This window comes from Monodelphis domestica, chromosome 3 (genome assembly GCF_027887165.1).
Source record: "Monodelphis domestica isolate mMonDom1 chromosome 3, mMonDom1.pri, whole genome shotgun sequence".
Lineage (NCBI taxonomy): Eukaryota > Metazoa > Chordata > Mammalia > Didelphimorphia > Didelphidae > Monodelphis > Monodelphis domestica.
In genome coordinates, this window is record NC_077229.1 from 83,218,039 (window position 1) to 83,284,325 (window position 66,287).

The 66,287-nt window shown below is 35.9% G+C and overlaps 1 protein-coding gene across 1 annotated transcript; it reads right to left on the reverse strand.

The window, feature by feature from the left end:
* Window positions 1-25,912: 25,912 nt before the first annotated feature.
* On the reverse strand, window positions 25,913-48,618 carry CLEC4OP (C-type lectin domain family 4 member O). Its single transcript, XM_007489717.3, has 9 exons — window positions 47,399-48,618; window positions 46,457-46,567; window positions 46,127-46,189; window positions 44,575-44,658; window positions 43,609-43,671; window positions 43,158-43,247; window positions 40,228-40,379; window positions 27,689-27,789; window positions 25,913-26,504 (listed from the first exon to the last, which is right to left on the reverse strand). The coding sequence occupies exons 1-9, from the start codon at window positions 47,484-47,486 to the stop codon at window positions 26,366-26,368; spliced, it is 891 nt and encodes a 296-aa protein (XP_007489779.1). The 5' UTR covers window positions 47,487-48,618; the 3' UTR covers window positions 25,913-26,365.
* Window positions 48,619-66,287: the final 17,669 nt, after the last annotated feature.

Genomic DNA, 66,287 nt, shown 5'->3' on the forward strand with positions numbered 1-66,287 from the left:
TCTTTCCCAAGATTGTCAAGCTATAAATCTGTGTCTCTTAGGGATGGTAAAAATTAATACAATTTTCCAGGTGGGACATGATTCAGATAAAGTAGACATTTTTTCTTCTCTCCTCCAAGTGTGGACTTGACACAAACTGTCCCTCTCTTCCATTCCTCTTCTTTTCACTGTTCTATCACCCAAGTGATTTGCATATCCATTCTCCTCTTCCCACTTCTGAAGGATGTAAGAAATGTGTCTGACTATTGGAATTAAATTAATAATTATAATTTTGTCCTTTTGGGGGTAGCAGGGAGAGGTAGAGGTCTCACCTGGGGAGTCCTAGGATCCTTGGTCATTGGGTGGGCCCCAGCCAGTTCCCCTTGCTGTTACCTCTCCCAAGTAGAAGCTTAGGTGTGAACCCCACTAAGTCAGAGGGCAAGGTAAGATAACAGCAGTCTTCCCCATAGGTCATCCCCAGGCAGGAGGTTAGGGGGATCAGAATATTTCATTTATATATATATATATATATATATATATATATGTATTCATATACATATATATATATGCCCTGCTCTTTAAAAGCTACTTTCCTCAGACAAGGACCTCAGGTCATGGGGGCCTTATCACCCCAGGGCATTTGTAGCAGCTCCAAGCTGCTAGCAAAACTGGATCTCCTCCCCCTCCTGCTCTGTTTCCCCTTGCTGCCAAAGGTCGTACAATTAAATGGAGGTTCTCTTGGGGGACACTTACAGGCTGTTCAGGTTTTCAGGGTCCCTGGATCCCAATCTTGACTACAAGGACAAAAAGTAGCTCTTCAGGGTAAGTATATGTACCTTTGGAACAAGCCCAACATCCTTAGGTGTCACCTCCACCCAAAGGGCAGACATTTGGTTCTCATTTCCCATGGATCCTCTGATTTCTACCATCATTTTCCAGATAGAAAAACTTTATCTATTAGCCAGGCAGATTTTCTTCTGGGAAGAGAGAGACCATAAAACCAGGTGTTTTTTCAGGTCCAGAAAGCAGTGGCTTCAAGACACTCAGAAAGTATCTAGTTTATATTCATCACACATTTATTAAGCTGTTATTATGTACAGAACAATGTAGGGATGCAAGTGAAGGCCCAAACCCTGCCTTCATGCAACAATCAAGTAGGGGGATATAAACCATATATTTATGGCAATAATAACAAGAACATTTTATGGCACTGTATGGTTTGAAAAACACTGTATATACCGATGTCATTTGCTCCTCACAACTACCTCCATTTTATAGATGAGTAAACTGAGGCACAAAGATATAGAGTAATTTGTCCATAGGCACACAGATCACAAGTGTCTGAAGATCTGAATTCAGACCTTTCTTAATCTAAGTCCTGAATGCTACCCATTGTTTCAACTAGCTGCCTAAAAACAGAAGGAAGACTAGAAAGGGGGAAAAGGGGATGGAACCATAAGCAGCTAGGTATGTGAATTTAATTCACCTCATTGTGGTCTGATTTAGCTCCCTGAGGCCCTGCTAGACTCAAAGGAAGGATTAAGGAGAAAAATCAGAGAGAATTGTAGCTGGAGTAGAAGCTATGTATTTCTGGCCTTCAGTGAATCAGAATATAGGATTCTATGTTCTGGACCAGACTGACTGAATAATGCACATTGTTTTTATTTATTTATTATATTTTTCTCAATGACATATACAAATCTATAACATTCTTTGTTTTAATATTGAGGTCCAAGTACTTTCCCTCCCTTCCTCTCTTACTCCCCCCCCCAAGGCAAGCAAGTTGATAAAGATTATATATGTATAGGCATGCAAAACATTTCCATACTAGACATGTTACAAAAGAAAATACAGACCCCTCCCCAAAAAGGAAAGAAAGCTTTTAAAAGTATGCTTAAATCTATAGTTAAATTATATCAGTTCTTTATCTGGAGGTAGAGAATTATGTCTGGGGTTTTTTATTGAGAAATTAGAGATTATTGAGAAAAGCCAAGTCCTTCAATGTTTATCATTACACAATATTGTACTTAGAATATACAATGTTCTAATTCTGATCATTTTGCTTTGCATCACTTCGTATAAATCTTCCCAGCTTTTTTTCAGAAAGGATTTTGCTCATCATTTCTTATAACACAATAGTATTCCATCATTATCATATTACGCAACATGTCCAGAGTTTCCCCAACTTCCCCTCAATTTCCAAATCTTTGCCAGCACAAAAAGATCTGTTTCAAATACTTTTTTACATATAGGTCTTTTTCCATTTCCTTTGATTTCTTTGGGGTAAAGATCTAGTAGTGGTATTGCAGAGTTAAAGTTTTATAGCCCTTTGGTGCAGTTCCAAATTACTCTCCAGAATGATTGTCACTTCACAATTGTACTAATTGCATTTTACATGCATTTTACCATGTTCCTTTCAGTATTTATAATTTTAATTTTCTGTCATATTAGTCAATTTAATGCATGTGAGCTGGTATTTTAGAGTTGTTTTAACTTGCATTTCTCCAATCAATCGAGATTTAGAAAATTTGTTCATATGACTATTGTGAATCTTGAAATTTCTCAGACTTGTGAATGTTAAAAAATTATTGGGACAATTCCCTATTGGGACTATTCCCCATTTTAAACAGTAAAGCTACTTAGATCTAAAATGTGAGAACTCTACTTAGATCAGAAATGGGAAGACCTCTACTCCACCTGTACTAAAGCAAGGGGAGAAAACTCCTTGCTGAACAATGAAAAATACTTACACCTATACTTAAGCCACGCCTATTTTTAGAATGAATACAAAGGGGTGCTAAGTACCTATAAAGGTCAGGCAACTTGTGAACTTACAAGGAGCAAAGAGGTGGAAACTTACTCAGAGATTCTAGCCTACTCAGGTGTGGATTACTAAAAGGATTAGTCTACTCAGGTGTGAATTCAGAATGGGCTGTCCTTTGAAAAATGTCTACTATGATTGGTAGATGTAAGAATTTAGGGGAGGTGACAAAGGAGAAAATACCCTTTAAAAGGAGACAAAAAGCTCTCTCTGAAAGAGTCAGCTGGGAAAGGCTGCCTTGAAGGGTCTCTCTCGAGACTCTCTCAAAAACATTCAGATTGAGGATTGAGCTGGTGAAGTCAGCTGAGATGGAGCTGGCCTGGTGTCACTAGAATCCTTGCTTGGACAGATCTTGTGGTGAGAGATTAAGGACTGACTGATCTTTTCTCCTAGGGCTTAGACCTGGGTTGGCCAGGACTGGCCAGGGCCAGCTTATCCCTTTCTCATTATTCCCTCTTTCTTACTCTTTCTCTCTTTCTTTAACTCCTCATTGTATTATTAATTAAATTCTCTATAAAACCCAGTTGACTTGAGTATATTTGAATAATTGGGAATATTTCCCTAGCGACCACCTTATATTTGATTTAAAAACAAAACACTGTAATGAAAACATAGTTCTTGCGGTCAAAATTTACTCACCCACTCTTTTATCCACAACAGTTTATAACCTCAACCATTTTAACTCTTACAATTTATGGCATATACTCTTTTAAATGTAACACTATGAATAGCTTTGATTTCTTCTTAAATCTGCATGTTCATACTCTTTAAACATTTATTAATTAAAGCAACTCAAATTCTTGCAAATTTGACTCTGTTTTCTATATATTTAAAAAATGAGGACTTTATCAGAAAGAATTTCCATAAAAAATAATTTTCCCATTTTCTACTTCCCTTCTAATCTTGGCTATATTTGGTTTTGTGTGTGCAAAACCTTTGTAATTTGATATAATAAAAATTATCCATCTTACATCTCATAATGCTCTCAATCTCTTTTTTGATCTTAAATTATTCTCTTATCCATACATCTGACAGGTAAAATATTCCATACTCCTATAATTTGTGGATGATATTACACTTTATGTCTAAATCATGTACCCATTTTGATCTCTTAATATAAGGTATGTTGTTGGTCTAATATGTAGTTTCTGTCAAACTAATTTCCAGTTTTCCCAGAAATTTTTGTCAAATACTAATTTCTTTTTTCAATTTCTTTTTTTAACAATTACATGTAATAACAAATTTCCACATAAGTTTTCCAAAGTTATATAATCCAAACTGTCTTCCTACCTCATTCCCTTCCCAGAGCTGGCAAGCAATTCAGTCTGGGTTATACATGTATTATCACACAAAACATATTTGCATATTGCTCATTTTTGTGACTAATCTCATAAAACCCAAACCCCAAAATATATACCCAAATAAGCAAGTGAAAATTTGTATACTTTCATATGCATTCCTACTCCAACAGTTCTTTCTCTAGAGATGGTTAGTATTCTTATCATAAGTCCCTCAGAACTGTTTTGTATTGCTGCATTGCTGTTACTAGTTAGTCTATCACATTTGATAATTATATTGCTGTTTCTTTGTACAGTGTTCTTCTGGTTCTTCTTATTTCACTCTGCATCAATTCATGTAGGTCTTTTCAGCTCTTCTGAAATCATCCTGTCCATCATTTCTTATAGCACAATAGTATCCCATTACCATCATATACCACAATTTGTTCAATCATTCCCCAATTGATGGGCATCCCTTTAGTTTCCAATTCTTTATGACCATGAAAAGAGCAACTATAAATATTTTTAACAACTATGTTCTTTCCCATTTTTTTTATTTCTTTCAGATACAGACCTAGTAGTGGTATTACTGAATCAAAAGGTATGCATTCCTTTAAAGACCCTTGACATAATTCCAATATGCCCTCCAGAATGGTAAGATCAGTTCATAACTCCATCAGAAATACACTAGTGTCCAAATTCTGCTACATCCCCTACAAAATTTGCCATTTTCCTTTAATGTCATATTAACCAATATGATAAGTATGAGGTGGTACCTCAGAGTTGTTTTAATTTGCATTTCTCTAATCAAGAAGGACTCAGAACCTTTTTTCACATGATTATTGTAAGCTTTGATTTCATCATATGAAAACTGCCTATTCATATCCTTTGAACATTTTTCAATTGGGGAATGACTTGTATTCTTATAAATTTGACTTAGTTATATATTTGAGAAATTGAGACCTTTATCACAGAAATTTTTATAAAAATTTCCCCAGATTATTGTTTCCCTTATAATCTTTTGCTTTGGTTTTATTTGTACAAAAACTTTTAAATTTAATATATCAAAATTATTTATTTTACATTTTGTAATGTTCTCTATCTCTTGTTTGGTCAAAAATTTTCTTCCCTTCTCAAAAGATATGGCAGTTAACTATTCTGTGTTCCCAAAACTTATTTATTATACCATCCCTAATGTCTAAATCATATACCTATTTTGACCTTATTTTGGTATAGGGTGTGAGATACTAATTTATACCTAATTTTTGCCATACAGTTTTACAATTTTATCAGAAGTTTTTTTTCAAATACTGAGTTCTTATTCCAAAATCTGGGATCTTTGGGTTTATCAAACACTAGATTGCTGAGGTCCTTTATTCCTTCATCAATCCACCCTTCTTATTTCTTAGCCAGTATCAGATTGTTTTGATGATCATTGTTTTATAGTACAGTTTAAGATCTGGTACCAATAGGCAACCATCTTTCACTTTTTTTTCATTAGTTCCCTCAATATTCTTGATCTTTCATTATTCCAGATGAATTTTGTTATTTTTCCCTAATTCCAGATTGGTATGGTACTGAAAAAATAAATTAATTTAGGTAGGATTGTCATTTTTACTATATTAGCTCAGCCTACCCATGTGTCAGTGTTTTTCCAATAGTTTAGATCTAACTTTATTTGTGTGACAAATGTTTTGTAATTGCATTCATATAATTCCTATGTTTGTTTTGGCAAATAGATTCCCAAGTATTTTATATTGTCTAGAATGATTTTAAGTGAAATTTATCTTTTTAACTATTGTTGATGGACTTTGTTGGAAAAATAAATGCTAATGATTTGTGTGGGTTTATTTTGTATCCTGTAACTTTGATAAAGTTATTAATTATTTCAACTAGGTTTTTAGTTGGTTATCTAAGATTTCTAAGTATACCATCATATCATTCCAAAAGAGTCATAGTTTGGTTTCCTCGTTGCCTACTTTAACTTTTCAATTTCTTTTTCTTCTCTTATTCCTAAAGCCAACATTTCTAATATAATATCAAATAACTGTGATGATAACGGGCATTCTTATTTTACTCCTGATCTTATTGGGAAGGCTTCTAACTCATCCACATTGCAGATGATATTTTCTGATGATTTGAAATAGAAAATACTTATTATTTTAAGTAAAGACCCTTTTATTTCCATGCTTTCTTAATTTTTTAATAGTTTTTAGGGTATTATATTTTTGTCAAAAGCTTTTCCTGCATCTATTCAGGTAATCATGTGATTTCTATTAGTTTGATTATTGATATGGTCAATTATGCTAATACAAATAGTGTTTTCTTAAAGGCAGTTAGGTGGCAAAGTGGATAGAACAAGTAGATAGGCTGGAGTCAGGAAGATCTTAACTCAAATACAGCAACATATATTTACCAACTAGACAAGTCTTCTAACCCCATTTGCATCAGTTTCTTCATCTGTAACATTAGATAGAGAAGGAAATGGCTAACCATTCCAGGATCTTTGTCAAGAAAACCTCAGATGGGGTCACAAAGAAACAGACATGACTGAAACACCCATACAACAAAAACAATGAGGGATTTCTTGTCACAAATATTGAATTTGGGGGTTTGTCAAATACAAGATTATTAAAGTCATTTACTATTATGTTTGTGTACCTAATATAGTCCACTGATGTACCCATCCCCCCTCTAGTTCTTAGGCAGTTACAGGTTGTTTTGATAATTACTGCTTTTTAATATAATTTGATATCTGGTATTATTAGATCCTAAATGAGGTAACAAAGAGTTGGACACAACTGAACAACAAAAATCTACTAGTTCATCTTCCTTCAGATTTATTTTTTCAATGATTCCCTTAGCATTCTTCAGCTTTTATTCTGCCAGATAAATTTTGTCATTTTTTTCTACCTCTATAAAATACTTTTTGATAATTTGATTTCTATGGTACTGAATAAGTGAATTAATTTAGATAAAATTGTTATTTCTATTATGTTGTCTTGGCCTATCTTTAAGCAATTAATATTTCTCCAATTATTTAGATCTGACGTTTATATGAAAAGTGTTTTTAAATTGTGTTCATAAAGTTTCTGGGTTTGTCTTGGCAGATAGATTCTCATATAGTATTTATAGTTATTTTAGATGTAATTTCTCTTTCAATTGTTTGCTATTGTACTTAGTAATAAATAGAAATATTGAAGATTTGGGTGAGTTTATTTTATATCCTGAGACTTTGCTGAAGTTGTCAAATATTTCAATTAAATTTTTAGTTGATTCTCTATGTATAACACAATATTGTCTGCAAATAGCAAAAGTTTTGTTTCCTCATTGTCTATTCTAATTTTTTCCATTTATTTTTCTTTTCTTATTGCTATAGGTAGCAATTCTAGAATAATATTGAATAACAATGATGATAATGTGCATAACTGCTTCATCTTTGATTGCACTGAGGTTTCCAGTTTGTCCCTATTACTGATAAAGTTTGCTGATGGTTTTAGATAGTTACTACTCATCATTTTAATGAAAGCTCACTTTATTCCTATTCTTTCTAAGGTTTTTAAAAAAGAATAAGTATTGTATTTTGTCAAAAGCTTTTTCTTCATCTATTGAGATAATCAGGATTTCTGTAAGGTTTGTTTTTAATATGGCCAATAATGATGATTTTTTTCCTAATATCGAACCATTTATGAATTCCTGGTATAAATTGCACCAGGTCATAATATATGATCTTCATGATATATTGCTATAATTTCCTTGCTATTATTTTATTTAAATTGTTTGCATCAATAATGGCTAGGGAAATTGATCTATAATTTTCTGCCTTTTGTTTTTGCTTTTTCTAGTTTAGGTACCAATACCATTTGTTGTAAAAAGAATTTGGTAGGACTCCTTTGCCCACTTCCTCATATAATTTATATATCATTGGTATTAATTATACTTTAAGAGTTTGGTAAAATTTATTTGTGAATCCATTTGATCCTTAAGAACTTTTCTTTGAGAGTTCACTAATGGCTTGTTCAGTTTCTTTTTCTAAGTCAGGGTTGTGTAAATAGTACATTTCCTCATATAATAATGTAGGCATTGAATATTTTTATAAATATTTATTAATTTTGCTTTGATCATCAGATTTATTAGCATATAATTGGGCAAAATATCTTCCAATAATTGTTTTCATTTCATATTCATTGATGGTGAATTCACTCTTTTCAGTTTTGATACTCACAAGTTGGTATTCTTTCTTTTTTAATCAAATTAAATAATGGTTTATCTTTTTCCATAAAACTAGATGCTAGTTTTATTGAGTAGTGCAGTGGTTTTATTGCTTCCAAATTTATTAACCTCTTCTCTTATTTTCAAGATTTCTAATCAGGTATTTAATTAAGGATTTTAAATTTGTTCTTTTTCTAACTTTTTTTAGTTGCATGCCTAATTCATTGATTGACTCTTTATTTTAATGATGTAAATATTTAGAAATATAATTTCCCCCTCAGTATTGCTTTGGGTGGCATCCCATAAAATTTCAATATATTGTCTTCTTGTTGTCATTCTCTTTAATGAAAGTATTGTTTCTATAATTTGTTCTTCTACTCACTCATTCTTTATGATAAAATTATTTAATTTCTAATTAGTTTTAATCTGTTCCTAGGTCCCTTAGTGATATATTTGATATTTCTATTTTATGCATTTATTTATAAGTCTTTTAGGCCCTAATACATGATCAATTTTCATGAAGTTCACATTTACTGTTGAGAATAAGGTATATTCTTTTCTGTTTCCATTCTGTTTTCTCCAGAGGCCTATTTTATCTATCTTATATAAATTCTATTCATATGCTTAATTTTTTCATGTTATTTTATACTATTTAGTTCAAAGAGAGTAAGGTGAGGTCTCCCCACTAGTATTTTTTCTTTCTCATTGAACTTCTTTAAGTATTTGGATGCTATGCCATTTGGTGTGTGTATATTTAGTGTTGATCTTACTTTCATTATCTATTATACCTTTAAGCAGGATGTGATTTCCTCCTTATCTCTTTTAGTTAGATTTATTGTTCCTTTGGCTTTGTCTGAGATTGTGATGCTACCCCTGCTTTTTTTTTTTAAACTTCAACTGAAGCATAATAGATTCTTTTCCAGTCCCTGATTTTCACTTTGTGTGTGTGTCTATATTTCAAATGTGTTTCTTGCAAACAACATATTGTTAGATTCCAGTTTTTAATTTATTCTGTGATCTGCTTCTATTTATGGATGAGTTAATCCCATTCACAATCCACAGTTATAATTATTAACTGTTATTTTTCCCTGTTTATCCTCACTCACTTTTTTATCCTTTCCCCCCTTAAAAGTCTGTTTTGCTTCTATCTTCCTTAATTCACCCTCCCTTCCCTCAGCCCTTCTTCCCTTCTCTTATCACCTTCTTGTACTACTTCCCTATAGGGTAAAATATATTTCTATACCCAGCTTAATGCCTATGTTATTCCTTCTTTGAGCCAATTCTAATGAGAATACAGTTCAAATGTTGTCCTCCCCACATTATAATATGTTAAGGGGTAAAATTAGGGGTTATTGTCTGAATATATTATACTAGTAGTCACCAGGGATTAATTCAATCACATTAAAGTGCTTAAGTCAGTTTGGGATTTTTATGGTGGTTTAATTACAATAGAGGGAAGGAATTAAGAAGAAGAGAGAGAGAAAATGGTATAAGTTTTTCTCTGGCCTAGCCTAAACCAAGGGAAGTTGAGAGAACTCAGCCATGAGGCCTCCACAGAAGATTAAAATTAGTTTGGCTTCCAGCCACAGGTCTACTCTGAGATGAGGAGCCCCCTAAGAGGATAGTGCTTTAGGAGGTAAAGGAAAGAAGGAATCAGCCTTACCACTCGCCCAGGTTGCTCAGGGAAGACACTTCACCTAACCCATGCTACAGAGCTTCTCCCAGTTACCTCACTGGCAAGCCACAAACACCAACTGCCAAGACACCAAGCACTCTGTCATCAGCCACACCAGCCAGAGAGAGAGCCATGTCTCCATGAGAGAGCCCAGAGAGGGGAAGTGATGTGAAATATATAGACCATCCTTTACATCACTTCCTGCATCTCACATGTACCAATGGTAGCTTAAGCTTGACTTAGGACAGCCCAGGTGGTCTGTCACTTGTTTCTTATTTGTTGCTTGCTAGCACATGTCTGTCATAGGTCATCCTCCTCAAACTTAATTCTTAAGTAGGGGTGTATACATTCCTGGTTGCTAGAATTTTAAAGACTAATCAGGGTGGAGAAAATCTAAAATTCATAAATAGCACTCTCTTTCATGCCTCTTTTATGAAATAATTTCCCCCATTTTTCCTCCCTCCACATTTCTTCCAGTACACCCACCCCTCTTTCTTACCTCTTAACATCATTTTTTAAATCATCCATCATATTCAATTCACATTCATGACCTCTGTCTATGTATACTCCATCTAACTGCCTTAGTAATGACAAAGTTCTTGGGAGTTACAGCTATCGTCTTTCCATATAGGTATGTAAACATTTTAGCATTATTAATTCCTTTGTGACTTCTCTTTTATGTTAACCTTTCCATACTTCTGTAGAGGCTTTGAATGCCAAATTTTCTACTCATCACAGCTCTTTTTATCAGGAATGATTCAAAATGCCCTACTTAATTAAATTTCCATTTTTCCCTTCAATAATTATACTCAGTTTTACTGGATAGATTATTCTTGGTTGTAATCATAACATCTTTGCCTTTCAGAATATCATATTCCACTCCCTCTGCTTAATGGAAGGTGCTAAATCTTGCATGGCCCTGTGGCTCCATGATATTTTAATTTTTCTGGATCCTTGCACTATTACTTCTTTGAAAGAAGATCTCTATAATTTGGGTATAATATCCCTGGAAGGTGGGGGTTAACTTTGTGATTTCTTTTTGGAGATGATCATTGGATTCTTTCAAATTCTACTTTACTGTCTGATTCAATAATATCAGGACAGTTTCAGAAAAAACTGGAAATGCTTATATGAACTGATGCAAAGTGAAGTGAGCAAAACCAGGAGAACACTATATACAGTAATAGCAATGTTATAATCACGATGCACTGTGAGAGTATTGACTACCTCAGTCAATACAATGATCCATAACAGTTCCAAAAGATTTATGACAAAAGATGCTATCTACTGCCAGAGAAAGAACCAGTGAATTCTGAGTGAGATTGATGTATGTTCTTTCACTTTATTTTTATTGCTTTTTAATTTTTTGCATGTGGCTAATATGGAAACATATTTTGCATTATTTTACATGTATAATGAATGAATATCATATTGCTTGTCTTGTTAATTGATAAGGGAGTCACTGGAGAGAAGGAGAGAAATTTAGAACTCAAAATTTAAAAATGAATGCTAAAAATTAAATGTTTTTAAAGCATAGATGAAAGAAAAAATCTAACAGTCAAAAGGAGTTTGAGGGAAGATAAAATGGTGAATTTGTAAATGATACAGAGGAAAGAAGAAGAGAATTAAAAAACTAAATAGAAGAAATAAAAAAGGGAACTATTAATTTAAGTAACTCCAAAACTATGAAAATATTTGTCAAATAGGAGGCATGGGTTGGAAGAGGAAGAAAGCCTATAAGAATAAAGTTGCCTCAAATAAGAATAAGGAAAACTGCTTATAATAGGGCAACTAGGAGACATAATGAATAAAGCCTGTGGCTTGGAATCAGGAAGACCTAAGATCAAATCCAGCCTTAGATACTTAATGATTAGATGACTCTGGGCAAGTCACTTAACCCTGTTTGCCTCAGTTTCCTCATCTATAAAGGGAATTGGAGAAGGAAAAGGCTAACCACTCCAGTATCTTTGCAAAACAAACAGATAAGGTCATAAAGAGTCAGACATGATTAAAATGACAGAACAATAAAAACATCTCAAAAAAAGAAGAGGGACAAAAAAATCTTAATTTAAAAAGAAAAGCATTAATAAAGACACAAATGAAAGAAAATGTTAACCTAACAAAACTTTTAGTGTGGATAGATTAAATTTTCCCATAAAATCAAAGAAAGCAATAGTTTACATAAGAACACTCTCCACAATTCATTGCTTATTTGAAATACATAAATAGATACATAAAATAAAAATGAGAAGCTGAAATAAATTTTACTGTCATCTGGATCCAAAAGACAAAAAATTATATACTATCAGATAAAACAAAAATAAAAATTCACAATATAAAGAAAGATAATGAAGGAAATCATATTATGCTTAAAGAAACCATAGGCAATGAAAAATAGCAGTATAAAAGTTATGGATTCCAAATTATTTATGTAGCATGTAAATGAATTAAAAAGATTAATTTGATTACAAAAATATAGATAGCCACACAGAAATAATAGAATTAAATGTTTCTCTCTCAAAACTGAACAAATACTTCAGAAATATAGAATTAAAAAAATTATTGGACAGTTTAGAACCAAAAGACTCATGGTGCTCTCTGAATGGGGTCAGTTCAGAATTTCTATTTTTCAACACATTATGGCAACCAATTCAAACCCTGGAGGAGACCACAACAGAAACTCAGGACAGTACTCCCTCCACCCCAGGGACAGAACAAAACTTCAACATTTAGATAAAGTCATGAAAAAGGCTGGAAAAATAAGCAAAACACAAGGAAAAACCTGACTAGAGAAAATTACTTTAGAGACAGGTAGTGTAAAGATTAAAATTTAGGGGAGATGGGGAGACTGAGGCAGGTAGAAATTAGTTTCTCTCTGCAAGAAGTATTATATTTTTTAGAGGTTTATTAAAGGATAAAGATTAAAGAATATACAAGAAACATGTGCCTAGGCCAGAGGCCTAGACAAAATAACCTCACATCACGCAAGAGACCGCCTGCTCCAAAACGGAAATCCAAAAAGAGCCAAGCCACCGACAAAAGCCTTTGAATCAGCTTAAATACCTTCTCGATCTCGGCCCAGGTGAGATTACAAGGCATTCTGGGGAAGTGGAGCAAAGGCTCGTGGGGATTGTAGTCCTGTATTCGAGTCTAATTTTTACAGTAGGATGAAAATATAAACTTAGAAGATGAAAACAATGCTAAAATTAAAACATGTGAAAGGGTGTTAGGCCCCAGAAAATGCCCTGGAGAAGTTGAGAAGGAATCAAATAATAAAAGCAAAAATTTAAAAATTAAAATAAAATAATAAGAAGTAGGTGAAATTTTGAGAAAAAAAAATGAAAGAATCAATAGCTTGATAAATGGTTTACAAAAATCCACTGAAGAAAACAATTTCTCAAAGAGTAGAATTGGTCAAATGGAAAAGGAAGTTCAAGAGTTTAAGGAAGAAAATAACTTCCTAAAAACTAGAATTTGGTAGATAGAGGTTAATGACTCCATAAGACATGATGAAACAATAAAATGAAATTAAAATAATGAAAAAATAATAGAAGAAAATTTGAAATATCCACTAAAAAATGATACCATAGAAAATAAAGTAATATCAATACTAAATATATATGCAATACATGGCATGACATCTGCCAAAAGAGAAATTACATGAGTTATAGGAGGAAATGAACAGTAAAAATATACCAGTGGGGGACTTCAAACTTCCCCCCACAGAAGTAGATAAATACAACTACAAAAATCACAAAAATCACAAAAGAAGTTAAGGAGGTGAATAAATTATAGAAAAGTTAGATGTGATAGATCTCTGGAGAAAAATTAATGTGAAGAGAAAGAAATAAATTTGTTCCTCATCAATATATGCACCTTCACAAAAATGACTACATAATAGGCATAAATACCTCACAACAAAAGGTAAAAAAGCAGAAATATTAAGTGAGTAATTCTTAAGTCATATTTCAATTTTTAAAAAATGCATTTATCAAAAGCCATTAGGAAGACTAAAAGTTCATTGGAAACCAAATAATTTTATCCTAAAGAATGAGTGGGTCAAAGAATAAACACAGAAACAATCAATAATTTCATAAAAGAGAATAACAATAATGAAGCAACATAGAAATTCATGGGATGCAACCAAAGCATTATTTAGGATAAATTTTATAACTTTAAATATACAAATCAATAAAACAAAGAAAGATAGATCAATGAATTGGGTATGCAACTAAAAACACTAGAAAAATAAACTAAAAATCCCCAATTAAATATCAGATTGGAAATTCTGAAAGTCAAAGGATAAATTAATAAAATTAAAAGTAAGAAAATCACTGAAATAATAAGTAAGACAAAGTGAGCTGGTTTTGTGAGAAAAAAATCAATAAAATAGAAAAATCATTAGTTAAATTCATTTTTAAAAAGAAAGAAGAAAACCAAATTACCAGCATCAAAAATGAAGAGTGAACAACCAATGAAGGAGAAATAAAAACAACTATTAGGAATCATACAACAATAAACCTAAATGAAACAGATGAACATTTTTTAAATACAAATTGACTAGATTAACAGAAGAAATAGAATACTTAAACAACCTTATCTCAGTAAAAAAATTGAACAAGCAATCAATGAATTCCCTAAGAAAAACTTCCCACAGCCAGAAAAATTCACAAATGAATACTACCAAATAGTTTTTAAAACAATTCATTTCAATATTGTATAAAATATTTGGGAAATAGGTAAGGAAAGAATTATATTTTTGAATCTTTTTATGACACAAATATGATGCTGATACCTAAACCAGGAAAAGCAAAAACAAAGAAAACTATAGATCAATTTCCCCAATGAGTGTTGATGCAAAAAATATAAATAAAATACTAGTAAGGAGATTACAGAAATATATCAGAAGGATCATATACTATTACTATGTGGAATTTATGCCAGGAATGTAGAGATGATTCATTATTAAGAACATTGTCAGCATAATTGATCATATTTATAACAAAACCAACAGAAATAACATTATGTAGATGCAGAAAAAAAACTTTTAACAAAATACAACATACATTCCTTTTTTAAAACTTTAGATATTGGATATTGGAATAAATGTTTTCCTTTAAATGATGAGTAATACCTATATAAAACTATCAGAAGTGTTTTAAAGAATGAGAATAAACTAGAAGCCTTCCTAATAAGATTGGGGTGAGAGGGCAAAGAGGTCCATTATCACCACTATTGTTCAATATTGTCCTAGAAAGGCTAGCTATAGAAATAAAACAATAAAAATGGGGAAATGGGCAATTAGGAAATAAAACTATTACTCTTTACAGATGATATATTGGTACACTTAGAGAAACTGAGAGAACCAATAAAAAAATCTAATCAAAACAATTAACAACTTTAACAAAGTTGCAAATTATAAAATAAGCCCACATGAATCATTATCCTTTCTATACACTACCAGCAAAGTCCAATAGCAAGAGCTAGAGAAATTTCACTTAAAATAACTGTGGACAATAGAAAATATATGGGAGTCTGCCTACCAAAACAAAACCAGAAACTATTACACCATTACAAAACACTTCACACAAATAAAGTCATGTCTAAGCAATTGAAATAAAATGAATTGCCCATAGGTAAGGCAGTCCAATATAAAAAAATTATAATTTTACCTAAATTGATTAACCTATTCAGTGCCATGCAAACTACCAAAAATTATTTCTAGACCTAGAAAAAAAAATTAATTCATCTTACAGAAAAAAGGTCAAGAAGATCAAGGTAACTAATGGAAAAGCATATAAAGGAAGGATACCTAGTCATAGCAGATCTTAGACTGTAATATAAAGTGGTAATCATCAAAAAATCTGCTATTGACTAAGAAATAGAGTAATGGATCTATGGATAGACTAGGTACTCAACACAGTAGTAAATGACCACAGTATTGTCAGACAAACCTAAAGATCCAACTTTTGGAGAGAACATCTCACTGTTTGACAAAAACTCCTAGAAGAACTCGATTCTTTTAATGTAACAAAAGAAAGCCCAAGGAGCTCCTGTGTGGACTATTCCAGATAACTGATTCTTTGATGTTTGTAGTTTGTTGTATTTTTAAAAAATAAATAAACACAAGGTCATCATCATTGTACAAAACTCTTTTAATAAAATAATTGGCAACATATTATAATCTACTTGCATTTACTGTGTATCTATCCATTACCCTTTGGATCACCTATAATTTAATTCTTTGTAGATTATTGCATTCAATATTTCACTATCATATAGCAGCAGAGTTTGTGCTAGGAATCATTAGGAGGGGAAATGCACTAGAGAATGTCTCTAATGAAACTCAGCCTATTTGTTCTTTCTACTCAACCCTGGGCTCTTGTTATTTTCTATTTGCAGTCTCTTTGTAAAAGATATACTCTGAGAGTCGGGCATGGAACTAGCAGCAACAGAGGAAGAAGAGGAAGAAGAAGAGGAGGGCGGGAGCAGCAGCAGCTTGGCAACTGACGAGTCTTGGTGGCCAGAAAGAGATGAGGAGGGAAGGTGGGAGAGTGATGGGATGAGGTTTTGTTGTTTGTTTTTTATTAATTTTTAGCAAAATCTGTGGCTGCAGTGATTTTAAAATAATATAATCCTCTCAATATAATGTCTTAGGTAAAAGACATTATCTTTGAAATCTGTTGGGAAGGAAATAGACAGATTTTTCACTTCTTCATTATATATTTCCTTTTTTTGTTTACATAGGGAACTATATATACAGTCGTATATACAGTGAGGGACTATATAATCAGAAGTTTTTGGATACTTTTTAAATGATTTGGCAGTTTTGTAAATCATTTCCAGGCTTCTGCAACTGTGCATTTTCACTGTAGAGCCCTCGCTTGCTCAATCCTAAGTGTATTTGCAATACCAAATGTGCAGGTTTAGTACTTTGGCTAATGGTGATTGTTTTACATGTGTAACATTTTGGTTGATATATTAAATAGTGAAAGAGTACTCTGGATGGAATTGGAGGAAATAGTTTTAATCATATTTAATTGGCTACAGGTCTTAATTTGCAGTAACTAACATTTTGCAGATTTATTTAATAATGTCTTTTTTATGTATTTAATATTTGTGGATAGAGATTGTATGTATATACAACAGAGCCACAATATTTAATTGACTGATCTAATATTTCGACTACTTTGAGGTGGCTAAATATAAACTAAAAGCCTTCAAGGTGTAATTTGTATAGCTAATTTGTATAAGCATCAATAGTTCAATAAGTTTAGATTGCCATACAAGGATATATATTGTACAAAACAAAAGACATAATCTGGACTGGACATATGAATCTGGCCAAGTCACAACTTCTTTTTGCCCTCAGTTTCTTCATCTATAAAAAAGGTGTAACAATAACATTTACCTAACAGAGTTGTTATGAGGCGTAAATGGGAGAACATATAAAGTGATTTATAAGCAGTAATTGTAATTATTATATGCTTTGTATATTTTTAAACTTAATTTTCTGTGCATGGATTATTTTGTCCCATGCAATGTAAGATCTCTGAGGTCAAGGACTTAATTTTTTTTTCATTTTGGCATCCTCACTACTTAGCATAGTATGTGACATTTAATAAATGTTTGATTACTTAATGAATCAAACTGGGAGAAATAGAAAGAAACCTCAATATACTGAATAAAGAAAATGCTTTTCAGAATATAAGAATAAACCAATATAAGGAAAACAATATGACAGAAACTAGGCACAGAAACATTTCCAACTGTATGTACCAAGATAAAATCAAAATAGATATGTAACTTGGAGGAATAGGGTGATACTGTGTACAAATGAGAGGAGCACAGAATAATTTAATGGTCAGGCCTATGTACAAGGTTAGAATTAGTGACAAAATAAGACAGAGAATATTACAAGATGAATAAAGGATAACCTTTATTAAATTAAAATTAAAAGGGTTTTCACAAACAAAATCAATGCAACAAACACTAGAAGGGAAACCAAACCTCTGGGGAGGAAATTTTATACCTGGTATCCCTGATAAAGGATTCATTTCTCAAATATATAGAGAACTGAGTCAAATTCTCAAGACTATAAGTCATTCCCTAATTGATAGTGGTCAAAGGATATAAACAGGTAGTTCTCAGATGAAGAAATTAAAATTATCTATATTCATATACAAAATGCTTCAAATCACTATTGATTAGAGCAATGAAAATTAAAACAATTGAGGTATCATCTCATACCTACCAGATTGACTAATATAACGAAAAAAGAAAATGATAAATATATTGAAGGGGATGTGGAAAAATTGGGGTATTTACATATAAAGTATATACTCCACCCTGTTGGTGGAGCTGTAAACTGATTTAGAAAAAAAAAACATTGTGGAGAGTAATATGAAAGTAAGCCCAAAAGGCTATATACTCTGCAGACTTTTTGACCCAGCAATACCACTACAAGGTCTATATCCCAAAGAGATGAAAGAATGGAGAAAAAGGCCTATTTGTGCAAAAACATTTATATTGGCTCTTTTATGGTGGCAAACAATTGAAAACTGAAGGAATGCCCAATGAATGGAGAATGTCTGAATGCGTTGTGGTATATAGTTGTAATGAAATTCTATTGTAGCATAAGAAATTATGAACAAGACATTTTTAAAAACATGGAAAGACAGGAAGAAGCTGGGTAACCCAGTGGATTGAGAGGCAAGCCTAGAGATGGGAGGTCCTAGGTTCAAATGTGACCTCAGACACTTCCCAGCTGTGTGACCCTGGGCAAGTCACTTAGTCTCTGTTGCCTAGTCCTTACCACTCTTCTGCCTTGGACCCAATACACAATATTGATTCTGTGATGTGTAAACCTTAAAATTTCTTAGACTTATAAATGTTGGAAATTTCACCATTGGGAAATTTCATACTTGGAAAATTTCTTACTGATAGTGTATTGGAATGTGAACCCCATTGGCATGGGAGGTTCCTTCTCCTCCCTTCTTAAGATTACTTTAGGACAGAAACCTTTTGCTGAACAAAAAAAATGGATTTAAAAAAATTTAAAAAAATGGAAAGACACATGAAAGGATGCAAAGGGAAGTGAGCAGAATCAGAGGAGCATTGTACATTGAAACATCAATATTGTATGATAATTAACTGTGAATTATTTAAGTATCCTCAGCAATGTAAGGATCCAAGACAACTCCAAGAGATTTGTGATGGTAAATACTATCCACCCTCATACAAGGAATTGATGGAGACTGAATACAGATCAAGGCATATCGTTTTCCATTTTTATTTTCTTAATGAATTTTTTTTCTTGTATGTACTGTATGTGTCTTCTTTCATATCATGACAAATATAAAACTGTATATTCCATGTTATCACAGGTATAAATTATATCAGATTGCTTACTGTGTTGAAGAGGAAAAAGGAGAGAGATAAAAAAGATAGAATATGGATCAGAAGACATATTAAAATGGTTCCTACATTTAATTGGGGAAAATATTACAAAATATTACTTCTAAAAACAAAAGAAAAAGAGAAAAGAAAATAAGAACTAGAATCTAAAGATATGCTAGAGATTACCCTGTAGATAATTGGGAAATGACTGAACAAATTATGGCAAATAAATTAATGGATAACATTGTAAAGAAAAACAACTTTTAAAGACAACTTTGGTGAATGCAGTGAATGGCCATGTCTCCATAGGATTTATGATGATGTGTGTTATCCAGTTTTTGACAAAGATGTGATGGACAAAAGATGGAAAGACATAACATTAGATTTCTTCCTGCTTTATGTTTTTAATTTTTAATTTAATTTTAATTAATGGGGGGTAACAGTGATATCTACTCCCCTCCCCCCACCAAAAGGAAATGATTGTAATATAATTTTTAAATTTTTCTGGTGGCCAAATCTTCACCTTAGAGTCCCATGTAGTTCTTCTAAGGGGTTCTAGTGCCATTATCAGGCTCTATTTGATTGCAGTCCCCTGTTTAGCCACCCATGAGTGCCTAGAGTCTCAGTTACATTTAACCACTTAACTTAAATTGTGTTTTACCAAGGGGATATTTACTTAGAAAAATATGGCAAGAACAAAAGTACAGACATTTCTCTCCAACATCTTGGAGACACACTGTTTCATATATCACCTTAATCCTTGGGGAGTAGGGACTCAGATTTGGCTTAGTTTCTACATTTGCAATAGTCCCAACAGCTACTAATGGGAAAGGTCCAGAGGGATGTTCCTTGTTCCTCTATGGATTTTTGGTGCATAGTTTCAACTTCCTGCCTCCCCAAAGTCCAGAAGACTTTCTCTCCTGATCCTATGAAATTCATAATGTCATAGTTGTGAATTCCTCCTTCTAAGACAAAAGCATAAATATTGAAGTTAAGCAAAGAGCTGAGTCCTTTATTCACAGGCCAGATATGAATCTCATAGGAAGAGAACCCAAGGTTCCCCTCAAAGCATTATTTCTTACCAGGCAAGGTCAATGAAGAAGTCAAAGCAAGAACAGAGCCCTACCAAAAAAGAGAAAAGCACTAAGGATGACTAAGGACTTTTGAAGGTGCTTCTAGTTCTTATTCTTCAACTTCAACCATAGAGGCTTCTATCTATTACATGGTTTGGAGACTGGGAATAGTTACCAATGTCTATATATGCTCCAAAACCTTTGCAAGGTAATATTTGCCTTACATATTATTATAACTCCTACAAGTAAACTCTCTAGCCTTTTCCTTATGGGAGAAAGCATGAAAGGCTCTCTGTGCCAGACCTCCTTTACATTTTAAAAAGGTAAGTAGTAATATAGTTCATGGTTTAATACAGAATACTCTTTTTGTGTTCTGCTATACATACGGAAAAACTGGAGAAGTCGGGGGTTCTCCAAAAAGAACCGAGGGGGGTTCATAGAAGAACCGGAGGGTTCCAATAAAAGAATTGGAGGCTGGTCCCTGTTCTGGGTGCCACTTGTTGGGGACAGCTACAGAGTCGCAAGAAAGAAAGACTGGAACATTATCAAAGAGGGATAATGAACGTTTATTGCAAGCTGCACACTAGATTTAAAGCTCTTCTCAAGAGACACAATCTATCCTCCCCAATCCTCCCCAGAATGTGAACAGAGGAGTTAACCTGTTCCCAGGACTTCTTGGAACTGTTCATGTAGCCTTGAACTGAGATTACTATGTTTTGGTGTACTCAGCAGGAATGGTACGTCACAAACACCTGGGAAGAGGAACTCTATTCCATGAAGTCATGAATGGTTCACTGCACCCTAGGATCTGTGTTAGACAGAATGGTAAGATAAAGGACCAAGAGCCAGCAAACCCATCAAGTCATCAAAGACTACCCTTTCGTTTTTGAGCGATTGGATTCAGGGGAAATTAGTTTAAGTATGGTTTCTATTATGTACTACCTGTGTGAACTCGGGCAAGCTACTCTATGGATAATTTGCTTTTGTGTCTATAGCACCATCTTGCAATTAGGTAGCCAGGGTGAAAGAAAATTTTGGGCCATTGTATACTCAAAGCTATAGTTCATAAGCTACCAACTCAGCAGTCCAAGTATTTTAAGCGCTTACTTTGTGCCTCCCCACTCCTAATCATAAGAAAATACTCTCATGGGTAACTATACAACAATTGAGAGAGATTACCCAGATTAAAACCATTTGTGGTCAAGGAACAAGTATGACTGGAGAATACATGTAATGAGACCTAAACTATGGGAACATGTGAGACCAGGATGACTCATGCTCCTGAGTCCCTTTCTCTGTTTCCAATGCTACTCCAGTGTCCCAGACACAGAATCCCATATCCTTCAACTTTTGGACTGCAACTGTCTCTCCTATTTGTTGTTCTTTAGCTATTGTATAACCTCTTTCAAGGGGAGGAATCTGACAGTTTTTTTTTTACTATAATCTCAAAGGCTATTAACTTTTTGAAATTTAAGATATCACCCACATCCATTCAAGTAGCTAGATAATTCTATCTTTTGAACCGAACTTCTGTTGCTCAGATTCCCTCAGATTGTTAATGGAGGTGGGTTCTATAGTCTGCAAAGTCATTAGGAGTAAACAGTCTTACTTGACAGTCAAAATAACAATCACAACTTTTGTTGCTGTTTAGTCATTTTTCAGTTGTGTCCAACTCTTCATGACCTATATGAAATTTTCTTGGCAAAGATACTAGAGTGGTTTGACATTTCTTTCTCCATCTCATTTTACAGATGAGGAAACTGAGGTTTGCTCAGGGTCACATAGTCAGAGAGTTTCCAAAGCTAAATTTGAACTCAGGAATATGTCTTCTTTATTTCTGGCTCAACACTTCATCCACTATATCACCTAACTGCCCATCATATTTAGGTTGCATTAAAAGAGGCAGAGTGCTAATAGTAAGGGAGATGATAGTCCTGTACACTGCCCTTCTCAGATAGTATCTGGAATGTTAGGTTATTCTGATGCCCAATTTTATGGAGCACATCTACAAGCTGGTGAATATTCAGAGGAAAGCAATTAGGAATAGATGGTCAGATTGCTCTCCTTATACACATACATACCCTTTCCTCCTGTTGCTTCTTATTTTTTAAAACCACATATGCACAAGGAATATCAAGAGACTTGATAATGTTGGTAAAGTTCAGCAAAAACTTCCAATAATATCCACCAAATTCTGCATTGAGTCTCAATACTAAAATAGATATATGTGTGATCTTATTGTATTGGAAATCCCCTAAAACCCACCTATGCCTGCCTATCCTCTGTAACTCTTATTAATGTCTTCCTAAAGTTTACCAGAGAAATTCCTCCAAAATGATCCCCCTCTGCCCCAGCGCGCAGGGCCAAGTATACAGCACTGGGGGTTCTCACAAGGGCCATTAGTATCCCCTAAACTTGTAGCAAAGGGTTCTTTCCTGATTGTGTGGAAGTACTTTGTGGGTCAAATGCAACTTCTGAGGAACCTCTGAGATGGTCATGTCCTCTGGGGTGAGGGTAGATTTGTCTTGACTTTCTAAGAAACTGAGTTACCTTTCTCTTCTTCCTATTCACATATGAATGATTGAGCAAGCGGACTTTGAACTTGGGGATGTGAAAACTATAGCCATCTATTATTTTAATCATTTTAAGGGAGATGCAGGAAGAGATATTCTTTGGGTAGAGCATACTAGGATTTGTCAAGTTCTTTTCTTTTTTCTTTTCTCTCTTTTTTTACCATTTTATAACCATTTCCACATTGTCAAAGCTCCTCACAACTAGTTTTTATAAACTCTTCTGTGAAACCTGATGCATGGAGAAGGGACAGAACTATGGATAGAAAGGATAGGTTGAATGTGAACTGTGGGGTATAGAGTAAGGCTCCTGCCCAAATATTTCTTCCCAGCTGGCCTGCCAAGGCAGGTGACTCAAGATTCACATTAGAGTAAATACCTTGAATGACACTATCATTTCTAGAGGTCCTCTGATCAATTGTACTTGTGCTTCCTTCCTAAGCAATCTAGTAGCAGGGGGGCATCAAAACCAACAGTTAGAACCTATTAAGACCCATTACAAGGGATTCCTTTCAGGTGGTAGTTGGTCTGGAGATAGCAATGGTGGAGAAGCAAGAACACTAGATTTGAAATTAGTGAACCTATTTACTTGTATCCTTGGGTAGCTAAGTCACTTATACTCTGAACTTCATCTCCCCCTTTTGTCAAAAATAGAGGAGATGGACTAAATGTGATTAGCTATCTCATCTAGTTCTAATTTCTATGTTCTTATGATCTTTGAGGACCTTTCTAATTCTGAGGTCCTATGATTAAGAGGAATAAACCTCCGCCCTCCACTCTATTATGTACTCTTTCACACTATGAGTCCACTTTGCAAATAAGAGAACTGAGGCTCCGGAAAAAGAATTGATTCGGAAATGTCCAAAGTTTCTGGGAAAGGTGGACATCTAATGGAAAGTGAAGTCAAAGTGTTTTCACTATTTATAGGATTAGATTTGAGTCCTTGTCTTTTTTGCCAGGAAAAAATCAACCTAACCTCTATATGATGTATTTACTAACTTGAGTTATTTGAATGGAAACATAAGGCTCTTTTCTTTTGGGGTGGTGGAGACTCAGACAAAAATAGATTTTGATGCTTCCAGGGAAAACCTGGGGGAAGAGGCATTAACCAAAGGGTGATTGTTGTGAAGTTCTCAGGATTAAACTTGGTTCATGTGAATCCTGAGCTTTGTTAATACACCATTGCTTACATGAGTTTCTTTCTAACATTATATGTTCTGCAGTACTAGTTTTAGGATGTTCTAGGTCCCATGTTGCAAGATCTCTTCCCCAATTTTGACATTTATGTCCTGAGGTCTCATTCTAGCTCTGACATTCCAGTTTTTTTTTTAATTTTTAAAAGTCTTTTATTTTATTATGAACTCAACAACTCAACAAGCATCAATAAATAAACAGAAAATTATAGATGAAATGGCAAGTTTTTATTAAATACTGTTTGTTCTTAAATCCATATTAAATTTAAAACAGTAGTAACAAAATTCTGAACTAATTATTCTTTTTATATTTTAAAATATTTAATGATGCTCTTTTCCTGCTTTTTGCATCTACTTTATTACCTCAGCCCTTCCCTTCAATAAAGTCATTATTTATAACAAATAAATATAGTTGAACAAAATAAAACAAAACACTGGTCATATCTGAAAATGTATGTCTCATTTATCACTTTTAATCTATCACCTCTCTGTCAAGAAATGGAAGTCAAGAAGTACTAAAGTTTCATCACCTAGCCTTTGATTTCAAGATAGATCATTTTATTATTCAGAATTCTGAAATCTAACATCCAATGTTCTAAGATCTCTCCCAGCTGAGATGTCCTATGAACCTGTGACCAAATGGATGCTAGGATATCTCACAAACATCTCAAAGTCAACATGTCAAAAGCAGAATTCATTATTTTTCCTTTCAACCCACCCCTCTCCTGAACTTTCCTGTTTCTGTTAAAGACACTGACATTCTTCCAGTCTCCAGGGTTCATATACTCAGCTATATTTCTGATTTTTCATTCTCCTTCATCTCACATTACCAGTCAACTGCCTAATCTTGTCATAATCATAACATTATCTGATGACATGAGTCCCACTCTCTCAGCTACCACATGTGTTCAAACTCATCACTGATCATTTGGACCATTAAATTGATTTTCCTCCCTCAAGTCTCAATACAGATATGACCGTCACTTCTCTACTCAAATATTAGTTGCTCCTTTTTGCTTCTAGAATAAAATAACAGTTCCTCTGTTTATCTTTCAAAGTCCTTCATAAACTGACTGCAACCATTCATTCAGGGTCCATTATACATCTTCCTCTTCCTTCAGTCTATAATCCAGCCAAACTGTCCTTCTCCCTTTCCTTTATATATGGCCTTTCATCTTCCCTTTCCATTGCACTAACCATTACTCTTGTCAGATATGTACTCCTTCCTCAACACTGGCTCACAAAATGCTTTGGTTCCTTCAAGAGTTATCCCAGGTACAATCTTTTACATAATTTTTTTCTTGATCATCTCTCCTTAATAGAACTAAAAGAGAGATAGATGCCCTTGGAATCTAAAGACCTATTTTCAAATGGTGCTTCTGATGCTTCCTAACTGAATCACTTTGCAAAAGTTTTTTAACATCTCTGGGCCTCATTTGAAAATGAGGGGATTAGATTCAGTGAGCTCTGAGGTCACTTTTAGCTCTCAATCTAGGGTCCTAAGATTCCTGACTATTTTGCTTTTCTTTCTGTATACACATTTTTATTTATGTATTACACATACTATCCCCAGTGCACATAAGCTCCTTGAAAGTAGACATTTTTATTTTATTTTTTGTCTTTGTGTCCCTAGTACCTAACCCAATGTTTGGAATTATTAAGGACTTAATAAATTAAATGACTGTTGAGTTTTTGATTGATTGTGTCTCTCCATGCTAAATTCAGTAGATTGATGTGAGGGAATATAGCAAAGGACTAGAGTGAAAGTAGGAAGTAGGGGAATGCTTTCTAGTTTTCCTTGGGGCTAGGCTACTACTGGGAAGCCCTGAGCCAGCAAGAGGACCAGCTGGGCCTGCCTAGGAAAGAAAAAGGGAATCAACCACCAGAAGACATTTTCTCTTCCTCAGTCATTCATCCAGCTCAGCAGAATGTAAGGGCTAGTCATAAAATGGGCAAAACTTTTGACAAAGAACAAAAAAAAATTTATTGGTCTCTTACATTTGCCTTTAACCCCATAACCCTGAATAATTGTAGGGCTCCATGGTCCAGAGTCCATTCTGTCCATTCAGGACCCATGTTTGCATATGAGATGTTCTATAGCAACTGGGTTGTAGATGGGGAAAGTTCCCTCACTAAGAGCCACCTCTATCCCTCTACAGATGCAGTTCAACAGATCTGCCTCTTCTCACAGATCCAGTTGTCAGATGATTTATCACATGTAAAGTCATTCCATCTGCCATGATGCAGCATCATAACACAATCTTCCTCCCCCTTGCTGTCGTTGGGTTCCCCAGGGTTCCAGTTGCTGTGGGGAGACAAACATGAGCACGTGAGCATGCACACACACACACACACACATACACATACACATCAGATTTAGTTCCAAGACAGGGGCCACAAGTTGGACTCCCATCACTTAATCCTAGATTATAGATATAAACTTCCTGGTTGGTCTGGATGCAAGAATTCTAGGACCCAGGCTAGGCCAGCATGTTGAGGTTCTAACCTCTAGGCTGCTTAGAAATGCTGAGGAGAAAGGTTTCTTCTTCTAAGAAATCCTACTTGACTATCCCAGCTCTTAATCATCTCTCTTTCTCCTAGGCTTCAATGCCACTTGCTACCTATACCCTTAGAACAATTGATAATTATTGACTCACAATTTGGAAAGAACAACAGAGGTCATCTAGTCCAGGTATAGTAGAACATGAATACCCTCAACAGCTTGATCAACCAAAATTTCTAATAATTTCCACTGAAGACTTAAATTTGCTGCTTCCCAAAGCTGCCCATTCTACTTTGGGACAGTTCCAATTGTTAGAAAGTTGTTTTTTCTCATTGCAAAAGTCCACATTTCCTCTTCTAAAACTTCTTCTAGTGATTTCTACTTATGTCCTCTGAGGTCAAGCAGAACAAACCTAATCTTTCTTCCAATTACAATGCATCCAATAATGTAAAGATAACTAACATGTCCTGCCTGTGTTTCTTTTGTCTGGGAACATCTTCATTAACTTTAACCAATATTTCTATGGGAAGGTCTTAAAGTACCTCATTTTCCTCATCTCCCTTCTCTGGATGGACTCCAGTCTCTGATTGTCTGTGACCACAATAGTTCATATATAGTCATATATACAGAGAGACTGTTATCTTTTGAAATTGTACACTCTCTCTTAATGTAACTGGAGCTACTGTTAGCTTTCATCTTTTTACCACTAAATACATGCATTATATAGCACTGTATTGAAATGGTATCTAATAGTCTATATATGTACATTATATCTTCCCTATTAAACTGCTTCATGAGGATACAAATTACATCTTACCCCCCTCTGGACCCAGTGTAGGGCCCCACATCTATTGAGAACTCAGTAAATACCAGTTGAATAAATGAATGAATTGGGCACCCCTAAAGACATTACTTCTCATTCTTAGCCAAACTCCTTTAATGATGGGTCAGGGCCCCAAATGCCTGCATCCTGGAATTAGACTCACGTGTAACTAAGGCCAGAGCCATCGATCCACTTATGTACCCCTCCTTTGGTCTTTCTGAGGCCAATCCAATATCCCAGAAACTCAGTAGGGTTCAGGAAGTTCTGGATAGAGAGAAACAAGTGCAATTTATTCATCTGATGCTAAACTAATAAAAGATGGTAACTACTCTGTGGTTGGCCCAGCATGGCACAGTGAATAGAAGAGGCCAGAAGAAACACTGTCTTTGAACTAAAGGATTTGAAGCTGGTAAGAAAAAAATACATAGAAGATAAAACTATTAACACAATGCAGTATATGAAAGAGAAAACCCTATGTCCTTGAAAAGATCAGAGACCCAGGTTCAAGTTCACTTTCAATCATTTAATAAGCTTTTTGAGCTGTATACCTCAACTTCCTTGAGCCTAAGTTTTCTCCTCTGAATAATGCCAATGATGTTTCTGGAAGTATATACCTCATAAATATGGGTCAGATAACTGAGAGTGGAACAAATGTTTTTGAAATCAGCAACTATGAAAGAAATATGAGGGTTCCTTAAGAATTGTGAGTGTATATTACATTATAAATGTATTAAAAATAGTCTCCATCTCTATTGACACAATTGAATGATCTGACCTAGTTGGCCCAAAGGAAGATGGAAAAATGATAGAGCCACAGAGTGAGTGTGTGTATGAGCAGGGAAGAGGGAGGAGATGGAGAAGTGGGTGTATAAGAAAGAAAAATGGAGGGGGGAAGGGAAAGGAAAAAGGGATAGAAAAGGAAAAGGAAGAACAACAACAAGGACAAGCTGAACAAGAACAAGAAGAGAGTAAGTGAGGACAGAAAGAAGTGGGGAGGGAGGAAAAGAAAAAAGAAAAGAAAGAGAGCACATAGGAGTTCCTCTTTGATTTCAACAACTCACTGGGTGAGGATGGAGAATTGAGAGGAACAAAACATTATTTGGGCACTTGAAAGAGAGGAAATAAGCAATACTGACTTACCATAAACCACCATGAAACTGAAAATAGAAACATATTTGAGTAGTGCCAAAAGGTAGCAGTCTGATAACTTGCTTAGGGACTTCTGTGAAATCCTATGGGAAATGAGTATTTAAGTTCTTTAAAACAAACAAAGACGAATCCTGAAGACTTCCGGTTAAGATGGCGGCTTAGAGAAAGCTCAAGTTCAGATCTCCGGAAAAACCTTCCCGACCGATCTCAAACTAGAAGCTCCTAAGGCGCCGAAATTCAAAACGATCAACAGCACAGACCCTGGGAACCCTCCTCCTGGACCTGGACCCGGTTCAAAAGGTACGGCTCCCCTCAAAAGCCAGAACCCGAGATCCCTCGGACCTCAGGGGTAGGAGCGCAGAGTCCAAGGCTCCCGGAAGCCGCAGCCCTGGCCGGGCTCAGAGAGCAGAACCCTCAGGGCCTTCTACAGTCCCGGTGAAAGTTACTGCCTGGGGCTTCCGCTGCAGAGAGCTGGTCGAAACAACAGCAACCCTCAGGGCGGGCAAGACAGCCTCACGGGCTGGATCCTGCTATCCAAGTCTCAGTGAAAGTCCTTGCTCTCGGAGCTTGGGTTAGCTGCAGCCCATCCCCCCGCAGGCCAACGAAACAGCCTCACGGCCAGCGATTCTGAAGGCAACTTCCTGAAAGCAACGTGGTCCGACCCTTCCATTCCAGTTCCAGTGAGGCATATTCAGTTTAACCCAGGGAAAGTCATAGAACCATCTGCCCAGGACTAAAGCCTCTGAACACCAGACAGAGACAAGAAAAGCCAATCCTCCACATTCAGAGATGGAAAACTCCACAGAAGCACAGAAGCCCCAAAATACCAAGAAAAATAAGAAGAAAGGGGCGACTTTGGACACATTCTATGGAGCCAAAATACAAAATACAGAGCAGATAGAAGATAATATAAAAGAAAATGCTCCAAAACCTTCCAAAGGAAATGGAAACTCTCCACAAACCTATGAAGAATTTGAATCAGAAATGACCAAAAAGATGGAAGCCTTCTGGGAGGAAAAGTTGGAAATAATGCAAAAGAAATTCACGCATCTACAAAACCAGTTTGACCAAACTGTAAAAGAAAACCAGGCTTTAAAGGCCAGAATCAGGCAGCTGGAAGACAACGATCGTGTAAAAGAGCAAGAATCAATAAAGCAAAGCCAAAATACCAAGAAATTAGAAGAGAACATAAAATATCTCACCGACAAGGTGATAGATCTGGAAAATAGGGGGAGAAGGGATAATTTAAGAATAATTGGACTCCCAGAAAAGCCAGAAATAAACACCAAACTGGACATGGTGATACAAGATATAATCAAAGAAAATTGCCCAGAGATTCTAGAACAAGGGGGCAATACAGCCACTGACAGAGCTCACAGAACACCTTCTACACTAAACCCCCAAAAGACAACTCCCAGGAATGTAATTGCCAAATTCCAAAGCTATCAAACAAAAGAAAAAATCCTACAGGAAGCCAGAAAAAGACAATTTAGATATAAAGGAATGCCAATCAGGGTCACACAAGACCTTGCAAGTTCTACTCTGAATGATCGTAAGGCATGGAACATGATCTTCAGAAAGGCAAGAGAGCTGGGTCTCCAACCAAGAATCAGCTACCCAGCAAAACTGACTATATACTTCCAAGGGAAAGTATGGGCATTCAACAAAATAGAAGACTTCCAACTTTTTGCAAAGAAAAGACCAGAGCTCTGTGGGAAGTTTGATACCGAAAATCAAAGAGCAAGGAATACCTGAAAAGGTAAATATTAAGGAAAGGGGAAAATGTTATCTTCTTCTTTTACTCAAACTCTCTTCTATAAGGACTACATTTATATCAACCTATGTATACTAATATGAGGGGAAAATGTAATGTATAAATAGGGGGTAAAGAAAGACCAAATAGAATAATCATTCTCACACAAAGATTCATATGGGAAGGGGAGGGGAAGAAAACTCCTATAAGAAGGAGAGGAAGAGAAGGGGGGGGATTTACTTAAACCTCAATCTCAGGGAAATCAACTCTGAGAGGGAAAAACATCCAGATCCATTGGGATCTTGAATTCTATCTTACCCAACAAGGGTAAGGAGAAGGGAAAACCAAGGGGGGGAGGGGGAGAGGGAGAACAAAAAGGGAGGGAAAGAGAGGGGGGAAGGGGAGGGAACAAAAAGGGAGGGACTAAAAAGGGAAACATCAAGGGAGGGGACAAGGGGGACTGTTTCAAAGTAAATCACTGGACTAAAAGGTAGAGCCAAAGAAGAATAGGTTAGAATTAGGGAAGGCAATCAAAATGCCAGGGAGTCCACAAATGACAATCATAACTTTGAACGTGAATGGGATGAACTCACCCATAAAACGTAGACGAATAGCAGAATGGATTAGAATCCAAAACCCTACCATATGTTGTCTTCAAGAAACACACATGAGGCGGGTTGACACCCACAAGGTCAGAATTAAAGGATGGAGTAAGACCTTCTGGGCTTCAACTGATAGAAAGAAGGCAGGAGTGGTAATCATGATATCCGATAAAGCCAATGCAAAAATAGACCTGATCAAAAGGGATAGGGAAGGTAATTATATTTTGTTAAAAGGGACTATAGACAATGAGGAAATATCATTAATCAATATGTATGCACCAAATAATATAGCACCCAAATTTCTAATGGAGAAACTAGGAGAATTGAAGGAAGAAATAGACAATAAAACCATACTAGTGGGAGACTTAAACCAACCATTATCAAATTTAGATAAATCAAATCAAAAAATAAATAAGAAAGAGGTAAAAGAAGTGAATGAAATCTTAGAAAAATTAGAATTAATAGACATATGGAGAAAAATAAATAGGGATAAAGAGGAATACACCTTCTTCTCAGCACCACATGGCACATTCACAAAAATTGACCATACATTAGGTCACAGAAACATAGCACACAAATGCAGAAAAGCAGAAATAATGAATGCAGCCTTCTCAGATCACAAGGCAATAAAAATAATGATTAGTAATGGTACATGGAAAACCAAATCTAAAACCAATTGGAAATTAAACAATATGATACTCCAAAACCGTTTAGTTAAAGAAGAAATCATAGAAACAATTAATAATTTCATCGAGGAAAATGACAATGGCGAAACATCCTTTCAAACCTTTTGGGATGCAGCCAAAGCAGTAATCAGAGGTAAATTCATATCCCTGAATGCTTATATTAACAAACAAGGGAGAGCAGAGATCAATCAATTGGAAATGCAAATGAAAAAACTGGAAAGCGATCAAATTAAAAACCCCCAGCAGAAAACCAAATTAGAAATCCTAAAAATTAAGGGAGAAATTAATAAAATCGAAAGTGATAGAACTATTGATTTAATAAATGAGACAAGAAGCTGGTACTTTGAAAAAACAAACAAAATAGACAAGGTACTGGTCAATCTAGTTAAAAAAAGGAAGGAAGAAAAGCAAATTCACAGCATTAAAGATGAAAAGGGGGACAGCACCTCCAATGAGGAGGAAATTAAGGCAATCATTAGAAATTACTTTGCCCAATTATATGGCAATAAATACACCAATTTAGGAGAAATGGATGAATATATACAAAAATACAAACTGCCTAGACTAACAGAAGAGGAAATAGAATTCCTAAATAATCCCATATCAGAAATTGAAATCCATCAAGCCATCAAAGAACTTCCTAAGAAAAAATCCCCAGGGCCTGATGGATTCACCTGTGAATTCTATCAAACATTCAGAGAACAGTTAATCCCAATACTACACAAACTATTTGACATAATAAGCAAAGAGGGAGTTCTACCAAACTCCTTTTACGACACAAACATGGTACTGATTCCAAAACCAGGCAGGTCAAAAACAGAGAAAGAAAACTATAGGCCAATCTCCCCTAATGAATATAGATGCAAAAATCTTAAATAGGATACTAGCAAAAAGACTCCAGCAAGTGATCAGAAGGATCATTCACCATGATCAAGTAGGATTCATACCAGGGATGCAGGGCTGGTTCAACATTAGGAAAACCATCCACATAATTGACCACATCAACAAGCAAACTAGCAAGAACCACATGATTATCTCAATAGATGCAGAAAAAGCCTTTGATAAAATACAACACCCATTCCTATTAAAAACACTAGAAAGCATAGGAATAGAAGGGTCATTCCTAAAAATAATAAACAGTATATATCTAAAACCAACAGCTAATATCATCTGCAATGGGGATAAACTAGATGCATTCCCAATAAGATCAGGAGTGAAACAAGGATGCCCATTATCACCTCTACTATTTGACATTGTACTAGAAACACTAGCAGTAGCAATTAGAGAAGATAAAGGAATTGAAGGCATCAAAATAGGCAAGGAGGAGACCAAGTTATCACTCTTTGCGGATGACATGATGGTCTACTTAAAGAATCCTAGAGATTCAACCAAAAAGCTAATTGAAATAATCAACAACTTTAGCAAAGTTGCAGGATACAAAATAAACCCACATAAATCATCAGCTTTTCTATATATCTCCAACACAGCTCAGCAGCAAGAACTAGAAAGAGAAATCCCATTCAAAATCACCTTAGACAAAATAAAATACCTAGGAATCTATCTCCCAAGACAAACACAGGAACTATATGAACACAACTACAAAACACTCGCCACACAACTAAAACTAGACTTGAACAAATGGAAAAACATTAACTGCTCATGGATAGGACGAGCCAATATAATAAAAATGACCATCCTACCCAAACTTATTTATCTATTTAGTGCCATACCCATTGAACTACCAAAATACTTCTTCACTGATTTAGAAAAAACTATAACAAAGTTCATTTGGAAGAACAAAAGATCAAGGATATCCAGGGAAATAATGAAAAAAAACACACATGATGGGGGCCTTGCAGTCCCTGACCTAAAACTATATTACAAAGCAGCAGTCATCAAAACAATTTGGTACTGGCTAAGAAACAGAAAGGAAGATCAGTGGAATAGACTGGGGGAAAGCGACCTCAGCAAGACAGTATACGATAAACCCAAAGATCCCAGCTTTTGGGACAAAAATCCACTATTCGATAAAAACTGCTGGGAAAATTGGAAGACAGTGTGGGAGAGAGTAGGAATAGATCAACACCTCACACCCTACACCAAGATAAATTCAAAATGGGTGAGTGACTTAAACATAAAGAAGGAAACCATAAGTAAATTGGGTAAACATAGAATAGTATACATGTCAGACCTTTGGGAGGGGAAAGGCTTTAAAACCAAGCAAGATATAGAAAGAATCACAAAATGTAAAATAAATAATTTTGACTACATCAAACTAAAAAGCTTTTGTACAAACAAAACCAATATAACTAAAATCAGAAGGGAAACAACAAATTGGGAAAAAATCTTCATAGAAACCTCTGACAAAGGTTTAATTACTCATATTTATAATGAGCTAAATCAATTGTACAAAAAATCAAGCCATTCTCCAATTGATAAATGGGCAAGGGAAATGGATAGGCAGTTCTCAGATAAAGAAATCAAAACTATTAACAAGCACATGAAGAAGTGTTCTACATCTCTTATAATCAGAGAGATGCAAATCAAAACAACTCTGAGGTATCACCTCACACCTAGCAGATTGGCTAACATAACAGCAAAGGAAAGTAATGAATGCTGGAGGGGATGTGGCAAAATAGGGACATTAATTCATTGCTGGTGGAGCTGTGAAATGATCCAACCATTCTGGAGGGCAATTTGGAACTATGCCCAAAGAGCAACAAAAGAATATCTACCCTTTGACCCAGCCATAGCACTGCTGGGTCTGTACCCCAAAGAGATAATGGACACAAAGACTTGTACAAAAATATTCATAGCTGCGCTCTTTGTGGTGGCCCAAAACTGGAAAACGAGGGGATGCCCATCAATTGGGGAATGGCTGAACAAACTGTGGTATATGTTGGTGATGGAGTACTATTGTGCTAAAAGGAATAATAAAGTGGAGAAGTTCCATGGAGACTGGAACAACCTCCAGGAAGTGATGCAGAGCGAGAGGAGCAGAACCAGGAGAACATTGTACACAGAGACTAATACACTGTGGTATAATCGAACGTAATGGACTTCTCCATTAGTGGCGGTGTAATGTCCCTGAACAACTTGCAGGGATCCAGGAGAAAAAAACACCATTCATAAGGAAAGGATAAACTATGGGAGTGGAAACGCCGAGAAAAAGCAACTGCCTGAATACAGAGGTTGAGGGGACATGACAGAGGATGGACTCTAAATGAACACTCTAATGCAAATACTATCAACAAAGCAATGGGTTCAAATCAAGAAAACATCTAATGCCCAGTGGACTTACGCGTTGGCTATGGGGTGTGGGGGGGGGGGGAGAAAAAGAAAATTATCTATGTCTTTAACGAATAATGCTTGGAAATGATCAAATAAAATATATTTAAAAAAAAAAAACAAACAAAGACACCCTGGCCAAGAAGTGTTCTTATGAATTGTGAAAATTCAAAGTGTGCCACAAATTCAATATAGGCCTTGATCAAAAGACATGATCTCTAGGAGGCAGTGATAAGGATCTTTGGGAATGGCCATGAACTCACAGCTACAAGAAATGTAAAGTGTTGGTGAACATCCATCAGTTATGCTTGACAGAAGTTGTTAGGGGAAAAGCCTTTGGGAGGAAATCACTGAGAGGAAGGATTAAACCTTGTTCCATTAGCTTGTTTTAACTATTCCCAGAACAGGATTGTAAATTACAGAGATTAAGAAGATCTCAATATGTAGGTCATCATATAAACAAATTAATGAAACAGCGAAGGAAATATATTTCACAACAATAGATAAGAGTATTATCCAACAAGACATACAAAGGATCACAGGAGGACACTGATTTATAAAATTGAAAAGCTTTTGAATACACAATATCAGTGAAGTTAAAATTTTTAAAAAACAGTTAAATGTGGAAGAAATGTGTATTAAGTTTCTCTTTTTAAAAGTCAGAGATTGATAAATGTTGGAGGAGTTGTGGCAAAATTAGGATGCTAATGCACTGCTGGTGGAGTTGCGAATTGATCCAACCACTGTGGAAGGCAATTTGGAATTATACAAAGGGCTTTAAAAGATTGCCTGCCCTTTGATCCAGCCATACCACTTCTGGGTTTGTACCCCAAAGAGATCATAAGTAAAAATGCTTGTACAAAAATATTCATAGCTCTTAGTGGTGGCAAAAAATTGGAAAATGAGGGGATGCCCTTCAATTGGGGAATGGCTGAACAAATTGTGGTATATGTTGGTGATGGAATACTATTGTGCTGTAAAGAATGATTAACTGGAGGAATTCCAGTGAACTGGAAAGACCTCCAGAAATCAATGCAGAGTCAAAGGAGCAGAACCAGGAGAACATTGTACACAGAGACTGATACATTATGGCACAATAGAATGTAACAGACTTTTCTTCTAGCAGCATGCAATGACTTAGGACAATCCAGAGGAATTTATGAAAAAGAACACTATCCACATCCAGAGAAAGAACTGTGGGAGTAGAAATGGAGAAGAAAACATAATTGATCACATGGTTCAGTGGGGACATGATTGGGTTTGGGGCATTAAAAGATCACTCTATTGCAAATATGAATAATATGGAAATAAGTTTTGAACAATGATACATGTATAATCCAATGGAATTGCTTATCAGCTCAAGGAGGGGAGGAAGTAAGAGGAGGGGGAATGTCATGAATCTTGTAACCATGGAAAAATATTCCAAATAAATAAATAATTTTTTTAAAAAATCAGACATGAATCAATACCTTAAGAATGCTATCTAAATGATCAACCTTGAAAGGCTTTGCTACTTGCAGCAATTCAATGACCCAGGACAATCCTGAAGGATTTATGACATAGAATGCTATCTACCTTCAGAAAAAGAACTGTTGGAATCTGAGTGCATATCAAAGTGTACTATTTTTCACTTTAGTTTATTTAGGTTTTTATTTGGGGATTTTGAATTTAAATGAGAATTCTCTTACTAAAAGAGACAATATAGAAACATGTTTTGCATGGTAATACATGTAAAACCCAGATCAAATTGCTTACCAGCTACAGGAAGGGAGAGGGAAAGAAGAGAGGGAGATAATTTGAATCTTATAACTTCAGGAAAAAAATGTTTAAAGCCTTACCTTCTGTCTTGGAATCAATAATTCCAAGGCAGAAGAGTGGTAAGGGCTAGGCAATGGGGGTTAAGTGACTTTCCCAGGGTCACACAGCTGGGAAATGTCTGAGGCCAAATTTGAACCTCGGACCTCCCATCTCTAGGCCTGGCTCTCCATCCACTGAGCTACCCAGCTGCCCCCCCTTCAGAAAATTTTTATGGAAAATTATTATTACTTGTAATTGGTAAAATAAAATATATTTACAAAAAATAAAAATAAAAAATAAATGAACAGAATTATGAGAGAAAAAAGAATGATATCCAAGCTGTATAGGGAAGTGATTCAAATATCAAAGAACAAGTGCTTTCCCCAGAGTTAAATGACCAAGGGATATGAACAAGAAGTTCTCAAAAGAAAAATCTTTTACATCACTAATAATGAGAGCAATATCAATTAAGACCACAAACCTCTACCACACACCTATTTGATTGGTAAAAATGACAAAAAAAGAAAATTGCAATTGTTGTTTTATGGGAGGAGAGACATACTAATGCTGTGTTGATAGATTTGTGAATTGGCATATTCTGGAAAGCAATTTGATACACTAGTATGTCCTTTGAGTAATTCTACTATTTTTTGACTATTAGAAAACATACTAAAGAGAAAAGAAAAGGAATTGCATAAAAATATTGCATATTAAAAGATACATTGTGTTGTTGATGTAGCAAAGACCTGGAAATGAAAAAAGTGCCCACCAGTTGGGAAATGGCTGAACAAATAATGTGATATGAATGTAATGGACCATTATTAAGCTGTAGGAAGTGATGAAAGAGATGGATTTAGTGAAACATAGGAAGAATGGAATGAATTGATGCAGTGAAGAGAACCTGGCTGAAGATCAATTTAAGCAGTTACTAAATAATTGTAAAGAAAAATAACTTTGAAAGATTTAAGATCCCTGATCAATGCAATGACCAACCATATCTCCAGAGAGCCTAGGATGAAGTGTTAGCAAATTCCTAAAAGAAAATTGAAAGACTAGCCATGTAGATGAGATATATTTTGGATATAGCCAATGCATTAATTTGCTTTGACTTTGCTAACTTATATAAGAGAGGATTTGTACTTCACCTAAAATGGAGAGGGACAAAAATCAAAGGGTGGGAATAAGAACAGGGCAGAGATAGCAATGCAAAAAGAAAAATAAAACAAGTAAGAAATGTTCATAAAGAATTTTTAAAATGTGCAGAAAAGGACAAAATGTGGTTCAGAAAGAAATATAAATAAGCAAGGCAACTTTGGAACTAACATGCTTAATTTAATATCTACCTAATAAAAGTATATGTGATGCAAATTTGTGGTTTTATATATAAACTTCTTTTTCTATTCTTTGTTTATAGGAATGTTCATGTTAGTGTTAAGCCAATTTCAGAACCATAATTTTAATCTTTATACATCAAAATATTTAATTTTAATTAATAATATTTTATTTTTCTCCAATTAAATACAAAAACCATTTTTAAAGTTCATTTTTTAAAAATTGGGATTCCAAATTCTCTCCCTCCTTCTAACCTTCCTTCTTTCCTCCCCAAGATGGCAAGCAATCTCATATAGATTTTACTTGTGAAATCAGGTAAAACATTTTTCCATGTTAGTCATTTTGTGGAGAAATCTCAAATGACAAAAAAATAGAAGAAAGTAAAATATGATATGTTTTGGTCTGCATTCCAATTCCATTAGTTTAAACCCTCAATTTCAGTTTCTTTGCTATCACAAAATGAGCTGAAATAAAAAATTTTTGTACAAATAGATCCTTTAACTGTTTTTAATCTATTTGGTATAAAAATGATACCTAAAGAATCCTAGAGAATCAACTAAAAAAATTAATCAAAATAAGTACAATTTTTGCAAAGCTGTAGGATATAAAATAAACTCATAAAAATCATCAGCATTTCTATATATTACGAACAAAGCCCCAGCAGCAAGATATAATCAAACTGCTTTAAATAACTTTATAGGGATAAAAAAAATAATAAAATTCATCTGGAAGAACAAAGTTCAAGAATATCAATGGAATCAATGGGGGGAGGGGAGGATGTGAAGGAATGTGGCCTAGCAGTGCCAAATCTTAAACTGTATCAAAACAATATAGGACTGGCTAAGAAATAGAGTGGTGCACAATAGTAATAAATGGTTAGGCAGTTTTCAGATGAAAAAAACAAAGCCATCTATAGTCATATGAAAAAAATGCTCTCAATTGCTCTTAATTAGTGAAATACAAATTAAAACAACTCTGAGGTACCACCTCAAACCCATCAGATTGGTCAATAGGGCAGAAGAAAATGATCAATGTTAAAGGGAATACAGAAGAATTTGGATACTAATGCACCCTTGATGGAGTCATGATCTGATATTACCATTCTGGAGAGCAATTTGAAACTCTGCCCAAAGGCATTTAAAACTGCCTACCTTTTGATCTAGCATTTGTATCCCAATAATTAATATTCTTAAAGATGAATTTTCTGAAATACGTGTAACACTATCTTCCCTGGTTGAAAGGCTTTTTTTGGTTCCCTATTACCTCTAAGATAAAATGCAGTCTTTCACCAAGCATGCAAGGACTTTGACAATTGAACTTCAACTTGGCTTTATTGAACTCCTTTCTTCCAATCAAAGTCCATTTCAGGTGTTCTCTAGTTTATTAAACCTTCCTTCAGACTAATTTTAGACTGACATTAAACCTGTCCTTCAGACATTAAACTTCCCTGAGCCTCTCCTCCACCATGGAAATTAAGCACCACTCTCTGGATCTTCTCAAGACATTTTGCCTAGGCCCCTCCCTTATATAAGAATTATTTGTAAATGTCAGATGCAACATGAGGGCCAGGATTGTATATTTGTTGTTGATTCATTTTAGCATTCCTTGCTGACGATTATAATTACAAATCCTATTTCTCAAGCTCTTACTGTTTACAAAGCACTTTCCTCACAAATGTATAAAAATGTAGGTCATCCACCAATTGATAAATGGTCAAAGGATATGAATGGGCAGCTGCAAATTAAGAAACTGAAGTTGAGATAGGTGAAGTCATTTGTCTAGGGTCATAGAGATCGTATGCTGCTGCAGAACAAAGATTCAAACTTAAAACTTTTTACTCCAAGACTAATATGCTTTGTGCTACACCATCTATTTGGTGACTATTTTGGCATCTATTTTACCTTCATTACAGTCCTTTCCATGTAATTAATGCTTAGTCAATGTTTGCAGAATTGAAGGTGGGACATAAAGTAATGGAGAGATTTAAGATAGACTTAGATGGGATTTTTGAGAGCCATTTCCCTCAAGGAATTAGTGATGAGTGCATCCAGTGGACAGGAAGACAGCACCCCCCCCCCCCTTTCTCTGATCTCACCTGCTCATCATGATTATTGATGATCACCAGGTGAGCTTGCTTCTGGACACAATCATCCCTGGCCTTGGACCAAGGAAGTTTGTTCTCAGAGAAGAAGTAACAGGAACCCTGGAAGTCCCTCCAGGGACTTGGGCAGGGTTGGCAGGAGGAGCCTGAGCAGGAGCAAGGAGGGAAAATTAGCTTTGAGCTCTTCCTAGGGAGACACAGCTTTCCTATCTCTTACTCTCACTTCATCTGTGAACAGTCAGTAACCATTATTAAACATCTACTATCCCAATCAGTAATAAACATTTATTAAGCATCTACTATGTGCCAAGGACTGTGATAAGTAGTGGGGATATAAAGAACCCCTCAAGGAGTTCACAAACTAATGGGATTAGAAACACAGCACCAAAAGCCAGGGCTGGGATGGAGTTGCTGAATTAAGGGCAGGTGATCTGGGTTGTAGGATCATTGTATAATAACATTCTTCAATTTCCAAGCTAGGAGGAACCTCAAAAGTCACTTCATCCAACCTCCAAATCAGAGCAGGAATTAAGACCTCCAGTCTTAATGGGTCAGTCAATCAGCACACATTTATTAAATGCCTATTATGCGCCAGACACAGGGTTAAGCACTGCAAATACAAAGAAAGATAAAAACGAGTCCTTACTCTAAAGGATCTCAGTCTAATGGAAGAAAAAAACATGCAAACACCTATGTACAAACAAAAGGCATACAGAACATATTAGAGATAATAAGTAGACATTAGCATTAAGGAGTATCAAGAAAGGCTTCTTCTGAGGGTGGGATTTTAGCTTAGGCTTGAAGGAACGCAGGAGGCAGAGATGAGGTTGGAGACTATTCCAGGCAGAGGGAATATGATATCTGGAATTTGGAGATGGAGGGTCTTTATTGTCCAATGCAGACCATTCCTTTGGGAGATAGTTTTAATTGCAGAGATTAATTTTCATATTGTGCTTAAAAGTTTAAAGTGTTTCTCTCCTAATAACCCCATGTTGGAATATGTAAGTAATAGCATGTTCATTTTATAAATGAGGAAACTTAAGCTCAGATAGTTCGAGTGTCTTGTCTATAGTCATAGAGCTAGTAAACTGAGAATTGAGATTCAAACTCAGGACTCTCTTAACTCCAGGTCCAATGCTCTTTCCACTAAAGTACCATGCTGCTTGTTTCTCTGATCGTTAGGGAAATTTTTCTAAATATAATAGGAGTTTGACAACCAACAGGCATTCTGATATTCTTAGATTCATAGGAACAAGCATTATCTTGTAGTCCTGTGAATTATTCAAAATTTTGAGTTGGGAATTGGGGTGGGGATTGAAGGAGAAATGGAAAAATTAAGGGACAAATGCAGCAAAGAAGGGAAGATTGAGGTGAAATCTTGGAACTCTGAAAGTACCTCAGAACATATTATTTGGACTAAAGCTAGTAGTACTTATTCTTGTCAGGGGCTAAGAGAAATTCTAAAAAAAAAAAAAAGGTCTGCTCTTTCCCTAATTTCTCTTCCTTATTCCTGTCCAGTATCAGACACTGTAAATATATTCTACTTGATTCTTTTACCTAAATGTTTCCTATATCCTCATTTTGCCTTAAATATAGAAAGTTCAGAAGTTAGTTGGAAATACACAAAATGTTAAATAAGGACAGAAATCCTCTTTTGTCTGCGTATTAAGATTTTCCAAATTTGGGATTTTGAGCAATTCTGATTATATTATAACTTTTTGCTTGATATAAACTCCATGAAATAGCGCAAAAAAAGGACTCAGGACCTTAATATCATTATGTTGACATTAGAATGGAAATTAAGCATATTATAGCAGCTCTTTTATGGTGACAAAGAATTGGAAAGTGAGGGATGCCCATCAATTAGGGAATGGCTAAGTAAGTTATGGTATATGATTGTAATGGAATACTATTGTGTTTTAAGAAATGATAGGCAGGATGATTTCAGAAAAACCTGGAAAGACTTCTACAAATTGAAGCAGAATGAAATAAGCAGAACCAAGAAATCATTGTAACAGCAGCATTATATGATGAACTGTGAATGACTTAGCTATTCCCAGCAAAAGAATGATGCAAGATAATCCCAAGGCTTTCATGGTGAAAGAATGCAATCTGCCTCCAGATAAAGAGTTGGTAGAGTCTGAATTAAGATGAAAGCATACTATATTTCACTTTCTTCATTTTTTGCTCTAAATTTTCTCTCACAAAAAGGATTAATATGGGAAAATGCTTTAAAATGATTGCCCATGTAAAAACTATATCAGCTCACTTGCTTTCTCAGGGAGGGAGCAGGGAAGGGGAGTAGAGAATTCAGGACTTAAATGTTTTTAATGAATGTTAAAAATTGTTTTTTCATGTAATTGGGAATTTTTTTTGGAAAAACTCCCTTCCAAATCCAAAATTCTACCTCAATTTTCTTACTGCCACATCACATTGTTGACATAATGAAACTGTACTCCACTAAGAATCCCCCCCGTTATTTCTACATGAGATGCTGCCAAATTGTAGCCTTATGAAATCCTTCCCCACAGATTCTTTGCAGATAAAGATTTCATTACATGAATAGGGATGGGACCAGTCAGAATTCTAGTAGTTTCTAACTGAGAGGGACCTCAGAAGACATCTGGTACAACCATTACCTGATTTCAATCTAAAATATATTCTGTAAATGGTCATTCAGATTCCACTTGAAGACTCTCAGTATCAGAAAAGGGGCCGCAGAGGATATATAATGCAAACTCTACATGAGCATAAATTCTTATATAAAAAAGTTCAAAGTGACATCTACTCTCCACTTGAAGACCTTTAGAATAAGTATGTGAGAATTAATAAGAGCCTGTCAGTCATCTTCCATCCTGCCACTCCAGTCCATGGGACAACCCATCTCAACTTTTTTAGAGTTAAAATCCCCAGTTCCAACTCACCATTTCCATTCCTCACAGCCTCCAGTCCACGAAACATCTCGCTCCGTATGTCATCTCGGTCTTTTTTAGCCTCAGATAGGTCCTGAGACACTATAAATGTACATGGGATATGATTAGCACACAGTGTGAGGACAGATGAAGGGGAGGGACAGAGCTCAGATTATGAGCAGAGGGAGGTGATCAGAATTGGACTGTACTACAGGGTCATGGTAATTTTAAGAAGACAACATTGTGGGAGGGTTGACAGCTTTCCAAAGGAAGGGATTACGATCAATGTGAGGAGAAAGTCTGATAATCTCAGGTCATACTGTCAGTTGACAGGAGTAAGAGTCTGGGACGGTCTTATGGGGGAAAGTTGCATCTAAGTAGGGAATGAGAACATGGGAGGAGAAGGAAGTGTAGAGATCACAGTGTTGAAAGGTGTGCATCAGATCTTGAGGTCTGAACATACAGTTAGTGCTTAAGCTGGTTTGCTTCTCTTGCAGCTTCCTCAGCTCTTCAGCCATTGCTTCAACTGAAGAGAAACAAAAATGAACCATCCCCACCTCGAGTGAGCATCTCCTCAGGAGCCTCAAACAAGGACTGTCAGAGTTAAAAGAGATCAAATAGATCCTCTAGTCTAATCGTTCCACTATACAAGAAATTCAATAATAACACCAACAGTAGTTGTCTAGCCTCTGACTGAAAATATCCAGTAACAAAACTCCCCAAAGCAGGCACACTTTTAGAGAGCCCTAATTGAACTTACTCTAGATTTCTCCCTCCCCCTCCCTAGGAAAGTCCATTTGTCTTTTTTGACTTCAGCCTCAATTTGGGCTCCAGCCTCATCCCTGTTTGGAACTATAGTCTCAACTACAGAACAAAGCATCGGATCATAACATCATAAAACTAGAGTTGAAAGAGATCTCAGAACATCTAGTCCAAAATCCCTACTTTTCAGATGAGGAAACTGAGGCAAAGGAAATTAAGCAAATTGCCTATTGTCACACAGGGGGAAGGTAGGTGACACAATGGATAGTGTGACTATTCAGGAATTAGGAAGACTCATCTTCCCAAGGTTAAATCTGACTTCATATATTTACTAGTTGCATGATCCTGGGCAGTCTCTTAGCCATATTTGCCTCTGTTTCCTTATCTGTAAAATCAGCTGGAGAAGGGAATGAAAAAACACTCCAATATCTTTGCCAAGAAAACCCCAAATAGAATCACAAAGAGTGAGCCATGACTTAAATAATTGAACAGCAATAACAACAACAACAAAAATCATACAAGAAATTAGTTGTGGAGTGGAAATTTGAGGTCAGATTTTTTCACTCAAGTTCAGTTCTCTTTCCACTACTCCATGATGCTTCCACTGGAATCCTCAAAAAGTATCCTGCTGAGAAAGCCTCATTCCTGTGACTTGGCCTTCTCTTACCCTTTATTTTTAGAGTCTGATGCTTGTTGTCCGAGGTGCTCAAGGATATCTGTAGAGCTGCCAGTTTCCCTGCCTTCGTGGACTCTGGACATAAAAGGGGAGGATGGAGAGAAAGGAGTTATTCCCATCAAAGAAGAGAGAACTTAGTCCAGAACCTGAGCTCAATTAAAGCACCTTTCCTATATAATTCTGTTCCATGTGGCCACATTACTCTTTATACATGTATTAATCTTCTGTCTCATCCCACTCCCATTGCCCATATTATCTCCACCCTTTGCCGCTACTATTTCACACATCCCATACCATACCCTTCTATGTCTGAAACTGCATCCTATTCTCTTTTCTATCACCATCCTATTCCCCCCCAAAATACCAACCACTGTCTTATCCCTACCTCACCTCTTTCTGTTCCTCCTCCATTTCTTTCTCTTTCTCCCTGATTCTTTGGCCATCTTCTCTCTCTCTCTCTCTCTCTCTCTCTCTCTCTCTCTCTCTCTCTCTCTCTCTCTCTCTCTCTCTCTCTCTCTCTCTCTCTCTCTCTCTCTCTCTCTTTCACACCACACACCACACACACATCCAGATCCAGCCTCTGGGTCTATTGGCTATTCTGAAGGTTCAATTCTGCACCAACAAAAATATTTATATCTACCACCAGGGTTTAGACATCACAATCCCTCAAATATGCTACTATCACTCCTTTGGGATTGGCACAGGATCCAGAGTCAGCAATCTCTCTGATCAGCTCCACAAACAGTCTGATATCTCCCTCATTTTGTCCTAGCTACTGGGGACCCAATACATAGACAGAGCCAAATATTTGTATTCAGATGCAATTTCTTCCTCACATATATACTGGACATAAATCAAGGGACATGACACCCTTCCTTCCACATACACAATGAATAATAAACTGTATGTACTGTTCTGTCTCTCTCTGTTATGAACAGATTAAACTATCTCATCCCAAAGGATAACTAGCTTCAAGAGCACATCACAGGATCAGAGATAAAAAGCTGGAAAGGTTCACAGAGACCATATAGTCCAACCTCCCCCTCCTAATTTAAAGATGAAGAAAATGGAGCCCAGGAAAGTTTATCGGTTTGTCCAGGGTTGCATGAATGGCATAAGGGTTGGGATTATAATCTAGACCCCTTATTGTAGAGCCAAAGCTTTTCCCACTACAATACACTGTCTCAAGTGCCTTTTTTATTTCTCTTATATTCCATTGAGTAATCGGTGATTGTGAAGAGTATTGATCACTTTTCTTTTTCTGTTTAGCTGTCTGCCTTACCTCCCATGCCTACTTCCTATCCTTAATCTTAACACCACTTCAGTTCCCATCCTATCTCTCTTACTATCCCCAAATCTCCTCCATTCCACTGCCCCTATTATTTATTTTATTATTACCCTTATCTCATCACTGTCCCATATTCCATTCTATTCCTCTTCCTTCTCTCCCTTTCCTCATATGTGGTCTGGGGGAAAATACTGTGGGCATAACTCAGGCATATAGGTTCCTGACTCAAAAAACTGAGAATGGGTGTTTACTCACCATTGACTTGTATTCCCTCCAGTTGTTCATTTAGATGCTCCATATCCCTTGATAAATCCATGACTTGGAGGAAGAAGGGACACATTTATCTCCCTCCCATCTTCACTCTCTTTAGTTCTTTCTTCTCCCACCCTGCCTCCCCCCTTTATTTTCCTTCCCCTCATCATCAGTTCTCATAGTTCTGGTACCCTATCCCAGCAGCCTTTAGGTTTCAATTTTCTCCCCATCACCCTCCTCATCCCAGAGCTCCAGAGGACAGGGCCCTAGTAGTTATGCTGCTAACAAGGTTCAGGACTTCCAGATCTCAACTGTTCTCCCCCCTTTTCTTACCCTTAGCCAACAGCATACTAAGGAGAAGTATCCACAGAAAAGAGGTCACAGAAAATAACAGGTAAAGAGGAAGGGCAGGACGGCCTCCAGGAAGCTGCTTTGCCCACCACCCTAGAAGAAATTCTGATGTCAGGGAAGGAACAAGGGAGGAAATTTCCCCTTCCACCCCATCTGACATACATGAGTGGTCTCCTTACAGACACCAGGGCAAAGGTTGTGCATTTATGTGCTCCTTTGGGAACCACTGGAATTGGGGCCTTGGAAATGAGACTTCAAAGACTTAAGAGGAAATTGCCATAGAGAAATATATATATTTGAAGCTGGAAGAGACTTTAGAGATAATGTTTCATTTCTTATCTGGCCTCTTGTTTTATAAATCAGTAAGCAGTAAGTCAGGAAAGTGATGAGATTGACTCCTAGATTGTAATTGACAGAGCTGGCAATTGAACCCAGACTGACTCAAAAATCCCAAAATCTTTTCACACCATCATATGCAGGTGGAGGATAGAAAATCTTGGAGGGAGTTTGAGGGAAATGAAGGAATGTGGGAGATTGGAGAAGAGGGAAAGTCTGTTGGAAAAAATATATGAGTTTAAAAAATATGAGGAACACATGGGTATATGGAATAGGAGGAGAATAATGAGGGATCCGGAAGAAATAGAGGAGATTGGAGAAGATAAGGAAAAATGTGGGAATGGTTAAAGAGAAGATACCTAGTTAGAGTTAGTGGAAAGAGGAGACCTTGGAGAAAAGAGGGAAAGAGTAAATTGGAGGATAGAGATGACAGAAGGTAAGAGATAGGAGGAAATCTAAGAAGACGGGGCCATAACCTAACTTCAGGGTTACCACTTGCCCCAGTAACCTTTCCAGATCTGAGAATTCAACAAAGCATCCAGCTCTCTAAGATCAGCAAAGGACCAGACACCAAGCCCTTCAACTCACCAGCTTCCCAGGGTCGCCACTGAAGCTTGCTGTCAGCCATCTCAAATTCCTCAGGGGTCTCCCACCTAGTGTATTGTGAAGATTCCATAGATGCAAAGCTTCCTCTGCTTTGGGAAACCCTTGCTTGGAAGATTAGTTTAAGAGACTCCACCCTTCATTTGAAAGGAAATGGTATTTGTTCCACCCCCACCCTCTCAATCAACTCCCCCTAAATTGTCCTTCTTATCACATTTTCTGTTCCTCAGTACTAACATCTGGAGAGAATCTTCTTTTCCCCCTTAATAGAAAAGAGCCCTGGAAGCTGGAGATAGGGAAAACTAGACCCCTGAAGGTTCATGTAAGCCTGTGGGCATGATAGCTGAACTTGAAGAACTTCCCGGTGAAAGACAAATAAAGCTTGTTTGTTTTGAGAGGACAGAACTAGGAGCTATAGGTAGAACTAAAAGGAAATAACATCAATTCAATGTGAGGGAAAATTTACTATTCTACTATTACTAGAAGGTTCAATGACCTTCTACGTTGGGAGATAGTAAGCTTGATGTCAACAGAGGACTGCTAGTATAAGCTGGAAGATTTTTTGATGGGAATATTGTATAATGGACTCCTGCTCGGGTACAAGTTGGACTAGACTAACTCTAAGTTCCTGTCCTACACAGAGAATCTCTGATTACTCTTCTCTTTTCCTGCCTCAGACCTTGGGATTTTAAAAGGACTAAGCAGAGTTCTGGGATCCATCCACCCAATTCTTTTCTAGCAATCCAAAATATCCAGTTTTATTTCCTGCTGCTATCATCAAAGTTTATGGAGGTTCCAAAAGTCAGTCAAGAGTGCCCATAGCTCCTTAGGCTTGATGTGTCTTTGATAGAGTTGGAGAAGGAGAGAAGAATGACTGAAGAAAAGTCTCTGTGATTATTCCATCAAAATCTAATTTTTAATCTCACACATCTTCCTGTCCTCTACCAATGCTGCTTCCCCAATTCATTATCCCTACCCTACTTCTTTACCTCTATTGTTCCATTTCTTTTTCCCTTTAATCAAACTCTTTCTCATCTTATTCTTCAATTTCTCTTTATTCATTGACTTCCCTGTTGCTTGAAGATATGCCCAGATTTCCCCATTAAAAAAAAAAAAAGCTTTTGTTGGACTCTATTACCTTCTCAAGCTATCATCTTATAGTTTTCTTCCATTTCAGTGCCAAACTCTGAGAGCAGGATCTTGATTCCAATTTTCCACCTCTCATTCATTTCTTCTTTAAATTAAATTTTATCTTCTGCAATTAACAAGCATTTATTTTCTTTCCCTCCTACTGCCCTCACTGAAAAAAAGAAAAAAAAACTCTTGTAACAAATTTGCACAATCAAGCAAAACAAATTTCCACCTTGGTCATGCTCCAAAAGTATGTCTCATTCTACATATTTAGTCTATCACCTGTGTAAGGAGTTGAGTAACATTTTTTAGCTTTGGTCCTCTGAAATCATGGTTGATCATTGCATTGATTAGAGTTTGTAAATCTTTCAAAACTGTTTTTATAATGTTATTATTGTATAAACTATTCTAGTTCTACTCACTTTACTCTGTATTAGTTTATAGAAGTTAATAATCAATAAAAGTTATTAAGCATTTATTATGGATCAGGCACTATGCTAAGCAGTAGAGTTAGAAGTAAGTAAAAGAAAGACAGTTCCTTACCTCAAGAAGGTTACAATATAATAGGAGAAAACTACACAGTAAAGGAAGCTAAAAAAGTAGAAAAGAGTAATTGAGGGCTTCCAGAGAATATCCAGAGTGAGGAAGTGGAAGGGGTATGAGATTTGAGGGTTCAAGAGCAGCTACTAGAAAATGAAGTTGGCTAGAAAAGTCTGAGTCTTCTATAGTCTGAGTCTTCTAAATTTTATTGCCTCACCACCCCAACCCCCAACCATCCAGTTAGAAGAGAGAGACAATTGAAGGTGTTGAGAAAGAGTTGAATATCAAAGTAGAATAAATCAATATTTATAAAGAGGATATTTCAGATGACGAGCTCATGCTAGGGGAGGCATGATGTTGGTGGAGTTGCACTCAAGTAGAGCAGCTGATGGGAAAGAAAAGTCTTCTCAGGTTATTCTGGAAGGACTAAACAAGTTATGATATGTGAATAATATAAAATACTATTATGACATAAGAAATTAATAACTGTATGATTCCAGAATATGCTATAAATATTTTTGTAAATATGGATCCTTTTCTGTTTTCTTTATCTTTTTGAGATCAGACTTAGTAAAGGTATCTCGGAATTAAAGAGTATGTATCATTTAATATCTTTTCATCACATTTCCAAATTGCTCCCATTCAACCCATGTAATCTGGCTTCTGACTACCACTTGATTTAATTCAATCTCTCCAAGTTCACCAAATAATCTCTTTACCTATATATATATATATATAAATATGACATTTTCTCAGTCTTTAAATATCCTTGATCTTTCTTCAGCCTTTGATACTAGTGAACAATGCTTTATTCTGTCCTGTACACTCTTTCCTCCCTAGATTTCTATGACTCTGCCATTTCTTGATTTCTCTACTACTTATCTGGCTTGTTCTTTCTCAGTCTTCTCTGTTGAGTTTTTATCCATATCTCTCCTCTTAGGTGTGGGTAGACCCCAAGGCTCTGTCCTGGGGCTTCTACTCTATCTACAGCCTCTCTTTTGGTAATTTTATAAACTCCCAGGGATCTAATTATCACCATGCAGATAACCATTACATCTAACACACACATATAGTCCCCAGTCATATATTTCCATCTACCCCCTGGACATCTTACACCTGCACCTCTCATGGGCATCTCAAACTCAACATGCCCCAGTAGATATCATTTTTTTTCTCCATTTCTTTTCAGTCATCCCCATAATGTCTCAGTCATTCTCATTTCTTCTCTCTTCCTCACCTCTGAATCTAATTACTTGTCAAGTCCTCTCAATTCTACCTTCATCACATCTATCATCTGTTCCCTTCTCCCAATTGAAATAGCCTCCTCCTTAGCTTCCTTGCCTCTCCTATATTCCTCACAGTTACAAGTTACACTTCCTTCTTGTGAAGAGCGTTGTGTGGGTTGTGTGAACACTCACATGACTTTCACTAGGTTTTTTGATATTGAGGATGTATTCAGAACCATTTTTTTATTTCAGTTATTTTAATGTTCCTTCCCCCCAAAAACAACCATGTGGATGATAAAATTTTGAGCTTGGGGATATGAAAACTGCAGCCATAGGTTATTTTGGTCCTTGTGTTTTCCGGTTGCTAACTAGTTTGAAAATGTTAAGGTTTCTCAGGGTCTTTTGCTGATATGCTTCCACATTTTCCAAGTGCTTCACCATCAGTTTTTTTAAAAACTCTTCCTGACTATCAAATCCTGGAAAAAAAGACAGAGATTAAGCATTTACAGAGTAGGTGGTTGCATATGGTGTATTTATTTGAAGTAGAAAAAACAAGGGCATCCTTTAGATTAGGGTATTGTTTCCAGAAGTTACCTGATAAATGGTAAATGTTGCTAGACAAAAAGTAGGAGGCAATGTGGTACAGTGTTGTTGTCAAATTATTTTACTCATGCCCAACTCTTCATAACCCCATTTGGTGTTTTCCTGGCAAAGATACTGGGATGGTTTGCCATTTCCTTCTCTATTCATTTTACTGCAACAATACATTGTGTATCTATTTCCCTTCTCTCCACAAACATGGCCACCACTTCGGTGTATGTCCTTATTTTTCTCTCTCTCAGATGATTATTATAGCAAAAAAAAAAAATAGTAGTATAATGTTAAAATGGTTCCATCTGACTTATAACTAAACTCTCCTATATCTTGTCACTACTTTTTAGAAACTGAGATACTTGAAAGCATGAACTGTTTTACTTTCTACCTGTATCCCCAATGGTTAACACAGCGTTTTATACAGAGTAATCAATTATTCAATTTTTTTTCTTTCTATTCTCCCTACTTCCCTACCTCTGGCAGCAAAGTGAAGGATGGATTTAAGAGAGGACTTGAGACCATTTAAGAGCAATTAAAGTTGTCCAGACAGGAGATGATGAGAAATTAATCTAGAACAGTGGTTATGTGAGTGGAAACAAGAGTATGGCCCTAGAATTATTGCAGAGAGACAGAGAAAAGATGGTGGATAGCAGAACGATCATTTCATGAAAGATGATGAGAACAATGAAAAAATATACCTAAGTTTTGGAAATGTAACTAAAATGGAACTTAGAGGAAAATTAGTATCTCTAAATACTTGTATCAAGAAAAGAGAGAAGGAACAAATCAATGAATTGGACATACAAATTAAAAAAAACTAGAAAACCAACATAGTATTACAATTTACATCAAAACAAACATATTGAAAATTTAAAAGATTCACAACATTAAAAATAAACCATTAAGTTAATTGAAATTCATCTTCCCCCCAAAAAACAATAAAATAGACAAACTATTAGCTAACAATTTAAAAGGAAGAAAGAAAATGAAACTACCAACATTAAAAATGAAAGAGGTAGATTCATAACCAATAAAGACAAAATAAAAGAAATTATTATAAATTATTTTATCCTATTAAATGCCAGTAAAACTGAAAATCTAAATGAAATAGAATTCTATTTATACAAATATAAATTGCCCAAATGAGCAGAACAGGAAATAGAATGCTTAAATAATTATATATTAGAAAAAATCGAATAGAACAGTCCATAAATTAGTTTCCAAAAGAAAAGCTCATGATCAGAAAAAAAATTCTACCATAAATTGCTTGAAAATGGGAAAACAAAGGGTCCTACCAAATTCCATGACACAAATATGGTTTTGATGACTAAACTAGAATCAAACAATATATCATATCCCTAAAGAATATTAATGCAAAATTTTAAATAAAATAATAACAAAGACATTGTATCAATATATTACAAAGATTATGTACTATGACCAGCTATGGTTTATATCAGGAATTCAAGAGTGGCTTAGTATTAAGAAAACTATAAACTATAAACAAAGCTAACTATACAATTATATTAATAAATATAAAAAAAGCATTTTAGTGATATACAATATTTATTCATATTTACCAAAACTGGAAAAATGGGAATAAATGGAGCTTTTCTTACTATCATAAGTGATCTCTCAAAATCAAGAGCTAGCATTATCTCAAAAGAAGAAAAGCTAGAAGTCTTTCCAGTAATAACAGAGATAAAGCAAAGATGTTCATTATCACCATTACTACTCAATATAGAGCTAGAAATATTAGCTATAGCAAGAAGTCAGAAAAAGAAATTAAGAAAGTATGCATAAAGAGGAAAAAATGTCATTTTTTTTGCAAATAACATGATGACTTACTTAGAGAACCCTGGACAGTCGAGGTTTTATGGCAGTCTTGTGGTATAAAGGAGTACCTGTTGGTAAGATGTAGAGTTCCCTTATTGGCTCTTGTTTTCTATAACTGGACTTATAGTGGCCTAGGTGTAGTTGTCAATAGATTAATTCCTTGCCCAAGGACCTAGTTTATGACAAAGGACAAGCCCAGGGGCCAGTTATACATTTTAAGGAAAATAATCTTTTAATGAGTTCAGGTACTGGGAATAACATGTAAAACAGTGGGAATCAGTTTAATATAAGGATTTATTGCAAGAAATAGAGAAGAGAGGGAAGGAGAGAGGAAAAGAGGACCTCAAACATGCATAGTAATATAGAGTATAATCCATATAAAATCAATGCTGCATTGGGGAGCACAGATATAGGTCCATTCAGCAGAAGAGGGTGCTCAAGTGGGTTGGGGGTGCTCCCACTAGAGAGGAGAATGTGCTCCAAAGTGCCCTTCTGAGAGCAGGGTTCTTATGCTGATTTTGGATGGTCTCCCTAAAACTTGCTGATTTCCATATAAAGGCTCAAGGCAAAAATTATTTGGGAAGTTTGTTATCATGGAGAAAAACAAGCTGATATTAGACAAAATATCATTTGAGTGGTTCTATATCATGGAGAAAACAAGCTGATGATTCATAAAATTATATTTGTGGGGCATAGTTGTGCTAATCTTCAAAAATTATTATTATTATGAATACTTTTTTCATATGCTCTATGAGCTTAAAATCTCCCTTAAGGGGAGACTTTCAGGCCTAATCTTATAGCAGTGATTTACATGAATAGATTTGATAAGCTATCATCTTCCTTTAGGGAAAATTGCCATGGTGGTCTTAAAACCATCAGTCCCAATCTTATAACAGTCAACTAAAAACTGATTAAAATAATTAACCACTTAAGCAGAGTTACAGGACATAAATAAAATCATACAAATCATCATCAGTTCTGTATGATATCAACAAAATTCAGCAGCTACTGGAGCCAGAATTTATTATTCCACAAAAACTATTGGGAAAATTGGAAAGCGGGCTGGCAGAAACTAAGTATAGATCAACATTTCACACCAGATACAAGCTCCAAATGGGTAAATTATTTAGACATTAAGGGTAACATCACAAGTCAGAAGAGCATGGAAGAAATTCTCTCTCACATCTATAGACAGGAGAAGAGTTCATGATCGAACAAGAGATAAAATGATTCACCAGAGATAAAGTGGATAATTTTTGATTCCATAAAATTAAACAATATGCTTACAAACAAAACCAACTCAGTTAGAACTAGAAAACAAAGACCTGAGTTCAAGTCATGCCTCTGACATACAGTTGTCCCAGATAACTCTTTCAGACAATACGCTATAGTTTGCCTGTCTGCAGCAGTCAAGGGGTTTGTCAAACTGATAGCACTCCACATTACTGAAATTTGGGCCAGACCAAATCTATTCAATCCTAGAAAGTCAATCCAAGTGCACACATAATTCACAAATTTCATTAGTACACATAGAAACATAGATAAGCACATAGATGTCTATGTTTGTTTATATCTCAGTTCTGTGTCATGTTCATGCATACATATGGCTGTGACATCCATGCTATGGCCTGTCCTTGGTTCTCTGACATCATTAGTCTCTGTTCACATGTTTTCCTGTTGATTGGTTTGTGGTGAGATTTGTTGGTCAATGTAGTTACTACTTCCTCCTTTCAGTTCCCATGTGGTTAAGATTTCTGGGCAATTTCCTTGGGGTGGGGTAGGGAAAGGCATAAGGAGGAAGTTGGCTTTGGATTAGAAACTGAATTATAAATTTACTGGAGATGTCACACTTTGATATTTTTATTGATCCAAGAGCCTAGCATTATAGGCTAGGTGAAAGTCTATTTATGATTTAAGAGGCAACTATTTCTCATTATGACTAGACAGGCAAAAAGTATTAATTGCATACTGTGTGCCAGGCACTGTGCTAAGAATTGAGAATGCAAATATAAGCAAAAAGACAGCCTTTGCCTTTGAGGAGCCTACATTCCAATGTGAGAAGAGAACACATAAAAAGAAGCAAAAGTGGGTAAGGGAAAGGAAGATACCTAGAGTGGGCATGATGGAAGAATACAGATTGCAAGAAATGAAAAGATGTCTGGCCTGGACACTCTCCTTAAATGGAGTTTCTGGGAAGAGCCACACAATCAGAAGGAGAGGGTCTTTTGACCTCCAAAAGAATTTCAGAATTGAGGCTATCTTCCAAGATGAAGAATCTTCTGGGGAATTATGAAGGAGTCCAATTGTTTCCAGGTAAGAAATGAAAAGAGATGAAAACTAGTCCCAAAGTCCTAACTGTCAACAGATTAAAACTGCTCTTTCAGGTCACAACCCTAGAGAAACTTGGGCACCAACATATGTTGCTGAAGAAGAAAAAGGGGTGCAGAAACTGTAACAACACAGAGATCTTACAAAGTAAGTCAATGTATACTCTGACTCTTGATAACTCCAAAATAAAAGTAGGAACCTATGTAGGGGATGAAAATGTGTTGATATAGTTCAGAGATAAGGAAAGACAAGAGGCCAAAGACTTGAAGTTGACAAAGAAGCCTCACCCAATACATCATAAGTACTTCTAAAATCAGAAGGTAGTATATATGGCAAATACAAATACCATTTCAAAAGAAGTTTATTCTATTTTAATGGATAGGAAAGAACTTCTTACTGATGTGGGGATGATTTCTGAGACAGCCCTTTATGTACATTCTTGTTAGAACAAGGAACAAAATTAATGCAAAACTGAGAGGAAAAAAATTATAATAGCTGTCATTTATATAGTATTTTAAGGTTTACAAAGTAGTTTTTGAATCATTTTGAATTTAACCCACATCATACTCCTAGGAGGTAGGTGCTGTAGATGAGAGAATTGAAGCAGACAGAGGTGAAGTGACTTGTACATTATTAGACAACTAGCAAATATATAAGGCAGAGCTCCAGGTCCAACCTAGTGTTTATCCATTGCTCCACCTAGCTGCCTCTATCAGTAATTAAAAGAAATGGAGTCAATTGGTTTAATAATAGAAGATAAAGAGTTTTGCATGACAAAAACCAATGCATTGAGAATAATAAGAAGAAAAGAAATCAATTGGAAAAAACAATCTTGCCATAATATTCCTGAAAAAAATTGACATCAAAATAAGGAATTGACTCTATAAGAATGAGAACCATTCCCCCTATTCAGTTGATAAAGTACAAGAGGAATAGAGATGCACATCCTGGGTTCCCCTGAGATATTAATAACTAGGTAAATACTTCCAACATTTAGGATTTGTCCCTTGATAAAGATTTATAGAAAGGCATGAATGAGAAAGAACCAGAATGGAATAGATTTATGAGGTTGGAGAGAAGTTAAAGTATCCTAGAGTGGTGTCTACAATGGTGCTATCTTTACTGACTTTCCACTACATTTTTAATTCTCATTTAGTGGTTTCCCACTGCCTTATGCACCTAATAAAGTGAGAGGATACACAAACCACATGGGAACAGAAAAGAAGAAGCAGTACCTGCATTGGCCAATGAAGCCTACCACTATCAACAGGAAAGCAAGTGCGCAGAACAAAGACAGAAGGAAATGCCTTCCTAAAGGGCATAAGAATAGCAGACATTTATACAGTGTCAAGGGTTTTCTTTTTTATTGAGTGGGTTATTTTTAATATTCTTTTTTTTAAATGATTTCCAAATTTTCTCCTTCCCTCAAGACCCTTTCCACAACTGAGCAGATAAACAATATATCACTTATACATGAGAAATCGTGTAAAACATTTCTATGTCACAAATAGCAAGAAAAATGAAGTGAGAAAATTATACTTCAATTTGTACTCAGAGTTAATCATTTTTCTCTCTGGTGGATAGAACTTTTCACCATAAATCCTTTGGAATTATCTTGGATCATTGTATAGATCAAAGTATCTAAATCTTTCACATTTGATCATCATTACACTATTGCTGTTTCTGAGTACAATGCTCTGCTAGTCCTGCTCACTACATTCTGCATCAATTCATATCACTTTCCCAGGTTTTTCTGAAAGTTTTTTTTTCATTTCTCAAAGCATAATGTTAATCCCCACAATCATAAATCACAGCTCATTCAGCAATTCTGAAATTGATGAGCATCCCCATAATTTTCAATAATTTGTTACCACAAAAGGAGCTGATGTAAATATCTTTGCACATATAGGTCTTTCCCCTTTTTCTTTGATCTTGGGAATATAGACCTAATATCGGCATTGCTATTTTATAGCTCTTGGGGTAGATTTCCAAATTAATATTCAGAATGGTTGGACCAATTCACATTTCCATTAACAATACATTAGTGTGCCTATTTCCCAAATTCACTCCAGTATTTGTCATTTCTGATAAGTGAGGAATTACCTGACTCTGCATTTCTCTCACCAATTGTGATTTAGAGCATTTTTATATTACTATACATAGTTTTGATTCCTTCTTCTGAAAGATGTCTGTTCCTATCATTTGACTTTTATCAATTCAACAATGACTTACTTTTATAAATTTGACTCAGTTTTCTATGTATTTGAGAAAGTAGGCCTTCATCAGAGAACCATGTGGTAAAAATTCTGATATTACTTCATTGTACCTTTTAACAAAATATAGTTTGCTTGGTAATCTCTTTCAATTAGTTCTACTTTTTGCTTTTGCTTAGTCTGAGACAATAATTGCTACTTCTGCCTTTTTTTACTTTAGTTGTGTGACAGATTCTTTTCCACTCCCACATTTTAACTTTGTGGATCTGTGCCTTTCTGTTTCAAATATATGCTTTGTAAACAACATATTGTTGGATTCTGGTTTGTAATCCATTCTGCTATTCACTTCCATTTTATGGGTAAGCTCATCCCATTCACATTCACAGTTATGATTACTAACCATGCATTTCCCTCCATCCTAGTTTCTTCTCTTAATACTTCTCTACCTCGTTTTAAACTATTTCTTCTCAAAAATCTATTTTGCTTCTCACCACTGTGACTCTTCATCCTCCCTTCATTTTGTGACCCTCTCTTATTTCCTTCCTACTTCCTTATTAAGAGATTTCTCAACTGAGACACACATTGCCCACCATTCCTCCATTTTCTCCTACATTGTAAAAGCTCTTCCTTGCACATCCCTTTTATTGTGAGATAGTTTTCCCATTCTAATTCTCTCTTCCCCCCTTCTTCCAGTATATCCCTCTTTCTCACTTCTATACTTTTTTTTGGCAGATCATCCCTTCATAATCAAGTCACACCCAGGCATTCTGTCTTTGTAGCCCTTTTCTACCTGCCCTAGTAATGATAAAATTCTTACGAGTTTAATATATTATCTTCCCATTTAGGAATGTAAACAGTTTAATCTTGAGTCTCTAATGATTTCTCTTTCAAGTTTATTTTTTTATGCTTCTCTTGAGTCTTGTCTTCAATGTCAAATTTGTCATGCCATCAGAAATGCTATAAAGTCCTCTATTTCATTAAATACCTACTTGTCCCCTGTAGGAATATACTCAGTTTGCTGGCATTACAATTAAAATTATCTTGAGAGACTAAATTTTGGATAAGAATATCAATTTATTGATTATATTGAGTTTATTGGTTAGGCCAACATCAGAACCAATAAAGTTACAGGCCTCCATGGTCCTCTTGAATGACCAAAGATCCAGAAGTTGTGTCATGCAGCTTAATAGTTTTAGGAGCTCATTATTCAGTCCTTCCCTTGAACATACCAAGATATTTTTAATTGGTGGATAGTTAATTAAAATATAATCTCTCAAGCTAGTTACCCCTCCATATCTCCCAGAAGGACAGATGAGGGGTTCATCACACCCCCAGGAAAAGAACCCTCCTTCTCTTCATTTATTAACCAAATTTGGCTTTTAAAAAAAGGAAAACATTCCTTGAGATTCTTATGGACAAAGAAAAGGCAAAAAGCAATAGATAGGATAGAATCTCTGAACCAAATCTCAGACACAAAATGCATAGCAATTCTCCCTAATTCATACAAGAACTGATTTAGAGTCTTTCTACTCTAAAGCTCTGGTATGAGAATTACATAGCACAGGGAAAATAAATTCTCATAGGGAGGAGGTATTCTTGGTTATAATTCTGGCTCCTTTGCTTTCTGAAATAAGCCCTCTACTCCTTCAACATTCATGCTACTAGGTTAATTATTTTTTTTACTTAAAATTATATGAGATAATGAAGTATGAAATGAGTAGAGCTAAGAGAACATTATATACAACTACAGATATAATATTTAAAGAATAACTTGTGAATGTTCCAGATAATAAATGGAGAAGTGGAAATGTGAAAGACAATCTATATATTTTGCCAAATGATGTCTTCTGTAATGTGAGGAGGGAAACAAGGGGCTGAATAAAAATAGATAGAATAGAAAAGAAAGTAGGATAAGATATTAATAAATAAAGATATTTATGGATACTAGCAAAAAAAAAAGAGGTGATACTTGAATGGAACCTTCTTTGTATAGAAGATTGCCTTCAAAAACACACAGGCAGGAAATGGAACATTGTACAGGAGAAATAGCAGTGATGTTCACTTGACTCCTTGAGGGCAGGATTGTTTTAGCTTTTCCTTGGTATCCCAGTGCAGAGTACAATATCTTGCACATAATAAATATTTGATAAATGCTAAAAAAATTAAAACTACTATATTTCGTGTCATCCTAACAGTGCTCAATACTTTCTCCTTGACCTGATTGTTCTGGAATTTGGCTCTAACATTCCTGAGTTTTCATTTGGAGAAGTCTTTCAGGAGGTGACCAGTGTGTTCTTTTTTGTTATTTTATCTTCTATATCTAAGATATTGGGGAAGTGTTCCTTTATAATTTCTTTAAATATAAAATGTAGAGGACTTCCGGTTAAGATGGCGGCTTAGAGAAAGCTAAAGCTCAGATCTCCTGAAAACCCTTCCCGACCGATCTCAAACGATAAGCTCCTAAGGCGCCGAAATTCAAAACGATCAACAGCACAGACCCTGGGAACCCTCCTCCTGGACCTGGACCCGGATCAAAAGGTACGGCTCCCCTTAAAAGCCATAACCCGAGATCCCTCGGACCTCAGGGGTAGGAGCGCAGAGTCCAAGGCTCCCGGAAGCCGCAGCCCGGCCGGGCTCAGAGAGCAGAACCCTCAGGGCCTTCTACAGTCCCGGTGAAAGTTACTGCCTGGGGCCTCCGCTGCAGAGAGCTGGTCGAAACAACAGCAACCCTCAGGGCGGGCAAGACAGCCTCACGGGCTGGATCCTGCTATCCAAGTCTCAGTGAAAGTCCTCGCCCTCGGAGCTTGGGCTAGCTGCAGCCCATCCCCCCGCAGGCCGACGAAACAGCCTCACGGCCAGCAATTCTGAAGGCAACTTCCGGAAAGCGAGCCGGGGGGAGAGTGTGGCCTCGTGGTCCGACCCTTCCATTCCAGTTCCAGTGAGGCATATTCAGTTTAACCCAGGGAAAGCTCATAGAACCATCTGCCCAGGACTAAAGCCTCTGAACACCAGACAGAGACAAGAAAAACTAATCCTCCACATTCAGAAATGGCAAACTCCACAGAACCACAGAAGCCCCAAAATACCAAGAAAAATAAGAAGAAAGGGGCGACTTTGGACACATTCTATGGAGCCAAAATACAAAATACAGAGCAGACAGAAGATAATATAAAAGAAAATGCTCTAAAACCTTCCAAAGGAAATGGAAACTCTCCACAAACCTATGAAGAATTTGAATCAGAAATGACCAAAAAGATGGAAGCCTTCTGGGAGGAAAAGTTGGAAATAATGCAAAAGAAATTCATGCATCTACAAAACCAGTTTGACCAAACTGTAAAAGAAAACCAGGCTTTAAAGGCCAGAATCAGGCAGCTGGAAGACAACGATCGTGTAAAAGAGCAAGAATCAATAAAGCAAAGCCAAAATACCAAGAAATTAGAAGAGAACATAAAATATCTCACCGACAAGGTGATAGATCTGGAAAATAGGGGGAGAAGGGATAATTTAAGAATAATTGGACTCCCAGAAAAGCCAGAAATAAACACCAAACTGGACATGGTGATACAAGATATAATCAAAGAAAATTGCCCAGAGATTCTAGAACAACGGGGCAATACAGCCACTGACAGAGCTCACAGAACACCTTCTACACTAAACCCCCAAAAGACAACTCCCAGGAATGTAATTGCCAAATTCCAAAGCTATCAAACAAAAGAAAAAATCCTACAGGAAGCCAGAAAAAGACAATTTAGATATAAAGGAATGCCAATCAGGGTCACCCAAGACCTTGCAAGTTCTACTCTGAATGATCGTAAGGCATGGAACATGATCTTCAGAAAGGCAAGAGAGCTGGGTCTCCAACCAAGAATCAGCTACCCAGCAAAACTGACTATATACTTCCAAGGGAAAGTATGGGCATTCAACAAAATAGAAGACTTCCAACTTTTTGCAAAGAAAAGACCAGAGCTCTGTGGAAAGTTTGATACCGAAAATCAAAGAGCAAGGAATACCTGAAAAGGTAAATATTAAGGAAAGGGGAAAATGTTATCTTCTTCTTTTACTCAAACTCTCTTCTATAAGGACTACATTTATATCAACCTATGTATACTAACATGTGGGGAAAATGTAATGTATAAATAGGGGGTAAAGAAAGACCAAATAGAATAATCATTCTCACACAAAGATTCACATGGGAAGGGGAGGGGAAGAAAACTCCTATAAGAAGGAGAGGAAGAGAGGGGGGGGGGGTTACTTAAACCTCAATCTCAGGGAAATCAGCTCTGAGAGGGAAAAACATCCAGATCCATTGGGATCTTGAATTCTATCTTATCCAACAAGGGTAAGGAGAAGGGAAAACCAAGGGGGGGAGGGTGAGAGGGAGAACAAAAAGGGAGGGAAAGAGAGGGGGGAGGGGGAGGGAACAAAAAGGGAGGGACTAAAAAGGGAAACATCAAGGGAGGGGACAAGGGGGACTGTTTCAAAGTAAATCACTGGACTAAAAGGTAGAGCCGAAGAAGAAAAGGTTAGAATTAGGGAAGGCAATCAAAATGCCAGGGAGTCCACAAATGACAATCATAACTTTGAACGTGAATGGGATGAACTCACCCATAAAACGTAGACGAATAGCAGAATGGATTAGAATCCAAAACCCTACCATATGTTGTCTTCAAGAAACACACATGAGGCGGGTTGACACCCACAAGGTCAGAATTAAAGGATGGAGTAAGACCTTCTGGGCTTCAACTGATAGAAAGAAGGCAGGAGTGGTAATCATGATATCTGATAAAGCCAATGCAAAAATAGACCTGATCAAAAGGGATAGGGAAGGTAATTATATTTTGTTAAAAGGGACTATAGACAATGAGGAAATATCATTAATCAATATGTATGCACCAAATAATATAGCACCCAAATTTCTAATGGAGAAACTAGGAGAATTGAAGGAAGAAATAGACAATAAAACCATACTAGTGGGAGACTTAAACCAACCATTATCAAATTTAGATAAATCAAATCAAAAAATAAATAAGAAAGAGGTAAAAGAAGTGAATGAAATCTTAGAAAAATTAGAATTAATAGACATATGGAGAAAAATAAATAGGGATAAAAAGGAATACACCTTCTTCTCAGCACCACATGGCACATTCACAAAAATTGACCATACATTAGGTCACAGAAACATAGCACACAAATGCAGAAAAGCAGAAATAATGAATGCAGCCTTCTCAGATCACAAGGCAATAAAAATAATGATTAGTAATGGTACATGGAAAACCAAATCTAAAACCAATTGGAAATTAAACAATATGATACTCCAAAACCGTTTAGTTAAAGAAGAAATCATAGAAACAATTAATAATTTCATCGAGGAAAATGACAATGGCAAAACATCCTTTCAAACCTTTTGGGATGCAGCCAAAGCGGTAATCAGAGGTAAATTCATATCCCTGAATGCTTATATTAACAAACAAGGGAGAGCAGAGATCAATCAATTGGAAATGCAAATGAAAAAACTGGAAAGCGATCAAATTAAAAACCCCCAGCAGAAAACCAAATTAGAAATCCTAAAAATTAAGGGAGAAATTAATAAAATCGAAAGTGATAGAACTATTGATTTAATAAATGAGACAAGAAGCTGGTACTTTGAAAAAACAAACAAAATAGACAAGGTACTGGTCAATCTAGTTAAAAAAAGGAAGGAAGAAAAGCAAATTCACAGCATTAAAGATGAAAAGGGGGACAGCACCTCCAATGAGGAGGAAATTAAGGCAATCATTAGAAATTACTTTGCCCAATTATATGGCAATAAATACACCAATTTAGGAGAAATGGATGAATATATACAAAAATACAAACTGCCTAGACTAACAGAAGAGGAAATAGAATTCCTAAATAATCCCATATCAGAAATTGAAATCCAACAAGCCATCAAAGAACTTCCTAAGAAAAAGTCCCCAGGGCCTGATGGATTCACCTGTGAATTCTATCAAACATTCAGAGAACAGTTAATCCCAATACTATACAAACTATTTGACATAATAAGCAAAGAGGGAGTTCTACCAAACTCCTTTTACGACACAAACATGGTACTGATTCCAAAACCAGGCAGGTCAAAAACAGAGAAAGAAAACTATAGGCCAATCTCCCTAATGAATATAGATGCAAAAATCTTAAATAGGATACTAGCAAAAAGACTCCAGCAAGTGATCAGAAGGATCATTCACCATGATCAAGTAGGATTCATACCAGGGATGCAGGGCTGGTTCAACATTAGGAAAACCATCCACATAATTGACCACATCAACAAGCAAACTAGCAAGAATCACATGATTATTTCAATAGATGCAGAAAAAGCCTTTGATAAAATACAACACCCATTCCTATTAAAAACACTAGAAAGCATAGGAATAGAAGGGTCATTCCTAAAAATGATAAACAGTATATATCTAAAACCAACAGCTAATATCATCTGCAATGGGGATAAACTAGATGCATTCCCAATAAGATCAGGAGTGAAACAAGGATGCCCATTATCACCTCTACTATTTGACATTGTACTAGAAACACTAGCAGTAGCAATTAGAGAAGATAAAGGAATTGAAGGCATCAAAATAGGCAAGGAGGAGACCAAGTTATCACTCTTTGCGGATGACATGATGGTCTACTTAAAGAATCCTAGAGATTCAACCAAAAAGCTAATTGAAATAATCAACAACTTTAGCAAAGTTGCAGGATACAAAATAAACCCACATAAATCATCAGCTTTTCTATATATCTCCAACACAGCTCAGCAGCAAGAACTAGAAAGAGAAATCCCATTCAAAATCACCTTAGACAAAATAAAATACCTAGGAATCTACCTCCCAAGACAAACACAGGAACTATATGAACACAACTACAAAACACTCGCCACACAACTAAAACTAGACTTGAACAAATGGAAAAACATTAACTGCTCATGGATAGGACGAGCCAATATAATAAAAATGACCATCCTACCCAAACTTATTTATCTATTTAGTGCCATACCCATTGAACTACCAAAATACTTCTTCACTGATTTAGAAAAAACCATAACAAAGTTCATTTGGAAGAACAAAAGATCAAGGATATCCAGGGAAATAATGAAAAAAAAAACACATATGATGGGGGCCTTGCAGTCCCTGACCTAAAACTATATTACAAAGCAGCAGTCATCAAAACAATTTGGTACTGGCTAAGAAACAGAAAGGAAGATCAGTGGAATAGACTGGGGGAAAGCGACCTCAGCAAGACAGTATACGATAAACCCAAAGATCCCAGCTTTTGGGACAAAAACCCACTATTCGATAAAAACTGCTGGGAAAATTGGAAGACAGTGTGGGAGAGACTAGGAATAGATCAACACCTCACACCCTACACCAAGATAAATTCAAAATGGGTGAGTGACTTAAACATAAAGAAGGAAACCATAAGTAAATTGGGTAAACACAGAATAGTATACATGTCAGACCTTTGGGAGGGGAAAGGCTTTAAAACCAAGCAAGATATAGAAAGAATCACAAAATGTAAAATAAATAATTTTGACTACATCAAACTAAAAAGCTTTTGTACAAACAAAACCAATATAACTAAAATCAGAAGAGAAACAACAAATTGGGAAAAAATCTTCATAGAAACCTCTGACAAAGGTTTAATTACTCATATTTATAATGAGCTAAATCAATTATACAAAAAATCAAGCCATTCTCCAATTGATAAATGGGCAAGGGAAATGGATAGGCAGTTCTCAGATAAAGAAATCAAAACTATTAACAAGCACATGAAGAAGTGTTCTACATCTCTTATAATCAGAGAGATGCAAATCAAAACAACTCTGAGGTATCACCTCACACCTAGCAGATTGGCTAACATAACAGCAAAGGAAAGTAATGAATGCTGGAGGGGATGTGGCAAAATAGGGACATTAATTCATTGCTGGTGGAGCTGTGAACTGATCCAACCATTCTGGAGGGCAATTTGGAACTATGCCCAAAGGGTGCTAAAAGAATATCTACCCTTTGACCCAGCCATAGCACTGCTGGGTCTGTACCCCAAAGAGATAATGGACACAAAGACTTGTACAAAAATATTCATAGCTGCGCTCTTTGTGGTGGCCCAAAACTGGAAAATGAGGGGATGCCCATCAATTGGGGAATGGCTGAACAAACTGTGGTATATGTTGGTGATGGAGTACTATTGTGCTAAAAGGAATAATAAAGTGGAGAAGTTCCATGGAGACTGGAACAACCTCCAGGAAGTGATGCAGAGCGAGAGGAGCAGAACCAGGAGAACATTGTACACAGAGACTAATACACTGTGGTATAATCGAACGTAATGGACTTCTCCATTAGTGGCGGTGTAATGTCCCTGAACAACTTACAGGGATCCAGGAGAAAAAAACACCATTCATAAGCAAAGGATAAACTATGGGAGTGGAAACACCGAGAAAAAGCAACTGCCTGAATACAGAGGTTGAGGGGACATGACAGAGGATAGACTCTAAATGAACACTCTAATGCAAATACTATCAACAAAGCAATGGGTTCAAATCAAGAAAACATCTAATGCCCAGTGGACTTACGCGTCGGCTATGGGGGGTGGGGGGGGGGGGGAGGAAAAGAAAATGATCTATGTCTTTAACGAATAATGCTTGGAAATGATCAAATAAAATATATTTTAAAAAAATAAATATAAAATGTAGAGTTTTGTTTTGGATTTGTTTTTGGTTTTTTGATTTATGGCCTTTAGGTATCTATAGGCTTTTAAGTGATAATTCTTAAGTTATCTCTCTTATATCTATTTTCCAGGACAGCTTTTTTTTTTTTTTACAATGAGATATTTTACATTTTCTCCTAATTTTTCCATTCTTTTAATTTTGTACCTCCTTTTCCATTTATCTAATCCTGCTTTTGAATGTGTTTTTTTCTCCAATGAATTTATGTGGCCTTTTTAACATTGGGGGAGGGCTGGGTAGGCATTGTCCCA

Coding starts and splice junctions, on each gene's coding strand:
- CLEC4OP (XM_007489717.3), bottom strand. CDS start 47,486: ATGGAATCTTCACAATACACTAGGTGGGAGACCCCTGAGGAATTTGAG. Junction 46,568..47,398: donor GTGGCGACCCTGGGAAGCTG/GTGAGTTGAAGG, acceptor AATTTCTTCTAG/GGTGGTGGGCAAAGCAGCTT. Junction 43,672..44,574: donor TCAGACTCTAAAAATAAAGG/GTAAGAGAAGGC, acceptor GTTTCTCTTCAG/TTGAAGCAATGGCTGAAGAG.